The following is a 72089-nucleotide window of genomic DNA, read 5'->3' as shown; positions in this document are numbered from 1 at the left end:
ATGTAACCCAAGACGCAGCTCTGTCCGGTTCACATCCAGACTTTGGTGCCATTGGCGCACATGTTTGTATTAGAGGTTTTTTTTTTTTTATCTTTTCTACTTTTGTACTTTAGTATGTATGTATTTGTATGTTATGGACCTCTCTGATGTGTCTGAAATAAAGTTCTCATTCATTCATTCATCACTCACAAGCAAATAAAAGCAAACTTACCATAGACAATGAGATTATATAATGTAACAACATGTGTATTTATATTGTTTATTTTATAAATCCCTGAATAATTTCTTTGCAGTCCTGTGATTGTAAACCGTCCAGAGATGTTATTCCAGTGAAGTTTGTCCTTGAAATGATTCCCCACAGTCTTGCTTTTATTGTCCATCACCATAGCAATAACAGTATCATTGAAATATAGAATTCCATCCTGTATAATCGGGGTAGGCAGAATGATGGATCCTCCAACAGTTCTCATTAGGTTCTTCACCTCCACAAGATCCATTACTGTAAAACATGAGGTGATATGACTGTCAGGGCAAGATTAGTACAATTCAGAAACACCAAGTGACAATTTCAAGGTATATGACAATTAGAAAAAGGTGTGTGTGCCGCTTCTCCCAGCATATCAGTTGTACCATTACTTCCAAACATGGCACCAATATCAGTCATACTGTAGAGAAGAATAGATCTGCACACTGTCTTGATGTCAGTCATTGCATCGGTCAGTACATTTCCCTGGATAGTTAGTAATATTTTTTGCCACATATTTTAGTTATTTGAGATTTTGTTGTTGTTGTGTTTTCTGTATTTTGATGTTGCTGCATGTGAATGTCTATTCCGGTTGATAATTGTGTTCCGTATCTCAGCTACATTGAAAATGAGGGCCTGCCCCTCAACTGTAATGCGAGCTGAAATAAAGGTTATGATGATCTTATTTTTTTAACTCCTATATGTTTGCCCCATAATTTGGCCACTATAGGGCCATTGAGATAGGAGTTGTGCCATCTCCATCATCCAATGACCCACAAACGTAGTGTTTCTGACGCCCTCATTAATTTCTGGTTTATGACCAAAGCCAACCTTTCTTCAAAATTTCAGTTTTTAGAAACAACATTACCCAGAACATGATCAATATAGATTACACTCAAAGGTGATGAGGAGTCCCGGGAGCTTCTGGGGATACGGTAACGGAGGACTTTCACATAGGAAGAAGCTTCTTTTCCTAGTTTAAACAACAAGTGTTGTCCTATTACTGGAACACTAGACTAGAGCACTGTTGCTCCGTGACGGTTGTTCGTCGGCCCAGTGTGTTTGGACCTATTCATTCCCAAAAAGAAAAACATAGAAGCATATTCACATCCATAAATACAGGACCGCTGCTGAACAGGTGGTACTGACAGCTGAGCTGTGCTGCACATCTGCTCATATTCACCCACAATCTTGACCCTAATCTGCTCTTTTCTTGTTTTTCCATGTACCATTTTACAAACACAGCTACATTGACCAGTCCACCCTTCGATGTTAGGGACTGAGGGACTCTTTCTCTCTTGCCATGCTACACACACACACACACACACACACACACACACACACACACACACACACACACACACACACACACACACACACACACACACACACACACACACAAAATCTCTCTCCAGAGACAGTGGGAAATCTGGGAATGTTACTCTTTTTATTATCTTTATCTTCTCTAGCGCGTGCTATAAGTGATAAGGGCAAGCAAATACTTTAGATTTTGGTCACCCTTCATTTAAATGACAGTTCCTCCAGAACTGGCTAAAACAGGTACACTGGTACACATCAATCTGTCTGTATATATAATGTAAATAAAGCAATCTGGGAACCCAGATCAAAGTAAGGGCGACGCCCACTCGGTCTGTCTCTTCCTCAGAAGTGTAGCAACTCTAAGCTGTCTCCAGAGATTACAAATAAAGTGACTGAATCTGGTGTATATTTCTCTAAGCAAAGTGAGATGTCTGAATGGGGAGATTTAATGCAGCACTGCATGTGTGTCTCTCTTCGGAGGTGTGTGTGTGGTCTCTCTCTCTCTCTCGCACCTCTGCTCTTCAGAGGTGTGTGTGTGGTGCATGTGTGTCTCTCTTCAGAGGTGTGTGTGTGGTGCATGTGTGTCTCTCTTCAGAGGTGTGTGTGTGGTCTCTCTCTCGCACCCAGGGCCGTGCAGTCCATACAGGCAAAATAGGCAGCCGCCTGGGGCCCCACACAGCCTGGGGGCCTCATGAGATTTTTTTTTTTTTTTACTTTTTTTTTTAACCAACATGGGCTTCAGGGGCCCCCAGTTGAGCTCATGTGAGACAGAGAACAGTTGAAGTGAGAGTCACATGAAACACAATTGCTTAGGAAGGACACATTAGCTCATTAGAATCTGAAAAGAGCTTGGCTTCCAAAGGTGAGACCAGAGAACAATGGCCCTGATTACCCAAGCAGTTCCTTTGGGTCTGTTATGTGATGTTACATACATTCCTTTAACCCTAAAGTGTGTGTATATATTTATATTTAAAAAGTTTCCCACGGACAGTTTGAAGTGGGGCCCAGGATGAGATCGATATAAAAAAAATAAAAATAAAAAGGGCCTTAACATGAAATGTGATGTTTAACTTGAAATACGTTCACAGGGTTAACATTTTGAGGGGCCCGTAATATATCCATTTGGGTCCCCTCAATCTCTCAAACAAACTACCTGGGGGGCGGGCCCCCTGAGAGATCCTCAGATATAAATAAACATTCTGAGGACCCTTATGCGGTCATGTCATGTCTTTGAGAACCACATTCTTATTCTTATTGTTAAGTTATGTAGTGATCAAAACACTATAAGTAATAACACTGATTCAATTCAATTGTTTAACCGTGTATGAAACTTGAGCTGATGAAAATTGTTAACTTGAAGCATCTATCATCATGAGACTGCCACAGAACCTTGTAGCCTAGCTCATTACAATGTGAATGAAATTGGCCAAATCATGACTGCAACCGAACAAAGGGCACCGGTTATCTGAAGGAGCTACAATGTCACGTTACTATAGTGCCCTTAACATTATGTCTTTGCGGCCTTTTAAAACGAAAATATATAATATATATTGTATATATTTATTTTTTACATTTTTAGGGGCCCCAATATATCCATTCGATGCCCCTCAATCGCTCAAACAAACTTCCTGGGGGCCCCATGAGAGATTCTCAGATATAAATAAACATCCAAAGGGCCCTTGTAAAGTGATCAAGTAGGGTGTTCATTTTCGAAAAAAGTTCTGGTTTCTGCCCAACAGCAACAAAATGCATTATTTTTGTCCAACATTAGGTGGAATATGTGGTGCTTCTGTATGTTTTATAATATTATAATTTATATATTTTTGGATCCAATATGTAGTGGAGTAGAAGTAAAAGTATTGGAAATTGGAAATACTCATGTAAAGTACAAACATCTCAAAAGTGTACTTAAGTAGCCTACAGTATTTAAATAAATCTACTTAGTTACTTTACACCACTGTAAATGCCTGCAATGTAAATTGTAAATAAGCAATGAATTTATATATAGCTCTGCTCTGAATGGAATCAAACATCTCAAAAGTGTACTTAAGTAGCCTACAGTATTTAAATAAATCTACTTAGTTACTTTACACCACTGTAAATGCCTGCAATGTAAATAAGCAATGAATTTATATATAGCTCTGCTCTGAATGGAATGAATTTATATATAGCTCTGGAATGCTCCTCTCTCTTATATATAGCTCTGCTCTGAATGGAATCTCTCTCTCTCTCTCTCTCTCTCTCTCTCTCTCTCTCTCTCTCTCTCTCTCTCTCTCTCTCTCTCTCTCTCTCTCTCTCTCTCCTCTCTCTCTCTGAATGGAATGCTCCTCTCTCTTATATATAGCTCTGCTCTGAATGGAATCTCTCTCTCTCTCTCTCTCTCTCTCTCTCTCTCTCTCTCTCTCTCTCTCTCTCTCTCTCATGCACTAGACCCCTGGGAGATGGACTGCTGAGGTGGAGCACCTCATCTCCCAGTACTTGCCACACCATGCTACTCATACACTGAGTTGGCAGTGCCCAGAATCAAACCCATGACCTTGCAGTCCAAAGGCAAGAGCTCTACCAACTGAGCTACCCAGGCACACTAAACCTAACCCTTACCCTAAACCTAACCCTAACCGTTGTGGGGACCTATTATTTGGTCCCCACAATGTCTATTTCTCCAATTCTACTATACTTGTGTAATAAAAACCTGTCCACACACACACACACACACACACACACACACACACACACACACACACACACACACACACACACACACACACACACACACACACACACACACACACACACACACACACACACACACAGCCTCCGTACAGATTTGGAACAATAATAAATATTGCCAAGACAATGTTTATGCCAAACCAGGACAAATACTATGCAAGTCTAGAATAAAACTTTGTATATTAAGTCAACTTGATATTTTTCATGTTAGTAAAGTTAAGAATGAACAATAATTTACCTATGAAGAAGACCAAAAACGTCAGGCTTAGTGTCCCCATTAGTCCATCAGGTGTGGAGTATTCTGTTGTATGATGAGTGTCCTCACATTCTTACCTTAACTGTAACCAGAAGAGAACCATGTCTACACTCTGGTTGGATAGTATGAGTCTTAGACACACCCATTATGTTTATGCTCCGATAGGATAGGCTTATACTACTGTACTTTCAAGGAGACTGTTGATTGATGAATGCTGATGGTTTTAGGCATTTAGCAGAGCAATGGATTCATTACCTGGGAGGACACGGTGTATGTGAACAGTGTGGTTGATGTGTGGTAAATAAGCTCTGCAGGTCAGGTATCCAGACAGGGTGTGTCACCGTCACGTTGGTCCGGACAGCATAGCAGTGTTGAGACTCTCTGACCGTCACTGAGGATTGGTTGGTGACCTGGTTTCCCTCACTGTCCAGCCAGGTCACCTCAAGTTGTGGATACCAGCACCCCGAATCACACGTCAACGATAAGCCATCGTCTGTTGGTCCATTTAAAGAGATCACTGGCTGAGACGCAGACCCTGCAACCAGGGACATGCATAGAATGTTAGACAGGCAGAGGCTGACATTTCTAAAAGGGCCTCTTGAAAAAGCAGACCTCCCGGCTGACAACGCGTCGCGCTGAAACGCGTTGTGAGCTTGGAGGTCAGCTATTTTCGGTGCTTGATACCACACTCAACAAAGCATAAGGCGCTCTACAGACGGACAGCGGTTGCCGCCGGGGCTCCCGCTTGGATCTGCGAGGACCGTGCCGCGGTGATACACAAACACACTCGCTCTTTGAGTAAACGCTGCGCGGTATTTCACAAAGATGAGCACAATCCATCTCTCACCGCCCGCGTACGCATGCACAAACGAGCACGCTCGCGGGGATTTTCACGGGACTGCGCCCGCTTGCCTCGCCGCCTCTAAACTTCGCTGCGCGGACGAAATAGCCGCCTGCCTCTCATTGAAAATGAATTACTAGCAGGCGGTGACCGCGTACCGTCTGGAATCCCCTTAATTGTGGGCTCGCTGAAAGCGAGCACATGTATGTTATCCTCATTATTTATCTACTGTATAAGGCCTCATGCCGAACAACTTTGACACTCTGACTTTTGACCTTTAGATCTCCCGTAGGGTTGTAACAATATAGTAACTGTATCGAAATATCGTTTTTAACTTAAAAAAATCGAAGTAGATCGAAATGAAAACAGCTAAAATCGAATCGCATCGTTTTATTTTGTATCGTATCGAATCGGCAGTGCAACGAATCGATTGTATCGATACTACCTACTTGTGCATTGTATTTAGCATTTTCAAGAAGAAAACATTTAAAGGAGGGGTTTAATTACTTTTCCTTTCCATATAGCTACACTGGTCTATCGATAAATGTGTGTAATCTCTGGGTTCATGTCAAGGTGCAGGTTTGTCAATATACAATGACCGTGTATTTGGCAGATAATCACTGTGTTTACTCATTTATATCCATAATAATACATGTTTACCTTAAAAACCTGCACTATCCACACCTTTCACACAGATTTAATTTCTTTGCTAAATAGTTACTATATCGATTTTAAATAATTAAATCGAATGGTATCGTATCGCCATGAATGAACCAATATCGTCCATGTATCATATCGTCAACCATATATCGTGATATGTATTGCCATGAAAGGCCCAAGAACACGTGGCACCCTTTTCACATTGGCCTATTATTGCGCCACCAGAAGGTCAAAAAAACCTACCTGACCTGCCGGAGATCTGTTCTCGGAAGAACACTGGTTATAGTTTTTCTTTGATTTCTTTTCTTGCTTTTCCAGCTCATTTACACTCCTTTTTTCCTTTCCTATTTTTTCCTGGCTTGGCCACTTTATTGTTGCTTCAACTTGCTTGCAGCTATATTATACCATATTTTTTTGGCTTAAAGCGAGCCCACAATTGTTTCGAAGGAACAATATTTTCTAGTTATTGTTTGTAATGTTACAGTAGTTGAAATATGAGCATGTAAGGTTATATTCCGGGACATATCTGACTAGTTATGATATTTATCTGGCCTCGATCGGACCCTCTCATCCAGGACATCTGTTTTCGTGGGCAGGATTTATGTTGGTTGAAATCAGGTGATATTCTAGGCCAGATCTGACTAGTCATGGTTTGACTTGATCTGGCCCCAATCGAGACGTCACTGATTGGTCCAGGTGCTGACCGTGCTTGCTGGGCGTTTGACATATTCTTTTATTCTTCTTAAATACATGTGTTGGTAAATGTTGGGCAGAATGGGCACATACAAACAATTTGTATTGTTTGGCACAATTGAAATTGTAAATAAAAGTGTAAATATATTCTCTTCCTCCACAACAGTCTCAACTTCCCCTGTGATTTAACGTCTCTGTTTCTCGCTATTAATACATAATTTCTCACCTGTGTCATTGTACGCATAAAGGGATGCATATGTGTCCATAAGTGTTGGATGCCTCACAGACGTAGAGACCTCCTAGGGTTTTATTCAATAGTCTAAAAGTTGACAGAGCATTCAAATAAGAATAGAAAACATAACTACAGTACATGTTCATCCTCCCTTAACACAAAGCCTCATTCATTATTATGCCTGTCATTCAGTCTCAAGTTAACATGGATAAAAGTATCATAAGCATTCGAGGGTTTGATTTCTCTATTTCAGTGTTTCTCAAAGTGGATTCCAGGGACTCTGTGGCTTCCTTTAGGGGGGTCTAAATTGACCCATAGTCTCTAGGGGAGACCTTGAACTGTAGTTTGTGAAACACTGCTCTATTTGATATATACAGTAACAGCCTATTGTATATGTTGGACTGTCATCGTACATTATTTACAAAATACTACCACACGTCATCTTGACATTAAGAAATTAAGTATTTTGGTCCAATGACATTCAGTGATTGTTGATGGCATTTCTAAATACCACCAGTCATATGGCGTCAGTCTACCGGAGCTTGTGTATATTTGGTTACATTTATGTTCATGGATACAAAATAAACTAAACAAGAAATCATAGAGAGCCTGGCCAATTCAACTTTCAGGTATGTGTGTGCATTCAGGTTGAACAAATATGTGTGCAGAGACCTTTTTTATTAATACAGGGTGCCTGTACCCTGTATTAATAAAAAGGCTTTAAAAGTGTCTGATCCAGTACGCTCCTTCTTATATTCAAGTCCTGTTCCTGAGATGCACCGGACCGGCCTGAACTAGGCTAGAGGCACTGTGGACACTCCTCATGTGTGCAGAGACATTTGCATTTGAACTGGTTTGTTGAAACTACCTGCTCCAGGTGTACGTAGCTTTTGGACTGGATACAAAATAAACTAAACAAGAAATCATTACATTAGACAGTATGGCCATTTCAACTTTCAAGTATGTTTGTGCATTCAGGTTGAACAAATATGTGTGCAGAGACATTTGAACTGGTTTGTTGAAACTACCTGCTCCAGGTTTACTTAGCTTTTGGACTGGAGTCAGACACATTCAAACACATGTCCTGACGTTTCATGGATGTTCACTGACAGGTGTATCTGATATAGATGTGTGCCTTCTACAGGCGCAACAATGGCATCAGCAGTAGGCCAAGGGCAAGGCCCAGCCATTTTGAGCACCGGCCCACCCAGTGAAATGGATAAAAAGTGTCTCGCCTCAGTACCTATGTCTATGAGTAGCCAAGCATTATACAATGTTTGTACTGGCCAAATCGGCCAGTACACAAACAATCTCACCCTTCTGACCCACATATTTACCTCCAGCCTTGAATTGTTTGTCCCCATTATAGCTGACAATAGAATCCCCCCTTCACCCAGCGAACAGTTGTGTTTCCTCTGTGAGCAAAAAAAGAAAAAGAAAAGTGTGTGTGTGTGTGTGTGTGTGTGTGTGTGTGTGTGTGTGTGTGTGTGTGTGTGTGTGTGTGTGTGTGTGTGTGTGTGTGATAATGCGTTGGTGACTTCGGTTCCAACTGCTAAAAACCATGGTGTGTTCCTGGACAGCCAGCTACTGTATCATTCAAGGCACACATTTGCATCAGTCACCCGGTCATGTAGGTTCACACTCTATAACATCTGTAGAATCAGACCCTTCCTCACCCAGGACTAGTCAGCCCAGCTCCTCATCCAGACATCAGTCATATCAAAACTTGACTATTGTAACACTCTCCTCAATGGCCTCCCAGCATGTGCACTTAAGGGGACAACATGTTCAGACAGCAGTTTGACTGCACCACCTGCTGAAAAACAAGATAACACTTATAATAACTGTTAAAAATATGATCATAGACAGATTACATATCAGAGTTGTTGTATAACTTGGTATCATATTCTCACTTTCAAGTACTATCATGATGGCTTGGCTTGGAGCTACAGGCATGAATGAAGTTTTAACAAGCAAGTATGATATGCTGACTGCCCTTGCCTTATAATAACAATGGTAGATGGTATATTTGTGGTTTATTCTTTCACTAGAGGAAAAGGTGAACAAAGATCCCAAAGACCATGCACAGACACATGTGATGCAAATGACAGTGATAATGTGCTGTGCATTTTTAGTTCTCAGTACTACAGTATCTAGAACTATTTATACTGCGGAAAGAAGCAGCATCCAATAGTATGTGAATGTGTAGGGATGCGCAGAAGCAGGGATTGAACTTGGGGCTCCCACTCGCCAGACCAACACACAAACCGTCATAGGGTTAAGCCCGATTGGCAGGGCTGTTTAAAACTGCATTAAAAAAAAAGATGGTAATAATCACCACAATAGCTCATCTACCGGTAAGTACCCAAAGTCGCTTTACAGAAGGTCTACAGTAGCTTGTCATAGGCTAAATAAACAAACATGTAGTTCAATATTTGTACAGCGCCTCCGCCTTGCACTTCAAACAGACAGCAAAAGGCGGACAATATTAAATCCTATTGGTTAAATAATCACCAGATTCAAGAGATGGGGGCGACTTAAGGTGAGCGTGGTTCATTCAATCAAAATCCATCTCACTTGCGAAAGTTGCGTTTCAAACTTGTATGAGTCGTATCCTTTGACTGGCTGGCCTGTTGATATAACTTAACTGACACAAAGTATTTATAAACAGACTTGTGTGGATGAGAGACATTTAAGTGAAATCCTGAATTGTTTGTGCATTCTGCTCTGCTCACGTTGTGTGTCAGCTAGGGTGTGTGCGAGGCGCAACAGTGGTTTGCGGCCCCAACAGGAGTGGAATTGGGACTGTCCTCGCACCAAGGAGCGGAGGAGAAACCTCGCTCCAAGCTTATCGGGTGCATTTTAAAATTTGCTCTCTCACGCTCAATTCAATCAAGTGAGAGAAAGGACATGCCCTGGGGGCAGACATCCGCCAAAGAGGTGTGTGTGTGTGTGTGTGTGTGTGTGTGTGTGCGTGCGTGCGTGCGTGCGTGCGTGCGTGCGTGCGCACACGCACAAAATGTGAACAAATATGTGTGCAGAGACATTTGCTTTGGTGGCTTTGAAAATGACTTTGTTTACTCTGTACAGAGAGTTAAGCGCTTTGCATACAGGACCGTTGCGTTTCTCACACTGCTTCTCTTCGGATCCACACTGCGGATCCGAAGAGGAGTCATAAAAGGAGTCGATGAGTTTTTACCGCATGCGGCAAGACGCATGAATCGAACTGGGTTCGATCGGGGAAAAAACGCACATCCGCAGCCACCTGCCACATGGCAAATTCGGAGCCGGTGTGCATGAGGTCATAGAGAATCATTGTTTTCTTTAAAAAATGGAATCATCCGTTTTTCTGTGCAAGAAAAATGCGTCTGTGTGCAAAGGGCTTTAGGCAAGATTCTTGCGTATCGCGATATTTCCGGTTACTACGCTTTTAGCGTAACTTCTTTAGCGCAAAGAAGGCTTTGTCCTGGAGTTATTCCAGCCAGTATATAGGCTACTCAACAAGGCATCGTGGTATAAAAAAGAAGAAAAAAATAGCAGCAAAAGAATATAATCTAGTTAGTCTGTTGATCGCTAGAATCTAGTTGTATGAATGAGAAGATAACGTACGCTTCTCTATCCCCCCATTCTCTATTCTCGAAGCTTACTATGCTAAAACCGTAACGTACGCTTCTAGTAAGCTTCGAGAATAGCTTTTGGATGAGTCGCACCAGCCCCATTTTAGCTGTGAGGAGGTGGTCGTCAAAACTCGGATGAGGAGCAACAACAACAGAAATCCACCAAACCAGGTAGGAACATTTATGAAAGAAGGCAAATTAAGGGGGGATATGTTTTGGTCTGGATGTCCCCTTTAAGAATAAAAGGCAAATGAGAGCAGGTGATTATTCTTGTTTATTTTTTGCACATGTGGTGGTGTTGACCTGCCCGCCCCGCTGACGGCCACTTGAGTTTGAAATCTTGACCGACCCGCCCACACCGGTTCGCGGTGTGGGCAGAGAATACTTCTCATCCAAGAAGTGCTGAGTGTGTGATTCTGAGGTGAGTATTATCTTCCAATTGAATCACAGTCAGACACCAAAATGTAACCTTACTACATCACAAGATTGAATGTCCGCTCTGATCATATTTGTGCATTATTTACCCATTTCCTTTGATCTCACATTACGTCCTGTTGTCTGTCTCGTCAGGGCAGAGATGCTGACGACCTCCATTACGCTGCTGTGAGTGTGAACAATAACAGAAGACTAAGAAGACAAAGGGACAGAGAAGATGTTTGTGTCTACTCTGGAGTTAGACATTAGAACTAATTAGAGTGGAAATGTATTCTCACCTGCTCCCCAAAAGCCAAAAGACCTGAATTGCATGTCTTTAAATTTTTAATGGGCAATGTTCAATATAATGTAATAGATAAATCTCAATAAATTATTATCCCACACAGACACAGCATGGTCAGGAGGATTCTCAAGTAAATATTTTGTCCTGATCATAATGTTGATGCAGATTGCAACTTTTAACCTCAAGACCTCAAGTGAGGACCGGACGTCAGGCCTGCAGCTTCAATGTCACAGCATCATGCAGTGTAGAGGAGACAATCTGATAATATGTAGTCTATTTACTATGATTTGTGAGTTGATATGTCATTGTGAATTGTCATACTGAAACAAAATAACATTGAAACGCTGAAACAAATCACTGACCTTTACTGTACACATCACATGCTCAATAGCTGGTTCTACTGAGTCATAATTGTTATGTCAGACACTGTACATTATCTATCCAAACAAAAAGCTGTTACTGTATTGAGTGAAATCGTTCAGACTAAATATACTACACACCACATATTGTACACTCCCAAGCTGTATTGTCCCACACCCAAAAACAAACTTTCATTTCATTTCATCTTTATTTATTCTGTTCATGGTTTTACATGATGATTACATTATTATTTTGTTACTTTATTTTACACTAGTCCTTACCCGTTCAAAGATATGAGCTCCGAAATGATGTGCAGTGTGTGGGTTATGGGGTGTGCACTGTGCACACAGTATATGAGGGATGGAAAGTAACTTTCTGGTGCTTACATGTAGGAGCATCAATGTAAGAAATACCCGTTTCGTTTAAAGGCTACAGAGATAGTGTGTACCGATCTACATGACAACATCTGAAAGAGGGCCAGCCAACACCCCCCCCCCACGCACACACGCACACGCACACGCACGCACACGCACACAGAGCTGGTTAAACATGTTGCCCCATGCTAGATGCAGAATAGATATGCCTCATGCTAGATGCAGAATAGATAGTAGTTACACCATAAAAATGCTAATATACAGCATATGATTTGTGAAAGTGACAAACGGGCTTCACAGTTATGTCAGGTGTGTTCATATGCTAATGGTGATGCGATTTCAGATCAATTGCTCCAGCCACCCACACACACACACACACGCACACGCACACGCACACACACACACACACACACACACACACACACACACACACACACACACACACACACACACACACACACACAGAGCTGGTTAAACATGTTGCCCCATGCTAGATGCAGAATAGATATGCCTCATGCTAGATGCAGAATAGATAGTAGTTACACCATAAAAATGCTAATATACAGCATATGATTTGTGAAAGTGACAAACGGGCTTCACAGTTATGTCAGGTGTGTTCATATGCTAATGGTGATGCGATTTCAGATCAATTGCTCCAGCCACTGAGGAGAAAGCTGTGACAGACAGACAGACAGACAGACAGACAGACATTCGCAAAATTATAGTATAGATAATCCACTAAATGAAATATAATAGGAGCAGGAAGAAGATACACATTCATCCTCAGATTCCTCACACAGGATGCTTTACCAAGTACAGATGGCCGTGGCCCATCACTACTTTGCTTTGCCCTGTAAGCCTACAGTACGTCTTTCACTGCACTAAAAGTACTAATGAAGGAGCCTTGAGCTTTCACAAATAATTTAGATGTTTTATTCCCAAGAAAGTTGTTTAGTTGACAAACAAATTGACTGTTATCATAACTAAAAATAGCAGTGACACAATAAACATTTTAAATTCAACTGGCACATTTTCTAAATAAAATAAGCAGGCGGAGTGGTAGAGCACTCTATGAATGATATTCATTGTTATGAAGATGTTTATCACCATATAGCTATAACTATTAATTTAGCGAAAGTCTGTCTGCCATCTGTCTGTTTGCATGCTGGCATCACTGATACTAAACAGTGTTGCCACCTTGGCCAAATATGTATGTGTGCATTTCTTACCAATTGTCCATGAGTTCATAATAGAGTTGTTGTCATCCATGGTGTCTATGGGCTACTGTCTTCTAAAACTAAACTACGCTGCAACAATATGAAACACACTGACCACCATAGACAAGAGGTAATTTCTCTGAAAATGGAGTTAAGCCACACTGTAAAGAATGGATGAATGAACACTCCACACCAAATGTGGATGAAGAACGTGATCCAGCAAAAATGACAGTATACAGTATACAATAATAATCTTTATATATATATTCATAAACCTGTCAGTGAATGATATCACGGTTACTCATCCATAGAGTCAGCAGAAGGAACATTCTTACTCCATGTTTTGCAGTGGTGGAAAAAGTACTAAAATCTTTTACTTAAGAAAAAAGTATCAATACCGCAATGTAGAAATACTCCGGAATTCAAAATGTACAAAAGTATTGGCATCAAAATATCCTTAAAGTACCAAAAGTAAAATAACAAAATGTTTGAAACAAGCAGATCTACAAACTCACAATGCGTTGCGATGTGACACGTTGTGAGCTTGTAGATCGTCTATTTTCAAATAGCCTAGTATAAAATAGAGTGGATTAATGTATGTTTTATAAATAATAATTTACATCTTCAAAATAACTATAATAACTAAAGTTTTCAAATAATTGTAGTGGAGTAAAAGTACAATATTTGGATTCGAGATGTGGTGGAGTAGAAGTAAAAGTAGTGGGAATTGGAAATACTCAAGTAAAGTACAAATAACTCAAAGTTGTACTTAAGTACAGTACTTAGATCTACTTAGTTACTTGAGTTGTGGTTGGAGCTCAGAGCTGCATACTGCAACCTGTCAGCTGCTTCACCCTGTAGGGGAGTGGAGGGACACGTGTTATTCTCCACAAGGGGGAGTTGGAGGTAAGTCACAAGATAATATACATGAGAAGACTTTAATTTGTCTCCTCAGTCAGATATTCTGAAGACCAATGCACATACAATACTGAATATAAAAACTAAAATAAATAAATAGGTTTGTTGGGTTTATTTTTTATATTTTAGACACTCGCCCTCAAGAGGCCTTCACTCTTGCCACAGTTGTAAATAAGAATGTGTTCTTAATTGTCTGCCTGGTTAAAGGGGGGAAATACTATAGGCAGATTTAATGCAAATTAATAATAGATTCTTACCTTCTTTCTGTCTTTATTATCACAACAAGGTTTGCTGTGATGATAACAACAGCAACCAGTAACAGCAACCAACAGTATCCTATCCTACTGTCTTCATCTGTGAGTGATGAACATATGAAATCAACATTAGCTAAAATTAATTATGAGAAAGATGGGACTAAAGATAAAAGAAAAACAATAAGTTGTTTATGAAATGTGGTGGAACTGTCCTTACTTGCAAGGCTGTTGTCACTGCAGAGTGCTGTGATGTTGAGTGACAGTGTGTTGTTGCTAGCAGGGTTGGCAGCCACACAGCTGTAAGAGGAGTTCAGTCCCTCCATATCTACAGTGAGAGGAAGAGAGGGAAGGCTGCTGCTCTGGTTCACTATCTTCTCTCCTTTGTACCAGTAGAGAACTGTCTCATCATCCTTCTCTATGAAACACACCAAGCTGCAGCTCTCACTGCTCACATCAGAGACGTTCACAGCAGGCATCGGTGCAGCATCTGAGGACACAATTAGTGGACAATCAAGACATAACATTGAATTACTCTGCATTTGAAACCCCCAACACACACTTTCAAATTAACCAGAATTAGGCTAGTTGTTTGGACTATGTCTATACCATTTACATTGTTTATAGTCTTATAGCCAGACAACTATTCCACAATCTCTGAATGCTATAGATGACGGAATGATGGAAGCATTAGAAAATTGTGGGAGACAATAACATTATAACAACTGTTCATTAGCATCACTCACAAGCAAAGAAAAGGTAACTTACCATAGACAATGAGGTTATATAATGTAACAACATGTGTATTATCTATTTTATAAATCCCTGAATCATGTCTTTGCAGTCCTGTGATTATAAACCGTCCAGAGGTGTTATTCCAGTGAAGTTTGTTCTTGAAATGATTCACGCTGGTCTTGCTTTTATTGTCGAAAACCATAGCAATAACAGTATCATTTAAATATAGAACTCCATCCTGTATAACCGGGGTAGGCAGAATGATGGACCCTCCAACAGTTCTTATAAGGCTCTTCACCTCCATCAGGTCAGATGTGTTCATTACTGTAAAACATGAGGTGATAAGACTGTCAGAACAACATTAGCACAATTCACAAATATCAGAGTGACAACAATTGCACAATTATAAATCAAGTTGTAAGGCATTCTGTTTGTTTGAAACATTAGACTTGACTAGACCGTCTATCTAGTCCATACATGGGCAACTGGTGGCCCCCGACGGAGAGCACATTGACATATTGGACCGCTCCTGTTTTTTTGTATTTATATCAGCTAAAGTATTTGTTTACATTTTAATTTTGCCTCCCCCCTCTCCCTCTCTTTCTCTCTCTATCTCCAGTTTACTCTTCACAGATTGTTGTGCAAACACCCAATCCAATCCACTTCATTTATAAAGAACATTTAGAACAGCAGTATTGAACCAAGGTGCTGTACACTCAGTAACAAACATCATAAAGACACAGCAACTCTCAGTCAGAAGCTTTGAACGCCAAGGAGTGCAAGTGAGTTTTCAAACGTGATTTAAACACAGGCAGCTAGGGTTTGAGACGCTCTAACGTGGGGTGGAAGATCATTCCACAGTTTGTCTGCTACAACTTGCCCCTTAAGAGTTGGATGGAAGAAACCTCCATCCCTGTTCAAAGTCTGCGATAAATAGATATTAATGAAAGTTTACATTTTCCTAAAGGGGACATACTTTATGTGTCTACATTTAGCTTTAATAACTATTGCCAGACTTGCCAGACATTAGTTTTATTATAATTTTATTTAACACTTGGCTATGAAAGGAGACCATTGTTTCTATTGTCATACTTCTGAAGAAATGGTTTCTTTATCTTGGTTTTGTGTAGCTGTATTTCCTAGTAACCTATAACCACTTGTCCTATCACGGGTTTTAGACCCCTCAGAGTGCACGGACAGCACACCACACACTATTTCCTGTTTCGAAATAGGTACATGTTCCAGTGAAATACAGAACGGAAACTTCTGTTGATTCAAATAGCAGGTTTCATGACACAGATCTACCAAATCTACCATAACTTGAACAGAGCCGCTAAGCTGAGGATGATAACAAAAGCATTGTCTCTATGCAGTCTATTATAGTCTCTTTTAGAATTTATTTTATTTGTCTGAAGGTTTGGTAACATGAGAGTAAAAAACAACTCCCTCTGTAACATGGTTGAATCCAACAGTATGAAATACAATACATAAATATAACTGCAAGCAGCAATAAAGTGGCCAAGCCAGGAAAAAGTAGGAAAGCAAAATAGCAGCAAGGGAAACAAAGAAAAGTGGCTCCATATGTTCAGGGACCCAAACTGTACAAGTCTACCAAATGTCATGGTTTAATGCTTATATCAACCCCAGGCTGGATTTGGTCCTTCAACCTCCTGCATGAAAGGCATTTGGTCTAACCACTACACTAGACAGCCACAGGTATTGTGTCAGTCATGTCTGTTAAAAAAAAAAAAAAAAAAAAAGGTTCTATGTAGGTTGAGTGCCTTCCTGGTTTGCACTTTCAAAGGCTTCCTACAGCGCCACCCTTTGGTCAATTGTTGCAAGCTTCATGTTTTCGCCGTTTGGTTTAGTCCTTTACCATACTGCCGAGTTTCGTAAAAAGCGACTGCACGGTCAAGCCACTAGAGAAAAAGTGGCGGAAGAATAATAATGACTAGAAGTTTGCGGCCCTTCGGGCAGCTCACATCTACAGATCGAGCCCGCTTTGCAGGCACTTACAGCTACGTTGCAGCAGTGTTTCAACTGATATGGACATATATCGAGATCTGTATCAGTGTCTCAGTGTCTCAGTCCTTGCACACTTGCCCACATGTCCCTGCACACTTGCCCACATGTCCCTAGTACCCAGGTGCCCACCTTTCCAAGTGCCCACATGTCCCAAGTGCCCAGTGTTCCAGGTGCCCACCTCTCCAAGTGCCGACATGTCCCTAGTACCCAGTTGTCCAGGTGCCCACCTCTCCAAGTGTCCACATGTCCCAAGTGCCCTGTTGTCCAGGTGCCCAGATGTCCCTAGTGCCCATTTGTCCAGGTGCCCACCTCTCCAAGGGCACACATGCCCCTATTGCCCAGTTGTCACGCCTACTGCGTGGGGGCCCAGTCAGGCCCTGCACCGCCTACTGTGTGGGGGCCCAGTCCGCCTGCAACACCAGTCTCCCTGCCTACTCTGTGGGGGTCCAGTCCGGCCCTGCAATACCTACTGTGTGGGGGCCCAGTCCAGCCCTGCAATGCCTACTGTGTGGGAGCCCTGCAACGCCTACTGTGTGGTGCCCCAGTCCGGCCCTGCAACGCCTACTGTGTGGGGGGCCCAGTCTGGCCCTGCAACACCTACTGTGTGGGGGCCGAGTCCGGCCCACTGTGTGGTGCCCCAGTCCGGCCCTGCACCGCCTACTGTGTGGGGGCCCAGTCCGGCCCTGCACTGCCTACTGTGTGGGGGCCCAGTCCGGCCCTGCACCGCCTACTGTGTGGGGGCCGAGTCCGGCCCACTGTGTGGTGCCCCAGTCCGGCCCTGCACCGCCTACTGTGTGAGGGCCCAGTCCGGCCCTGTGAGGGCCCAGTCCGGCCCTGCAACGCCTACTGTGTGGTGCCCCAGTCAGGCCCTGCAACGCCTACTGTGTGGTGCCCCAGTCCGGCCCTTCACCGCCTACTGTGGGGGCCCAGTCCGTCCCTGCAACGCCTACTGTTTGGGGGGTCCAGTCCGGCCCTGCACCGCCTACTGTGTGGGGGCCATACCATATGGGGGCCCAGTCCAGCCCTGCAACACCTACTGTGTGGGGGGTCCAGTCCGGCCCTGCAATGCCTACTGTGTGGGGGGTCCAGTCCGGCCCTGCAACACCTACTGTGTGGTGGCCCAGTCCGGCCCTGCACCGCCTACTGTGTGGGGGCCGAGTCCGGCCCACTGTGTGGTGCACCAGTCCGGCCCTGCACCGCCTACTGTGTGGGGGCCCAGTCCGGCCCTACAACGCCTACTGTGTGGGGCCCAGTCCAGCCCTGCAACTCCTACTGTGTGGGGGCCCAGTCCGGCCCTGCAACGCCTACTGTGTGGGAGCCCAGTCCGGTCCTGCACCGCCTACTGTGTGGGGGCCAAGTCCGGCCCTGCAATGCCTACTGTGTGGTGGCCCTACTGTGTGGGGCCTAGTCTGGCCCTGCAACTCCTACTGTGTGGGAGCCCAGTCCGGACCTGCACCGCCTACTGTATGGTGCCCCAGTCTGGCCCTGCAGTGCCTATACTGTGTGGGGGAACCATGCACTGCCCACTGTGTGGTGCCCCAGTCCGACCCTGCACCGCCTACTGTGTGGGGGCCCAGTCCGGCCCTGCAACGCCTACTGTGTGGGGGCCCAGTCCGGCCCTGCACCGCCTACTGTGTGGGGGCCCAGTCTGGCCCTGCAACGCCTACTGTGTGGTGGCCCAGTCCGGCCCTGCACCGCCTACTGTGTGGGGGCCCAGTCCGGCCCTGCACCGCCTACTGTGTGGGGGCCCAGTCCGGCCCTGCACCGCCTACTGTGTGGGGGCCCAGTCCGGCCCTGCACCGCCTACTGTGTGGGGGCCCAGTCCGGCCCTGCAACGCCTACTGTGTGGTGGCCCAGTCCGGCCCTGCACCGCCTACTGTGTGGTGGCCCAGTCCGGCCCTGCACCGCCTACTGTGTGGTGCCCCAGTCCGGCCCTGCACTGCCTACTGTGTGGGCACATGCACTGCCTACTGTGTGGGGGCCCAGCAGGGCCGGACTGGGCCCCCATACGGTAGGGCCCCCACACAGTAGACGTTGCAGGGCCGGACTGGGGCACCACACAGTAGGTGTTGCAGGGCCGGACTGGGCCCCGGCGTTGAACGCCTACTGTGTGGGGGGTCCAGTCCGGCCCTGCAACACCTACTGTGTGGTGGCTGGGGGCCGAGTCCTGCCCACTGTCTGGTGCCCCAGTCAACGTCTCTGTAGATCGCCTATTTGAAGCATTTTAAAATGTTTTTCAAAATAGTCAAAAATAGACCCTAATGTCCAAACAAAATTGATAGTTTCGCGTAGGTTAAGGGGCATGTTGTATTTGTATTTTCAGGACTTGCTGTGGGAGGAGAGGTGCAGTAGGGCCCACTTGTAAATCAGCAGCACATTACCATTTTTAACAAGGTCCACGATATGTCCTTGATATGCTATACTTGTCTTGTCTTTTTCAATCCCTCAAGCTGGGAAACATAATTTAGCATGTTTACTAGGTTATGTTATTCTAACGAACACGTGACAGAGGTTAAATGCTTGTATCCAACAAAATAGTTGTGTGCCATTATAACACAGAGATTTGAACCCGGAGACACTTAAGCCAAACATCTTAACCCTAATTACATAAGACCTATCCTATCCAGATAGCATTTAAACAACGTGTAAGACCAGTATCAAACCTATCCAGACAGCATAAACATGTAAGACCATCCTCAAATCTATCTAGACAGTATTATGAACAAGCCTTCAGCATCTTAGACGGTCAAATCGACATCACTGTGGCATTTTAGGCATGTATGACTTTCTCAGTACTGAAAATCTGGTGATGCATTATATACTGTAGGTCTATTAGTGCTGTCACCAGAGGTGACCGAGTCCACTATACAGCAAGAGAACGTTTTTTTGTTTTTTTTTTGTTACTCAAATGTCCTTGTTTGTCCAACATTTAACAATAGAAAATATTTTAAAACTTCCCGGTACATGGCATAAAAAAGAAAGAAACAAAATAAACCCACATATTATGAAATACTATGCAAGTCTAACACACCATTATGTAATAGATTCTAGACTCTAGAATAAGACAACATTATATCATCCAGGTAATATAACAACACAGTTAAGAATAAACAGTAATTACATCAGTAATAGAGTTAAAAGATTACCTATGAAAAAGAGCAACAGCGTCAGGTTTGGTATAGCCATGGTAATGCGTCAGATTGTGTCTTATCAGGTTTATTCTCCGTAGACTTCTATTGCATGTTAGCCAGTTTCCTCCAACCACATCCCACCTCCCCATATAACCATTTGTTGTCTTTGTATTTGTTGTCACTATTGTGCACTTACAGGAAACCCAGCTACTGCGAAACTGTTAAAAGGAGAAGAGAGCACATTTGCTCAGCTGTGAACTCTACCATGTTTTGAATCACATACATATATATGAACTGAAGTCAAATGAGTTAAAGTGAATCATCGGACAAATACTAGAAATGATCTACTTTAAGTCATTATTTGTGAGTTTGCCATCTGGAGTAGGGATAACCAATGGTGTAAAGTAAAGTACATTTACTCAAGTAATGAACTTGAGTACACTTTTGAGGATTTTAGTGGAGTGTTTCCCATTTTCAATACATGCATTAACCACTTCAGCCCTATACATACTTAGGCTATTTGAAAATAGCAGATCTACAACCTTGTAGCTTTTCAAAGCATTTTTATATATTGGAAACCTGGGATGTTCTGCAAAATTAGTACTTTTTTACTACATTTGAATACTTTTGTACTTTTACTCAAGTACATTTTGAATACTGGACTTTTATCTGTAGCTAAGTTGTGCTAATTGTGGTATAGGTACTTTTACTTAAAGGGGCACTCCACCACTTTTCAACCTATGTTCATATAATTGGTCCTCACTCAAAAATACCTTTTTCTTTTTTTTTCTCAGAGGAGGGCTGTGGGCAGGTCAGAAACCCATCGTCTTGTGACATCATCGATTGCCAATCCAGCTTATAGAAACTGCAGGCTTTCTATTCCTGAAAAGTTGCAATTTTAAAGTGGAAGCCATTGTTCTCGCGATAATAAAAATCTAAATATTTTTTAATATTGATTACTTTCTTTTTTTTGGGAAAATGATGATGTCACAAGACGATGGCTTCCCACAGCTCTCCTAGGAGACTTGGACTGAGTAGGAAAAAAATGTTTATCATGAACATTAGTGAGGACCTATTATATGAAGACAGGTTGAAAAGTGGTGAACTACTCCTTTAAGTACTTCTTCCACCACTGGTGATAACCTACTGATCCACTGTGGATTTACAGGGGTGATTCAGTATCATTTGATTCACTGCTGGAAGATGCTGTGGAGTTGGTTTTGTCACAAGAAGTTACATTCTGTACTGATGTATAAGTGAACAGGAAGTGCTGTTTCTATGGGGGCATAAATGTTCCATGTCAGTATGAGTGACTCACACTGAGAAAAGGTGGTCTCCGCTCTGTCGACCACAACGCTGAACAGGAAGCTGTCGTCTCTGCAACATTCACCGTTGGGGTTGACAGTTCTCTGCAAAGACAAATGATCCACAGAATACAAAGCAGAGGCCAAGTTACATTTTACATACTTTATGAGTGTAACGTTGGGCCCTGGTCTAAAGAAAATTCTCTTCATATGAATGAGGTTTTAATAAGTAGATATGGTCCTTGCCTATAACAATAGTAGATTGTGTGTTTATGGGTTCTTCATAAGAGCAACAGTCTGTGTAGACTATAGAGGAAAGGTGAGCAAAGGTCCCGTGACCACTGACACCTGTGATGCAAAAGGCAGTGCTGCTGTGCTATACGTTTTAATAGTTCTCACAACGATCTAAGTTTAGAATGATTTATCCTGCAGAAAGAAGCATGCCTACAATATTTGCCAGACCCATGAAATGGGTGGGCCTACATAAGCAAATGTCGGTCTGTCTGTCCGGGTTTTCTATATAAAGGGTATATATGATGATGACATGATGATGACATGCCTACAAAAGGCATGATGTCATAAATGATGATGACAGACAGGGGGTCTGGCACAACCAGGTTGACCTGGTCTAGTATGTTAATATGTTCATAAGCAGAGACAGATAAAATGTAGAGATCTTATATCACTGTCTTATCTGAATGATATGTGTTGTTTACTATAGGTTGGGTAATGGTTTGCTTGAATGTATTGTAGGCTATACAGGTGTTAAAATATGCTTTGTTACATGGAAATGTATTGTTGTGTACAGCTTTGAAATGTGCAGCCACAAAAAAGTGATTTTGTATATTGAAATTTGTCATAATGGTAATGTATGCATACTGTACATAATCAATGGGGCTTTTCAGTATGGTGGACAGACGTTTTGTGCCAAATTTAGAAACCTCCCTTCGCCCTCACTCTGTATGGTAGGCTACAGCTGCCTCCATTGTTTGTTATGTTCAAATACTTTAGTTCAAAGATGACTAAAAACGTCTCAATCTATAGGCATAGGTCTACAAGGTAATCCATTACAGTTCATGCCATTTAAAGCATATTATATAATTTCCAAAATAATAGCTTTTTATTTGCTGTTAAATATCAGTCAGTGACAGTGGTTCTCAACCTTTTCAAGCCGTGACCCCCAAAATACTCATATTTTAACTGTGGTCCCCAGTTAAAACACCCCTGGGGAGCACTAAGAGTTGAGGGATTATATTTTGTATAACACAGTTCTAGTGTGACAATAGCAGATCTACATGCATGCTCATGCATGTCTATAAAGTAGGGGTTGATGAAGACTAGAGTTCAGGGCTGGTAAGGGGCCCAGGTGCTGGGGGAGGCTCAGGTGGTGGCTGTGGGGGCCCACATGCAGGGAAAGATGGAGACCGAGGAGCCCTAGCTGCAGGAGGACGAGGTGGTGAAGGTGGAGCTCTGGCTGCAGGAGGACGAGGTGGTGAAGGCAGAGCTCTGGCTGCTGCCGGAGGAAGAGCCTTGGGAGCAGGAGGCTGTGAAGGAGGTAGCACCTTGGGATCAGGAGGAGCCCTGGGCACTAGAGGAGGCAAGGCTGGAGGTGGAGCCCTGGGCACTGGAGGAGGGGGCCTGGGCGCTACTGGAGGGGGGGGGCCTGGGCGCGGGAGGCAAGGCGGGAGGTGGAGCCTGGGGCGCGGGAGGCGAGGAGACAGGAGCCCGGGGCGAGGAGGCAGGAGGTGGAGCCTGGGGTGCCACAGACGAGGAGACTTGAGGAGGAGCCCTGGGCACTGGAGGCGAGGAGACTTGAGGAGGAGCCCTGGGCGCTGGAGGCAAGGAGACTTTAGGAGGAGCCCTGGGCGCTGGAGGCGAGGAGACTTTAGGAGGAGCCTTGGCTGGTGAGGCCTTAGGAGGCCTGGACTGGAGAGAGTAGAGCACGTGCAGCATTCTACTGTTGTTCTGCAGCATTCTATTGTTGATCCGCAGGAACGAATCCAGGATCTTCTGTGATGTTTGTTCTTCCATGGCAATGTGCTACTTCTCGGCTTCGAAGGACCATATAAAGTAGGGGTTGATGAAGACTAGAGTTCAGGGCTGGTAAGGGTTTTAATACTGCCATGGGGCACCGATAAGAATGCCAATGAAGAGGAGGGTTGCCATTTTATGTTATGGTTTATTTCTATAAGTAACAAACAGAACATATAATAATTATACAATTCAATATAATTATAAGACAACAATTGACAATATTTAAATACACCAAGGTCAATATCATCCATCATTTGACTACTACTGTACATTTCCATGATACTAAAGTGACTATTTGCACTGCTCACACACAGTCTCAAGGTATACAGGTAAGCATTACGTTCAATCACAACCCAAGGTATACAGGTAAGCAGTACGTTCAGTCACAAACCAATGAGGTACAGCATACAAACAACTGAACTTACGTCAGTGACGCATAACAAATGTATGGCACTCCAGGCCAGGGCTCTGAGGGAGGTGTTGACACTGCCGACGCCAAACAAGAACTAAAGGAACCAGCATTCAGGCAGTATTTATAGTCACTGATTAGTTAGGGGGTGAGTGAGAACAGGTGTGGAATGGAGCAGGTGAGTGAGGGGTGGAGTCAATAATGACACATGCCAGGGGGAGGGACTGTCCAGTGTGAACTTTTGTACAATGTCAATCTGCTATTTTCACAATTTCTGCCTCTAGTATTTGACAATTTGGCCAATGTTTAATTTGTTATTTTAGAGGTATTAAAAAGTCCTTAAATTGTCACTTTAAAAATGTGCAGATACCCTCTATACACTTAAACTTTATGTCGGTGTTTACTGTTGAGTGGGGAAACAATGTTGCACATTAAGGGTGCGTTCGGAAATGCGCACTCAACACACTGGTGTGCCATGTTGTCGTTCGTTTATTCGGTGCACTTGGTGCGTTGTCGTTCGGAAATCCAGTGCGTGGCGCACCAGTGTGTTGAGTGCACGCACTCACCGACCCTACTCAGAACAAGGGGTTTGACGGTGTGGTGCGGCAGTGCGGTGTTTTGATTAGTTGGTTTTCATGGCCATGTTTCAAACGCTTCTCAGCTGTGAACTATGGAGGAAATTACCGCAAAATGCAGCATTTGCAGCTTAATTGGTCGTTTGGGCTTGATAGTTTCACACGCATTAACGTGTAAACTAACAGCAGGTATGCCAATGCTATGAATTACATCTCCTTTCAATATCAACGTTACGTTAGCATACTTAGCAACTGCTGCTTTTCAGAAAGTTTACCTTCAGAGTTCAGAGTGAAAAAGCGCACAGCTGCCTCTTAAAACTGGTCGTTCGTAAATAAGCCACACTGAACGCACTCTCCAACGTCACGCCCACTGCACTCACTACACTGAGCACACACCCGGTGCGGGTTTCCGAACGCACCCTAAGTTAATCATCTGGGGACCCCCCAAAATAATTAATTTGGGGACCCCCCTGGTTGAGAACCCCCAGTTTGAGAACCACTTACTGGTCTAGAGCTCCCTCTACAGTCAACAGTTGACAGGCTGTCATTCATAATTCTTATGCTGACAGTACTGTACATACTCTGTGCCCACTGCCCAGTCATAAACTCTGTGCTCTTTGTTTTTAGTGGCCTGCCTACAGCAGTGGTTCTCAAAGTGGGGTCCGGTGACCCCCTTTAGGGCAGGTGGTCCTAAACTTTTTCAGGCCGCGACCCCCAAAATAACCATATTTGAACCGGGGACCCCACCCACCCTGACGAGCACTAAGAGTTGAGGCATTACATTTTGTATAACACGGTTCTATTGTGAAAATAGCAGATCTACACGTATGCTCACAACGCCTTGCAACTTCTATTTTCACAATTTCTGCCTCTAATATTTAACAATTTGACCAATGTTTAATTTTTCATTTTAAAGGTGTGAAGGTCCTTCAATTGTCACTTTAGAAATGTGCATGTACCCCCTATACACTTAAACTTTATGTTGGTGAGTATAGTGTTTACAGTGAAAAAACAAAAAAAAAAAAAAAACAATGTTGCATATTTAGTTAATCATCTAGGGACCCGCCAAAATAATTCTTTTTTGGACCCACAGGTTTTTGGGGACCCACAGGTGGTTGAGAACCACTGCTTTAGGGGGCCCCAGGGGTCTCCAGCTAAATAATTGATAGGAATCAATGAGAACCAGTCAATAACTGAGAGTTGGAACAAATTAGACAACAAGAGGAACAAAGATTTGGACCCTTACAGGTTCATTTGGTTAATTGGTTCCATTTGTGCTCTCTCAGATTTACCATATGTTCGTATGTGGCCTGATGCATATAAACTGTGGGTACAAAGTAAAATATTCGGTGCCCAATTTGCATGCAATCCAGCCTAAAAGGTAATCAAGGTATCCGACATCTCCCTCTTCAATATACTCCTTGCGTCTACGCGGAAGTTCACTGACATTGCATTGTTTTGTCCTTTCCTTGGGCAACCCACCGGATCGGATCCCTTTAGCGGCTTGTTCCATAGTTTTGATATAAATCATTCTGCTAACATGACTTTACTACAAACACTGAAGTGCTTGATCAACGAGCGTCTCTCAGCGGCTGCCGAGGAGATGTTTGGAGCCATTGAAATAATTCTAACAGAGTACGAGCAGGACACGACTCTCCGCTCCCAACAACACATTGAAAACAAACAAAGTCCAATACTGGATATCAAACTACACACAGCAGGTTGGTGCATACAACCACTACACTGCGATTAAAACCAGTTTAAACACTGGAAAATACTACATGAGTTTGAAACTATAGCACAATCAATATAGCCAATTTCAGTTGAATTGAAGTTACAGGAATGAACAATCTTGTTATGAGAACACAGATAACCAGTAGTTTGTGCATTGGGTCTCTGTAGGGATACAGGTCACTTCGCCAAAAATCCAACTCGCCAAATCAACTTTCTAGGACACCTCGCCAATGACTCATGAGCAGGGTTGTCAACAATGGACTGTCAGTCAGGACGTTTTTTTTTAGGGTGCGGAGAACTCCCCAACCGGGGTCTGGTAGCCCCTTAAGTTTCTGAATTTACCTTTTTTTACATTTTGATGACGGTAAATACAGTCACTTGCTTGTCCGTTGGGTCTCTCTGATACGCAACGCTACCACTGTCTGGTCTCGGACGAATACAGCGTCGCTCAGATGTTGTTGAGATTCTTTAAAGATACCCAGAACTGCACTAGGAGAGCGCGGAAACGTGTGCGAAGCGCCGCAAATCGGCGATGCCGTTAAGTATCATTAATTTATCTGTGAAAAGTTAGTAGCTTTTTCCAAACTGTCTCTCACTTCCTTATTACGTCACATGTCCCGCCTCCCCATGGCGTCTTTTGGCTAGCTGGTAGTGTCAGCCTGTCTCTGATAGATCAGAGGCAGGAACGTAGCCAACCACACCGCGGGGAGGCGGGACATGGAAGCGAGATACAGTTTGGAAAAAAGCTACTAAATTTTCACAGATAAATTAATGATACTTAACGGCATCGCCGATTTGCGGCGCTTCGCACACGTTTCCGCGCTCTCCTAGTGCAGTTCTGGGTATCTTTAAAGAATCTCAACAACATCTGAGCGACGCTGTATTCGTCCGAGACCAGACAGTGGTAGCGTTGCGTATCAGAGAGAGTGAAATAAGGAGCAAGGGACCCCATAATCACCGACGTCAAAATACAAAAAGAGGTGATTTTGGGGTCCCGAGAGGGGCTAGGGGTCTGGTGGTCCTCCCCCAAAACTTCTTAACAGATATATATAATCCTGTGTTCTGTTGAATTTTGTGCATGTTTGATACTTTTATCAGGCTTGCTACTAGCATGGGTACAATTTCAGCCTTAAAATGCCAAATGTAAGTGTACAGAGTTGATGACAAAAGCAAAGTAAGACATCCTTAATAATGACTTCTCATTAGGGGGTCCTCCCCCAGATAAAAAAAATAACATAGTAGATGTAATTGCCAATCATCCTGGCGAGTTGGATTTTTGGCGAGGTGACCGGATACCCTCTGGAGTTGTATGTCTGGCTGGTAACATGCATGATGCATAGTTTCTCTGCATGACATGTGTGTTTTTTTTTAACCTCATATTGGTCGTTGTTGGGACCGTGGAACAATAGTAGAAGACAACATTGTGTTTTCATGCATTGGCAAAGTAACTGCAATACAGTCATGTCTTGAAATATTTGTATAATATAATATAATATAATATAATATAATATAATATAATACAATTAATTTATGTAACTGTAACGTTTCTGAATGAGCACGCAAAAAGAAAAAAAAAACGTTTTGGGTCATAATATTGTTTTGCCTGTGAATTTTCTTGGACCCATCTAAAGGCTTGACTGCCAGTTATAATTAAAAACAGTAGGTATAAGGCCTCCGACAGACATTGGAAGCACAAGCCTCTAGCATGCCCTTGGGGGAGGCGGGCGGGAAAGCGGCGTCCAATTCATTCCCTATTACATGTTTTGAAGAAGCAAGCTGGCCTCTAACTTGCCTTTAGCCTCTTGACACATAACATTTCAGGTGGGGATCCGCGGCCATGTGCATATCAATTTGGGGGTCCTTGTCTCCTTGACATGAAAATATTTGCGAACCACTGAGTAAGATTGTTGGTGTTATATCCTTCTCTGTTATAGCTGGAGTAATGGGAAAAGGAGTTGGAGAGGCCCTCATTGCACAAAATATTTCGCCTTCCGGTCGTGCTGCGAGGCCCTAAATATGAGCGGTTACTGTGATTTTAGGTCTCATCGTTTTTCTGGTATAAAGAGAGTCTAATGATGATTAGTGTCCGACCAGGTCGGGTTAAAAAAAAAGTGGAAAAAATACAAATAAAAAGGGGGAAAAATAAAAAGATTTTCTTTTCTATTATCATCAATATTGGCCATCGTCTTCAGTTTTAAGTGCTTAATTCATTGATGAACAAAATGTTTTGTTCATAAATAAGATACAATTAGAATACTATTGGCTACAAGCTCAAGCAAATAGCCTCTGTAAGTTTTCATTACTAACCAAAATAGTTGTGTGTTCACTGTGTTGCCAAATTTTGCGAGAGGAATAAGCAACTGCAGGTCTATGAAAACAAGGCCTAAATAAGTGATTATAGGCCCATGAGCTCTTTAAACCAATATACGTCGGCTATTTGAAAGTGGCCGAGCCGATCCGAGCTCACCACCGCAACCACCATTATTTACAAGCAACTTTACATAAAAAATAGCTCAACATGGATTATAATAATCAGACATGGCAACACGCACCGTGCGCTGTTCCTCCACCGTCTCTCTCTTATAGTGGAAGAAATATGTAACAAAAATAGGCTAATGTGTTCACTTCCGGCAGAAAGCGTGAAAATTTGCACGTAGGGGTATTTTTGTGCGCCGAATTCAAAAATTGACGGTCCCAAGCACTTTTCCCATGGGATCTGGTGGCTCTAATTCACTTACCATACGAGGGAAAAAAGACCCCCCAAAAAATCTTCTTTAAATAGCATGTGAGGGGTCTATCTAGGGGGTTTTCATGATTCTGAATCCATTGCAAGCATTTGTTTTGCACGAAAAACATTCCTTGGGCAGGAAATGGACCCTACACAACTGTGAAAATTGATGACTCATCACTAAACCATAGTTGTGTGGGGTCCATTTCTTGCCCAAGGAATGTTTTTGTGCAAAACAAATGCTTGGAATGGATTCAGAATCATGAAAACCCCCTAGATAGACCCCTCACATGCTACTTAAAGAAGATTTTTGGGGGGTCTTTTTTTCCTAACCCTAACTCTATGGTAAGTGAATTAGAGAAAAGTGAATTTGAGAAAAGTGCTTGGGACAGTCAATTTTTGAATTCAGCGCACAAAAATACCCCCAGGTGCAAATTTTCACGCTTTCTGCCGGAAGTGAACACCTTTTTCACATATTTCTCCCACTATTATCTGACACTCCGGCTGGGGGCTACGTTTGGCTATGTTGCTTGCTAACGCTGCCTGCTATCTATGGCGTATGTTTAGCCACAGCAGACAAATCAGTTGAAACCACCAGTCAGTCTGTGTAATGATGTATGGGACCAACAACAACAAGCAGACTTCTCCTGGACTTGTTCTCCATGTTACAACAAGAGTGCGCACCGCACTGCACAGCTTAGCGACGAGAGAGAGAGAGAGAGAGAGAGAGAAAGAGAGAGAGACTCGGTGGGTCCAACGGTATGAGAGAATGAAGACCTATGCTTCACATAAAGCGTCACATATTGTGAAAACAAATACCCCCTATTTTTTCCCTACATGTCTTTGATTCGCAGGACATCAGTGCCGTTTTACGGGACACGGGACAGACGGTCCATTTTCGGGACTGTCCCGCGAGATGCGGGACGGGTGGTCACCCTACTGACACAAACACAGTACGTTGTCAATTCACCATACAGTAACGGAGGAGGGGAGCACACTTTTTATGATCTATATACCAGTTTGCTTGTTTCTCTCGCATAAATCTGGCAACACTCTTCCTTCCACTGTCCACAGTGTTTTGTTTTATATACCAGTTTGCTTGTTTCTCTCGCATAAGTCTGGCAACAGCAACACTCTTCCTTCCCATGTTCCTTCCACTGTCCACCGTGTTGCTAATGGCTAACGTTAGCTCCGGTAGAACTGGTCATTTTAAACTCTATTCAAGTTATTCCTGGCCCCGCCCCCGGCTTCCTGTTCATATCCTGAAAGAGGCGGAGGCTGAAAAAGCTGGCCTGAAAAACATAATTTGGTTTCCTGTTGTCCTTGCATTAAAGTGTCAGTAGTTGGCGCTCTGGGTTCTGTATTTACCTGGGTTGCCATGTCTAGCCTCGTAAACCAGTCTCTCTTCCTGCCTTCATTCGAATTCGAACTGAAGATGGGAGGAGTCAGTTTACTAGGCTATGCCATGTCTGCTTATAATAAGCAATTAGTAGTATAGTTGCTCATTGGGCTTACTTTCTAATATGTTTTTAAACCAGTGGTTCGCAAATCTTTTCATATCAAGGACCCCAGATTAACATATTTGTCCACAGTCGCAGACCCCCATCTGAAAATATGTGGTGCCAGGGACCGCCACACAGGTAGTTTTTAAATAGCAAATATACAAGCTCACAATATGTTGCAATGTGACACATTGTGAGCTTGCTGATCTGTTATTTTCAGTTGCTTCTGTTGGGCTTATTTCTTTGGCAAAATCTGGCAACAGACAATTCCCTGTCACTTCCTTACTTGGGAGGAAGTGAAAAGATGTTTTGCCCTCTGTAAAAGAAAATGGCAGCCTCCATAGAGAGGGCCAGGAATAACGTGAATAAAGGGAACTAAAAATTGATTGATTGATTGAAGACTTTGCAGAAGAAGTTTGCATAGGAAAAGGTACAGTTTCATGATGGTACAGTTCACTGGTACAAGGTCTACTAAAAGGAGATCCATGAAAAGACTAAGCTTATTTCCACAGGAAACCATTTAAGTCTCATCTCATATAACATTGAATGACAGACGAATAGAACACAGTACTATGCAGTAGATATGTAAAGGAAAAAAAAAGAAAAAGAAAAAAGAAAACAGTAAATCTAAACAAACAGTAAGTATATACAAAGAAGGGGCAGGGGAGGGTAGGGCTGGGCTAGGTTTGTTTTTTTACCAGTTGCGAATGACTGCTGCCTGTAAGTGGTTTTTCATGGCAATTTTAAAGGATGCTAGTGATCCACACTCCTTTATGGCCTTCGGTAAGGCTTTCCACATTTTGGTGGTATAGCAGAAGAATGACTCTGGGTTGAAAGTGATCTGTAGCGCTGCCTCTGGTGTTGTAATTATGGACATCCTTAATGTTTATAAAGTATTTTGACAGGTACTTGGGTATCATAGTGGTGTAGTGTATCTTGTACACCAGGCCCATTGCAAGTTGCTGTACTCTGTCATCTACTCTGAGCCACCCCACTCTTAACTGGCGAGTAGCGGTGAGGTGAGTCTGATAGGGAAGGTTAAGCAGGACCCTAATTAGTTTATTTTGGGCTGTTTGGAGTTTAGTTTTTAGGGCTTGTGGGGCGTCACGATACCATACGTGGACTCCGTAGTCAAAGAGGGGCTGGATTATTGCACCAGCTATGGTCTTCAGTGTGTTGAAAATGACCATTGGGGCGATCCTCTGTAGGAAACGAGTTCGTTGGTTGATTTTATTTATTACTATCCTTAGATCGCCAACAAGTTTTGTCCCTATACTCCCATGGACTTTGTTTGGAATTATCGTTTGTTGTTCTTGGAACAACTTTTAACGGCAACGTGAGACATACATGAGTTACATACACACACACGCTCCTCACTCCACTGGCCTGGCCTCAGTGACCTAGTATGAAGGAATGGCGCTCTCTGCTGGACAATATTTCATTACACAAGTACATGCAGTCCACACAGCTCACAGCATTGTGCCTAGCTTTTTATTTATTTATTTTTATATCGGCGGGAGATTTCACAGATACGATATAAACCGATATGCCCAAATAAGGTCATATCGGCGGACGATATATCGGTCGGACACTAATGATGATGTATGTAGACCATCTAGGAGTAGTCAAGTAAGCTAGGGACTAGTGGGCCGGTATTCAGATGATAGACAAGCCAGTGGTGGCAATGTGATGGCTCTGTGGGCTGCTGCTACTCAGTGCTATAGAGAGAGATCCCTCTCTAGAGCTGCTGCTACTCAAAGATTGGCCATTTCAGATCATGAGACACAAGAGTTGTATTTACTTTCTGGGCCGGCCATTTTTTTTTAATTTTATGGCCGGCCTGGACAGGCCGGGAATGGACCGGCCGTTCGGGAGTTGTCCCGCTTTTCCCAATGGCCAGCACGTCCCTGGTCCAAAGGCAAGGGTTAATGCTACTTTAGGCAGCGGCGTTACGTCGCCATAGTCGTGAGATATGTGGACAGACACGCTCTTAGCTTCCCTCTGCTGACGTTCCCTTCTCTCCCCCTAGATCTCGCCCTCTTTAAAGAGGTTTCCCCTGAACAACAGGAGGAGAGGAGCTCCAGTCTGCTCCATGGGGGACCAGGGTCTCCACAGATTAAAGAGGAAAAGGAGGAGGTGCTACTTCAGAGACCAGAGGAGGCTGACGGGTCATTGATGACATCACTAGATGGGAAGACAAGGGACAACACTCTCTCAGGTAAAAACAGTCACTATGAGTACAGTTTTGAATGTCAGTGGCTTTTTTCAGTGTCAAATAAAAACGTAAGGGATATTTCACTTTCAAACATGTTTGGGGTAGTTTTAACGTCTACTCAGGCTATGAGCACCCCAGACAGTTTCTAAGTTGCTTGATTCAGTATTTAGATATTTGATATTCATTAAGGCTGGGACTTGATTAATAGCGATTAATTAATTACAGAAAATTAACGCGATTAAAAAAAATAACGCATTTTAATCGCACTTAGTTTTTGCACCACAGAACCTTCAGTTTCGGGCATACCGATCATAGCGATGCACCAACCAAGAAGAGGCAACAAATGCAAAGGGAGAAGTAGCCGACCAGAGCGCTTTGCTTGGCCCAGTGGATGCGAAATTTAGATTTCAAAAACTCACTCGTCCTAGGGTTGATACCCTCACAAAAACATGCAGTAATCCTGGTCTCTATACTGCCTCCCCCTGGCCAGCCGGGGCGCCTGATGGAGGGGAAAGGAACTGGTTGGAATAACGTGTTCCTTCCACGTGCTACGTCCATCCCAGGGAAATCCCCCCCTGTCAGGTGAAAAGAAACAACTTGGACTACCCATGCATTGAAGGAAGCATGAGTCAGTCCGTTGTCTCCCCAGGCGTGGCAGAGGGAGAGCAGAGCCCAGGATTACATAGGCAATTGGCACTGGGTGAAAATGGGTTACAAAATCGTGGGATAAAAATTATTTAAAAAAAAAAATGCTTCTCAGGTCAAATATCGATGTGCGATTAAAATGCGATTAATTGCGATTAATTAATCACAGAGCCTGTAATTAATTAGATTAAAACTGTTAATCGCATCCCAGCCCTAATATTCATGTTATCAGACACGCCCCTTTCCTATAACCCATTGTAACTTCAAGCTCCATTTTAACCAACACCCGTCCTTGGTTCTGGTGACTCATACTGCCCTCCTAATACAGGGATGGGGCCATGTTTTTCGATTACTTTTTACGTGCATTTTATTAAAAAAATATTTAACAATTTATTTTTCATTTAGATTAATCTATCATGATTAAAATGGAGTTTGAACTTAGTTACAATGGGTTTGTATAGGAAGGTGGCGTGCCTGATATAATGTATTATCAAATATCTAAATACTGAATCAAACATCTTGAATCAAAACTGTCTGGGGTGCTCACAAAAGCCTGAGTAGAAGTTAAAATGACCCCAATATGTTTGAAAGTGAAATATCCCTTTAAATAAAAATGGCTATTCATTCACAAATCTTGAGCCCGAGTTGTGTCTTAAGTCTTTGTGTGACTTACTGTAAGTGCGACTCAAATCCAACCTCAAACACAAGTCCCCATTTCAGGTACGAAATGTAGTGGTTAAATGGTTAACGATCCCTAGTTCAAGTTGGTTCGTCTCTTGTGTAAAAGGCTCCACAACGTTTTAAAAAGTTGCTTCCTTCACAAGTAGCCTCTCAGAAATGACAACTGTAAACTTAACCAATTTACTGACCAATATAGTTTTGATGCCCTCTAAAGCTTAAAGACGACATAAGCTAATGAAAATGATAATGGATGTGTTAGATAGCCAGTGTGCAAGCATTGCCAATAGTCAATAGTATTCATGTTAGGGTGAATATTAACAGTTCTACTGCCATATTTATTATTTATTTATTTGTGCTGGTGCCATCAAAAAGTAGCTTACCTTTGCGATGTTATAGATCATTTCCAAACATAATTGTTTTCAGTGGACACATATATGTGTACTGTAGCCAAACCGACGGCAGGGGGAAGCCTTATGCAAGGAATAAATGTGAAATGGGCCTCCCCTCTTTCCGTCGTTCAGAGCGTAGAAATGCATGTTCTAGATCAGGTCCACAGAATACAGCCAGGAAGTGATTTGGGACTCCATTGATGTTTACGTGTGGTGGAGATTTGAGAGCAGCATTACGGGAGATGTATTTTACTGTACACACCCGCGCGACCCCTCATCAGCTTACAGTGCTCAAACAAGGTAAAAGAACGAGCGTTCGTATTTGCTTTGCGCGGCGGTCAGAATTGGGAAGAGCGCTAACGTTCAAAGCAGTAAAAGAGTTAAGGCATTTTTTCAGCATGAAATCAAGGGGTAAGGGAAGTTGAGTAAAAAGAGATTCAAACCTTACAATACAAAACTCTATAATAAATGAGGATGGGTTCAAACATTTAACGGTTTACTCTCATGTAATCTTTTGCCCAGACTTCCTGCATCTCCCTGTGTGTAAAGAGGAGGCTTCCCTTGAACAACAGGAGAGGAACCCCAGTCTGGTCCGGGAGGAACCAGAGCCTCCGCAGATGAAAAATAAACGGAAGGAGCTGCTTCAGAAACGAGAGGCTGATGAGTCAACGTTGACATTCCTCATTCTGAAAAGTTTATATGACGAGGAAAATGGAGAGACAGAGCCTCTAGCCAGCACCTCAACTGAACACGTGAAAACACAATCGGTGGTAGACGACTATGGAGCATCACAACCAACTGGTGGTGTCCAGCTCCTCTCTTCACACTACTCTGGAGCTGACACTGACGACAGGGTTGTGTGGGAAGATCAGTCAGCTTTAAACACACCGAAATCACACGAGACACACATGGAAGGACAAATGCTGCATTTGGGCAACAAGCTCTTCCGGGACCTGAAATCGTCAAATCAAACTCCATTCATGGCGAATCACTCGGGGAAGAACCCCATCATGCTCGGTGGCAGAGTCTCTGGTCAAATGGCTGATCTAAAAAAACACATGAGGATTCATGTGGGGGAAAAGCCCTATTGTTGTACAGTTTGTGGTAAATTCTGTACTCAAAGGAGTTATTTGAAAGTACACATGAGGACGCATACAGGCGAAAAACCCTTTATTTGTGCGGTTTGTGGCAAAGGCTTTGGTCAAAATTCACATCTGAAGACACACATGAGGATTCATACAGGAGAAAAGCCCTTTGTTTGTATAGTTTGTGGTAAAAGCTTTACTCATAGGATTTCGCTGGAAATTCACTCAAGGACTCATACCGGGGAAAAACCCTTTAGTTGTGCAGTTTGTGGCAAAAGCTCTCGTCTACTGTATGATCTAAAAAAACACATGAAGACTCACGCAGGGAAAGCAAACTTTACTTGTACAGTGTGTGGCAAATGCTTTGTTCAAAAGACACATCTGCAGACACACATGGGGCTTCATGCAAGGGGAGAACGCTGACACAGAACTAATTTAGTGACAAAGGTCATATAATGACAATATCAGCATGATCAACAATATTTATACATCTGTTTCTCAATATGCAAAAACTAATTTCAAATATGACTCATGATCATTAGTTTAAATCATACTTTTTCTGGGGACCACCCTGGAAACCCCTCAAGGACCCCTGGGGTTTCCCGGACCCCACTTTGAGAACCATGGGTCTAAAACGTTAAAAGTATTCACAGACATGGACTACAGGCCTTAATGTGGGATTCTGGAATTCCATTATGAAACTAACACAAGTGGCACCCCTAATAGTGTATTAAATATAAGCCCATTTATTTTTCTACTCAATAGGCTTTTGTATTTACACCAAATGTAATTTAGTAAATCATTGTCAATTCATCAAATGAAAGGGTTAGTCTCATTAGAAATATATATATAATATAATGTCAGAACATAAGCTACTGTTATTTTCCATGTGTTGTGTTTTCTGTGTCCTCCCCTCCCTCTCTGTCTGTCTCCCCCTCCATCTCTTTGCAAGCACCTCCAGTGGTCACTGGTCAATCAAGTCATCTACTGCCAATCAACCCATTACCTGGTCCCGTCTCCACCAAATGTGCTTTCCTTTCCCATGTGCTAGTCCTGCTCAGACATAGAAAGGTAGACGCCTCCTTTGGCTCTGGGGTGTCTGTAAAAAGGTATTGGCAAATTTTAAGGAAAGCTTCCGGAATTCACCCTATGTCAAGTCCCGCCCATTGTCCTGCCCCTCTCCACACCCATTGGTTGCTGTGTCTTGGTGGGACATTCAGTGGGACATTTCATCCACTGCCATGTTAATTCAGTTGCTTCATATTGTTATTCTGTGTGCTCAATTCTAATTTCAAACTTTGTTTCAGTCAATTGGAGCTGCTCAGTGGCAGCATAGTGAATCAGCATGTTTTTAAATGTTTTTATTTCTCCAAAAATTATGTTTTTGCTAATTCAACATAAAACAGGCGGAACCAGGGCGGGACAAGGCAGATAGAGCCTGCTGGTTGGTCAGTCAGGGACCAACCAGGAGGCTAACAAAGGGTGAATTCTGAAGCCTGCCTCCATGTGCGTCACAGAAGGGGATGATGTGGGACGTTTGGTAGGCCAATCCAATGGCAGGACTCCCTCTTTCCCAGAGGCACTTGCTTTGGCAATGTCAATGTTTGTTTCCTCATGCCATTATGCCAATAAAGCTCTGTTGAATTGAATGGAAGTCGCGGAAAAGATACGCTGTGATTGGCCAGTAGTCACATTGAGTGGCAGCGTGGCTTCCTTCCAACAGTACTTTTTTTTACAGGTGTCTCCAATGAACTGCAGCAGCAAATGAGGTATCTAGCTTTTTATATCTATGGTCCTGCTCCTTTACTCCACTTCCACCAATCCATCTATTTAGGAATATAAGAGGCCTTGGTCTGCCACCGCCCAGTCTCACATCCACCTCACCTGTTGTTTGTAGCGTTGTAGCCTACTTGTGTTGGGAAAACCAGCGCTGTAGAGAAAGAGAGTTATGACAATTAGGTCGACTCCCATTGTAAGAGTGGAAAGCACACGTGACGTCACTATTTAGCTTACTGGAGTCTGGTTTTATTCTTAACAAGCCTCTGCTCCTCTTCAGCCCCATCCACCTCCATCGTAACCGAGGTGTTTTCACTCACTGTTAAGTAGACAAAATCACGTCTTTTCCCCCCTTTTACTGCATTCACGGGCCTCTCCAAGTTAATTTAAGTCGATTTTAAAGTCAATAATTTTAAAGTCAAAGTAAATTTTCTTACGAGAAACATTAACTAGAGCAGATTATGTGAAATAATAATGTTGCCTACCTTGGAGGGGAGCACTTCGCTGTTTCTATGTGTCATCTTTTCGACACCCAAACCAAACCCTTACCTTCGTGGGGTGAGTCGCTAACCTGCCCGACACTCCATTGTCGAAATGATGGGTCGTTCGAAAAAGCGAGATCTCACCCCTTGGAGAGGCCTGTGAATGTGTTAAAAAGGGGGAAAAGATGTGATTTAGTCTACTTACCAGCCAGTGAAAATGCCTCCGTTACAATGGAGGTGGACGAGGCTGAAGAGCAGCAGAGGCTTGTTAATAAAACCAGGCTCCAGCGATGCCACTACTCTCCTCTCTGTAATACTCTGAGGAAAACGTATCTAATTAGAATGAACTGTTCAATTACACCTGAAACTATCCACAGTCACAAACAGTGTCAACATTAACAATGCTTCAGTTTACCTATTGCATAATTGAATAAACCTCCGTTCTTGTTGCATAAAATGGGATCCGCTTCGTTTCGGTAATGTCAAAAACCAGCGTTAAGCAACTGAGCTAGTAGAGTCACCGGAAAGAAACTCGCCAAGATTTATATTCTTGTATTTGTTTTACTGAGAATAAGGTTAGAAATAACTTTAGGATTACGCATATCTTTCTGAGGTTAGAATTAGGAATAGGGTTAGGTTTGGTCACCGTTTTACTGAGGTTAGGAATAAGGTTTAGGTTTAACCGTTTAGGCATAGTTTACAAAGGTATAAGGATCTCAATGGAAAATAACAAATAAGCATTGCCTTACCCGAGTTTCCTATTAGTTGACATTGTAACCGTACTGTCATGAAACTGTACCTTTTCCTATCCAAAACTTCTAATAGCCTAAATACCTAAATCAATCAAAAGGCATAAACCATCAGCCCAGGCGAGTTTTGTTCAGGCAACCTTTCTGGTATTCAAACACCATTACCAAACAGCTAAAAGGGCACATTAATTCAGTCACCAAAACGGCATTTAACTTAGAAACATAGGACTTACATTGGCATAAACGCACACAACCTTGAAAGGTTTAGTTTTAGAGCACAACTTCTTAAATTAATGGGATGAACAGCGACACACACTTCTGTTCTTCTGACACACTGAGGACGACATGGATCTTCTGTTCTGAGCAACTTGTTGAATGTGAAAGCCCCTGGATGCTGGCAGATCAAAGGACCGCTGATTACCCGCAGGTGCGTGCGCGCGCACAATGTACCGTGCACACACTTAACGAGCACGCACATGTCCAGCCTCGTGCGTGCATTCCGGTGCATTCACGGCCAGCCTTTTGTACATCCACTTCCGGGTCACGTCTGTCCGATTTTCTCAGGTGAAAAACCATTCAATTAATAGTTTTCTCCCACTTTCCAGTTTCTGCCGCTGTCTATTTGGGTTTCTCACGTGTAAAACAAGTGTAGCCTATATCTCAACTGGTATTTGCGTTTTGAATTCATTTATTTACCATAAAACTGAATAGACCTTATTCCACGCCACGGTTAATACAACTTCTTCCTGACACCAGTTGAGTCAGTTGACAAGGCCCTGGGTAAGTTACTTGACACTTTGGAATATCCGTGTTGACTTGGATTTCAAATGTGATTTGTTGCGTTTTATGCATGTCCTTTCAAACGACCTTTATTTTGATACCCACCTTTATATAGGCCTTTATTTTCAAAGAGGAGAGAAGAGGAAGTACCGAAGGCAGGCCGACACGACAGGCGTTTTGGAAGTGTACCAATGTTGGATGCAATGCTGTGTGTGAGTTCATCGGGTTCATCAGACATTCATATCATATAAATAAGCAGTTGTGTAAAGTAACTAAGTAGATTTAGGCTACTTTTGAGGTACCTTGAGTATTTCCAATTACTTCTACACCACTACATCTCAGAAACAAACATTGTACTTTTACTCCAGTACATTGATTTGAAACCTTTAGTTACTAGTTACTTTGTAGATTTTGATTATTATTACAAAACATAAATTAACCACTTCAACCCCAACGGCCAATTATCTGCTACTTGTGAAATGGTACCTTCTGCATAATGAGTACTTTCTACTTTTGGTACTTTTAAGTACATTTTGATGCCAATACCTTTTAATACCTCTACTTCTACTTGTAACAGAGTATTTCTACATTGAGACAAGATTAGAGACTATAGCATCCAGTCAGTGTATTTACATTATTGACAACATGAACATTGTAAATTACACTCAATGTAGTATAAGCCTGATCATAGAAGATAAAAGATGTTTTAATGAAAACCTTTGTTACTTACACAGGTGGAAAAATGAATATGATGCAACCTGAGGATGCATTCTCTGACAGGACAGTCCTGCACTTGGAGAGGACTGGAAATGAAGATTTGGTTGTCGCGCAGATGCTTGTGTCAGCAAGACAGACATTTATCACCTCAGGTAAATGCCATGTAATGTTTCAGTACAGTTGATTGTTCATGTGAGGGATAATGATTAAGCTGGGTGGCCATTGTCCAGCACAGTGTAAACCAGAAGCAGTGCTCTTCTGAGCACAGGTCTCCGCCAGGTCAGGACTCGGAGTCCTGGTGGCTTCTTCTTTTCTGTGTATGTAGGCTACTGTTGCCCAGCACCTGTTGTTGAAATAGTTTTGGGATGTGGGTGCATATGGCTTAGGACTGAAAAAAAGTAGAGACTATAGCATCCAGTGTATTTACATTACTGACAGGCACATTGTACATTCCACTCTCAATGTAGTATAAGCCTGATCATAGAAGATAAAACATGTTTTTAATGAAAACCTTTGTTGTTTACACAGGTGGAGCAATGAATACGATAGAACCTGAGGATGCCTTCTCTGACGGGACAGTCCTGCACGTGGAGAGGACTGGAAACGAAGATTTGATTGTCCCTCAGTTGCCTGTTACCTCAGGTAAATGCCATGCAATGTCTCAGCATAGTTGATTGTTCATGTTGTACAGCACAGTGAAAATTAAGCACTAAAACCGTACAGGGCCTATACTTTATTGTATGTCAAATTGTGATAATAGTTTATCGGTGAGCTTGTAGATCAGCTATTTTCACATAATAGGGTAATGTTTGCCTCTCATGACATCCCCAGAATATGGACGCTATTTTCAATTTAGGCATTTAGCACTAATCCAGAGCGATTTACAATAAGCAAGGACATCACATGGTAATACATCAAATGCATAGAAATACTCATCTAAAAACTTAGGCAGAACAAGAGCCTATCGTCAACAATGACCTGGCATCGTCTATATAACATGTTATCTAAATTACATTTTAGCCTTGTGCCAGGCATTTGCCAATACTTTTGTACTTTTCAAGTACATTTTGAATACCAGGCTTCAACTGGTGCCATGGCATTAGTCTGAAATCTCATTGTTCCTACATCTCATTAGTCAGAATCTGGTGATGTTAACCTGGTGAAAAATACTATGCCTAAACCTAAACCTAACCCTAACCTCAGTAAAACTATGCCTAAACCTAACCCAAACCCTAACCTCAGTAAAACTATGCGTAAACCTAACCCTAACTAAATTCGGACTAATGAGATGTAGGACTAATGAGATTTCAGACTTATGGGCAGTCCCAAGCTCACGTTGCGTCGCAGATGCAACCGTTGTGAGCTTGTAGATCACTCTTGGCTGCGACGCCGGAACTGCCGCCCACCTTCTGCGCAATGCACGATGGGACATTGGAAACTTGTGGATAGCATCCAGTGTATTTACATTATTGACAGGCACATTGTACATTCCACTCTCAATGTACAGTAGTATAAGCCTGATCATAGAAAATAAAACATGTTTTTAATTAAAACCTTTGTTACTTACACAGGTGGATCAATGAATATGATACAACCTGAGGATGCATTCTCTGACAGGACAGTCCTGCACATGGAGAGGACTGGAAACGAAGATTTGATTGTCCCTCAGTTGCCTGTTACCTCAGGTAAATGCCATGCAATGTCTCAGCATAGTTGATTGTTCATGTAGTACAGCAAAATGAAAATTAAGCACTTAAACCTTATATACTTTATTGTATATCTGGGGCACATCATTAGAGACGACCTCAGTGATGATGATGATATACAAAGACAATACTGTAAACTATATGCACAAGCCAATATGCTCTCATGTAAATTTTACATGTGTACTGAGGATGTAAAGATAGCCCTTTTTAAAGCCTATTGTACACCACTGTATACTGCCCACTTGTGGTGCAGTTATAGCAAAGGTAAATATAATAAGTTGCGGGTGGCATACAATGATGCTCTCAGAATCCTGCTGCGGGTCCCGGGGTGGACAAGTGCCAGCCATTTGTTTGTGAACAGTGGGGTTGCCACTTTGAATGCGGTAATCAGGAATCTGGTGTACAGTTTCATGATGAGGTTGAAGGACTCAAAAAATGAAATTATAATGACTCTAATCATGCCTAAAAAGAGCAGCATTAGATACTCCTCTTGTCTCTGGAGACATTGGATTGAGTGTCTGTATATTTTTTAGTGCCTTTTCTGTTGTGCCCTGTTGTTGTTGTTGTTGTTTTTGTTTTAATCTCTGTTGTCTCTTGTATTGTTGATTGTTGATATATGGACCTGTAGAGTCTGAAATAAAGATTGATTGTATGTCAAATTGTAAAAATAGTTTATCGGCGAGCTTGTAGATCAGCTATTTTCACATAATGAAATGTTTGCCTCTTATGACATCCCCAGAATATGGACGCTATTTTCAATTTAGACATTTAGCAGAAACTCTTAAGCCAGAGTGACTCTCAATAAGCAAGGACAGCACATGGTAATACATCAAATGCATAGAAATAGTAATCTAAAAACATAGACAGACCAAGAACCTATCGTCAACAATGACCTGGCATCAGTCTATATCTGATCTGAGTTCCCATAAGTTCTTTTTTTCGCCACTGGGGGGCGAGAAGAACTTCTGGGCAGAAACCATTATATCTCTGGGCCAGAAGTCAGTCCAGCTCAGATTCTGAGTAGCAGGAAGTTGCACAAGTATGGGAAACCAGAGGCAAAAATGGAGGAGGTTACCTATGTCTCAAAAAAGCCCACGTATCGAGGCAAATCCTCCAAGACTAGTCTATATATTATATCAAAATCTAAATTACATTTGAGCCTTTTGCCAGGCATTTGCCAATACCTTTGTACTTTTACTCAAGTACATTTTGAATATCGGGCTTCTACTTGTAACAGAGTGTTTCTACATCGCCGTCTCTGTAAATGAGGATCCTTACTGTGTATGTAGCACCTGTTGAAATAGTTTTGGGATGTGGGTGCATATGGCCTTGTACTGAAATAATTAGAGACTATAGAATCCAGTCACATTATTGACAGGCACAGTGTAAATTCCACTTTCAATGTAGTATAAGCCTGATTGTAAAGTTGCCGAGCGGCCAAGGCTCAGAACAGTCAGGTGCCATTTCTTTTTTTTTTTCTTCTCCCAACTCCTCCAAAAGAGCAGCAGTTTTTGCACATATTTACAGTGCTTGGCCAATGCAAAAGAGAGAAAATAAAAGCGAGAATGAGAATGGAAAACAAACAATTAAGGGCCAACACTAACAAAACCCAACTGGACAAGAGCTCTCTTCAGGCTATATCACAGCAAGTCCTGTTATGTCCACAACTCACTGACTTGCCTGTTCCAGCAGCCTCCCTTAAAGGGCTACTTCACCTCTGGGACAACCAGATCTTATTTTATTGTTGTTTGGTACATGATCAACATCGTGTCCCAAACAACAAGTCATATGATGCAAAATGCATCATATGACCAGTTGTTGCATGCTGAAATACTAAAATATCTAAAAACACAGATTGAACACAACAAATAACTCAGGATTGTGTTGATCGTGTCCCAAACAACAATAAAATAAGATCTGGTTGTCCCAGAGGTGAGGTGGTCCTTTAAATAGAGAGTGGATCCTACCACAGGACACAGTACCAATTAGCAAATCTACTTCCCAATACTTCCATGTAAATATCCCCCCTTGCATAAAAGTAACCTAAACATTCCTAAAATGCCTTACAATTACCGTAAGCACTCGGGTGAACTTCAAATTAACGGTATTTTAAATAAAGTAAATATACACATGACTGATAAAGCACAGAGAAACACCCCTCTCCTCCACAGCACTTGGCACCTTCCTATTTATCAAGAGGATTGCCACCAGCAGTGCAGGAGAGAAGTAGCAAACAGTGAATATGCAGTTCAATACACCACGGTTAAAACCATTAGTCCTTGCATAATATAAAAAGCAGTCAGGTGTATATAGTGCACGGCTGTCCAGTGATACAAGAAGATAAAATGTTTTTAATGAAAACCGTTGTTTACTTACACAGGTGGGACAGTGAATATTATACAACCTGAGGATGAATTCACTGGCAGGACAATCCTGCACTTGGAGAGGACTGGAATTGAAGATGTGTTCGTCGCTCAGATGCTTGTGTCAGCAAGAGAGACATTTATTATCTCAGGTAAATACCAGCTAATGTCTAAGTACAGTTGATTTTTCATGTAAGGCAGTAAGAGATAATGATAAGCTGGTGGCTACTGTCCAGCACTGTGTAAATTAAGCACTTAGGCCTGACCTAAGTTTTCTGAAAAAACTTCAAATATTATTCAAAAATTACAAAAAACAAATATGTTGCTGCATACTTCCCATGTACTGTACTACACAACAATGTGTTCCCGGCCTGAATGGGTTACCGTATATATTTTTTGTATATTATTTTTGTCAAATTGTAAAAATAGTTTATCGGCGAGCTTGTAGATCAGCTATTTTCGCCGATTGAAATGTTTGCCTCTTTAATCTGGATAATTACTTTCAATTTACAATTTAGGCATTTAACAGAATGATGCTCTTAATCCAGAGCGATTTACAACAAGCAAGGACAGCACAGGGTAATACATCAAATGCATAGAAATAGTCATCTAAAAACGTAGGCAGATCAAGAACCTATCGTCAGTCTAACTGTAGAATAACCAAAATAATTAAATCAATAATCTGTACATCGAAGCTATATACGATGCCAGGTCAACTGCAGTGGTTCTCAAACTTGGGGTCGGGACCCCAAGTGGTGTCCCAAATTATTTTGTGGGGTGCCCAGATGATTAACTTAATGTAAAAAAAAATCTCTCTCAACGGTAAACAGACCAGCATAAGTGTATACAGGGTATCTGCACATTTATAAAGTGACAATTTAAGGATTTTCAAGACCGTTTTAATACCAAACGGTCAAATATTAAGTAAGCAAGCGGCAAACATTGTGAAAATAGCAGATCTACATGCTCGCAACTCCTCACAGTGCGATGTGTTGTGAGCATGTGGATCTTTATTTTCACATTATTTATCTGTCGAACAGAGTCACATTAAAAGTAATACCTACAATTCCAAGTGATTGTCAGGGTGGGGGTCCGGTCCCCAGTTCGTATGTTTATTTTGGGGGTCACAGCCTAAAAAGGTTTGAGAACCCCTGGTCTACTGTATATAACATGCTATCTAAATTACATTATAGCCTTAGCATAAGCCTGTATGGTCATCAAGGCTAGGGCAAGTGCTATACAGTAAGTGCTTTGGGCTAAGGTGGAGTCTGAAGAGGTGAGTCTTCAGATTCAATGGAGTGTGATCCTGATCATAGAAGATAACTTAGATTTTATGAACACTGTTGTGACTTAGTGTTCACAGGTGGAACGTTGAATGAAGCACATCCTGAGAATCTGTTCCCTGACAGAAGACCAGAGGAAAACGAACTTGACCATCCAGCTTTTTTTGACCACAACTATAAGGCGAGTGGAACTCGAAAGAGGGGAAAGTAAGTGGAGTCTGCTTTGTTTTATTTATTGTACTGTTCTATGGATATCTAGCACTGGTATAACAATATAGAGAACGTGTATGGTTTCAGTTTAGATTAAAAAAAAAAAAAAAAAACGTTATCCATTTTATTTATTTTATTTTTATGGGTCCCGTTTACCTGATTGTCTTGACTTTGAGGTCAAGTGAAACCCCTGTCATCACAAATGCTTGACAACAATTTTAATTATTGTGGTTGCATTTCATCTGACCTCTGCACTTAGTAATTGAGAGCCAGCTTTCAAAGGTACAATATTAAAAATGTTTGCAAGAGATTTAGAAAATGTACCTTTAAATAGAAAAATTCTGCTCACTCACCGTGGCTAACATGGCAGAATTCTGTGCCCAGAAAAACACATAAGAGGATAAACATTGGATATGACCTCTTGGCAGCGAAAGGAATATGACAAATCTTATTTTTTATGTTACTGATATTATTAGGTATGAACTCATGGATTAAAGCTGATTTCAGTAATTTGGTGTCGAGAATATGTCATTCTGTTGGTTTGTTGACTTTAACACTGCTGCCCGGAGTCAAGCCTGCTACACTAATACTATTTTAGGAGTAAAGATGATTTGAATTGATCAAACTAACATGTTTTCACTTTCAGAAGCATTTTCCATAAGACCCTGGTATTTCTATTTCATAAACACTAAAGCCTCAATCTAAACTGGTAGGCTGTATGTAGGACAACGACAACATAGGTTTAGAATTATAACACCAAAGCATAATTTGAGATTTCGTCTTAATAGTTTAGAAAAGAGAACATAAGTGCAGGGGGCTCCTTTCACACTGATTGGGATTTGGTCTGACATATAGGGCTGTCATGATATGACATTTTACATGATGATTAATTGTCACTCAAATAATTATGATTAACGATTTAATTGTGTTTTTGTCATTGACAATTACATTTCTGTTTGGCTTTTAGGCTTTGAAGATGCGCATGGCAGATATGACACATAACCTAAATACACAAAGAAATTACTGACATATTTGACAACTTACTACTTAAAAAAATAACATTGATAGTGGAAATATCCGATCTACAAGCTCACAATGCGTCGCGGTGCGATGCGTTGTGAGCTTGTAGATATGCTATTTCCACTATTTCTGAAAATGTATGAACATTTTTCAACATTCACAATCATGATGATAATGACAAAATAATCACGATTATGTCAAATAATTGCGATTAGACGATTATGTAATAATTGTGACAGCCCTATCTGACATAAATGTCAATCTTGAGATTTTGATTTGCTTTTCATTCCTGTAACCTGCGACCCCATAGCTTCACACACCCTGATGAGGGATGGGAGGACTGGCCCGCCCTGGGAGAGGGATGGAGACGCAGGGAGATTGTCCGTCGCTCGGGTGTGAGTGTTGGCAAAACAGACGTCTATTACCTCAGGTAAATGCCACCTGATGTCTCGCAGAATAACTGATAGTTCATGTAAAGCAGTGGTTCTCAACCTTTTCAGGCCGCGACCCCCAAAGTAACCATATTTTAACTGGGGTCCCCCCCACCATGACGAGCACTAAGAGTTGAGGCATTACATTTTGTATAACACGGTTCTATTGTGAAAATAGCAGATCTACATGCTCACAACGCCTCACGTTGCGAGGCGTTGTGAGCATGTAGATCGGCTATTTTCACAATTTCTGCCTCTAATATTTGTCTATTTGTCCATTTCTTTTTGTCATTTTAGAGGTATTAAAAAGTCCTTAAATTGTCACTTTAGAAAATGTGTATATTCCCTCTATACACTTAAACTTTATGTTGGTTTGTTTACTGTTGAGTGAGAAAACATTGCACATTAAGTTAATCATCTGGGGACCCCCCAAAATAATTTGGAGACCCCCCTGGGGGTCCCGACCCACAGGTTGAGAACCACTGATGTAAAGTATATTTTAAGTTCAAGTTCAAGTTTATTGTCACATATATTCATACAAGTACAAATACAGTGAAATGCTTGCGCTTAGAGCATTCTCAGCCTTAAAGACACAACACAAGTGTAGACCTACATACTACACAAGTCCCAACAGACATACATATACAATTACATACCCCAATCCCATACCATACAGCTTAAAAGTGCATGCAGTGCCTATTGCCTATGTTTCAAACCTTCGTTGAGCAACCTGACTGCCTGGGGGGGGGGGGGGGGGGGAGGAGTTTGAACAGAGTATGGGCGGGGTGGCTGCTGTCGTTAATGATGTTCTGAGATTTTTTTCTTACAGCGTGTGGTATAGATTGTATTTAAACAAACTATTATAGGAAAATAATGCATGGATGAGGAGAGGGGGAGTGAACATGGATGGAAGCAGTGTTTATTCACTGCTGTGTCCTACTGGTTCCGTAGGAATAAATGCAATAACTTCTTGAAAATGTGTGGTCTTTGAATATTTCAAATCCTTCTAAGGTTTATTGAAAAACCTATATTTCTATGTCAGTGGTGCTCAAACATTTTCATGTAAAGGCCCCCCAGAATGATATGTATTTGGCCACGGACCCCCATCTCAAAATATTTAGTTCCAGGGACCCCCCCAGAAGCAAAATTTGAGTTACAAATGTTCGCTTAAAAAATACATATTTCCAAAGATTTGCACACATTTTCACAACTTTTCAAAAATAGCTAAAGTATAAAATAATTAAGGGCCCTAGTAACTCAGTGCCACTCCCCCCCCCCCCCCCTTGTGACACCCCTGTCACGCCTCCCTGCACGGCTTCTCTCCCCGAACAAGAGCCAGTTGGGTTGCCAACAAAGCCAGATGCACCACAGTGGATTAGAACCCACAACCTCCGTGGTTGTGTGGGTGCCACCGGAGCGCCATCGTGTTGCGACGCATTCATGAGCTTGTACATTGAAACACTTGAACAACTGAAATCTTGTATGGGTGTCCCCCTGGCACCAAATATTTTCAGATTGGGGTGCGCGTAGGCCTGTCACGATATGACATTTACATGACGATTAATTGGCACTCAAATAATTTACTACTTAAAAAATAACATTTTATTCATCTGCCACCATTCTTAATGTTTTTTCTCCCTTAGTCCATACGGGGACCGACTCAGAAGCGGCGTGGAACTGGCGTTGTGGTTTGGGGACAGTCTGGATCTGTCAATGTTCCATTTTAACTCTGGAAGGTTCCTCAGCAACAAGGCAGCGGCCAAGAGAGTGAAGGTACTGAGATGTTTGATAGGGCTGTCACAATTATTACATAATAATCGTCTAATTGCAATTATTTGACATAATCGCGATTATTTTTCATAATCGTTTCCATTTTGAAAAATGTTCATATCTTTTATATAGTCTATCTATAGTCAAAAATAGTGGAAATAGCAGATCTACAAGCTCACAACGTGTCGCATCGTGAAGCGTTATGAGCTTGTAGATCTGCTATCAACGTTCTTTTTAAGTATAAAGTTGTTAAATATGTCAGTCATTTCTTTGTATTCAGTATTTAGGTTTAGGTTATGTGTCATATCTGCCATGTGCAACTTCAAAGCCTACAAGCCTACAAGCCTACAAACAGAAAATAACACAATTAAATCGCTAATCGCAATTATTTGAGTGACAATTAATCATGTAAAATGTCCTAATCGTGACGGCCCTAATGTTTGGACAGTTTAACCCTGATTTGTGCTTCATTGTACAACCGCGTCACTTGCAGATTCAAATAATGGATTAAATTGTCAATTTTGTGGGGGTGGCGCAGTCAGTAGTGCTGTCGCCTCACAGCTAGAAGGTCCTGGGTTCGATTCCCGCCGGGGGACACTGTGGGTGCTGGGGGCGTGTTCCCTCCTCCGCGTCATCAGTGCCCACACCCTAGGTGGGGTTGGCAAAAGGGCCTTTCTGTGTGGAGTTTGCATGTTCTCCCCGTGTCTCCTAGGGTAGATACCCTCACAAAAACATGCAGTAATCCTGGTCTCTATAAAGCCTCCCCCTGGCCAGCCGGGGCGCCTGATGTAGGGGAATGGAACTGGTTGGAATAACGTGTTCCTTCCACGCGCTACGTCCAACCGGGGAAGCTCCCCCTGTCAGGTGATAAGAAGCGGCCTGCTCACTCCTCATGCATTGAAGGAAGCATGAGCTCAGTTCGGGGCCCTCCCCAGGTTGGCAGAGGGAGAGTAGAGCCCAGGATCACAGCTTAGGCAATTGGCACCGGGTGAAAAAAATGGGTTACAAAAATCGTGGGATAAAAAAAAAAAAAAAAAAAAAAAAAATGTCAATTTTGAATGCATTTGCCTTTTGTGTTTTTGTCCCTGCTTTGTCTCGTGAGAGGAAGTGAGAGGTCCGATGTCAGGCTGTGTTTTTTCAATTGTTTTCGTTTATTTTTAATACAGTATTTGTTTTGGAAAATTAAAAATAATGTAACACAATATGAGAAATATTACAAATGGATGAAAAAGTGATTGAAAAAACACTGCATCCTCACATATCAAGGGTGTTCACAAAAGGCCTGAGTTAGACGATAAAATGACATCACGCCACTATTTCTCAATGTCTGGTTCAGGACCCACCAGGGGTTCCAATTAAGGGTCTGTAACATTGAGAGGGTACAAATGGAACCATGTTTTCTCTTTTCACTTTTTAAAAATGTTTTGAAAATGATAAAAAAGGAACCGTGTTGGACATACCTGGTTTCCACCTGCAAGAAACGATATCCATGTTTTTACAGAGAACCTTGTTGCCCCGCATTCAGCTGGGCCAGGCTGATCACAGGATGCAAGAGGTTGGAGAAGGAGGGAAGATGGACGGAGATGCAGAAAAGCATTCTGGAGAACTGGAGGCAAACCGTCTTCACATGGTAAGTGCCCTGATAATGTGCACATTAGTGTTGTCAAAAATATTGATTTATCAAAAAGTATCGATTTTGAATATAGTATCGATTTTCAATATGACTTTTCCTTAGTAGCGATAATATCGATACTCAGTTTTGACCTCTATCATTGGTTTACACCAACGTTACTTTTATGTGTATCCTTCCTACTTTGGCTTATTCCTAGTTATTTTAAAGGCCTATTTGTACTTAGAATGTGAAAACATCAAAGGCAGGCCTTTAAAATGTGCACTACCATCTACCTCAATAAGTTCTGTATTTTTCTTTAAATAAAAATAAACATTTTGCTCTAAAATCACTGTGGTTGCGTGGTATCAAAAATGGTATCGACTCTATCGAGTATCGACATTTTTCAAAATATCGTATCGAAATGAGAAATTCGGTATCGTGACAAGCCTAGTGCACATGCTGGTGTAAAACACATCCATAGAAGAACTAGGGATGGGACGATACGCGATATTATCGTTTATCGTGATAAAAAACACTCACTATATTCGTATCGTGGAGATTACATTTATCGTCATATCGTCCTCCATCATGCACTGGGATCAATTCACCTTTTATTTGCCGAGTTGCATATCCGGTACCACTTAAACTCTCTATAATTTGTAAAAGTTACTTACAATATACTGTACGTACTTGATACAGCCTTTTTTTTTACTCTGTCAAGTGTTCAAAAAATAGCCGATCTACAAGCTCAGCACGCGTCGGCGCGTTGTGAGCTTGTAGATCTGCTATTTTTTGGCACGTTTTGCCCCAGGATAATGGATTTTGATTATCGCGATATCGTAAAATCGCGATTTCTTTTGTCACAATAATCGTGATATGACATTTTCATATCGCCCCATCCCTAAGAAGAACACTAGAAGAATTAGAATAGAAGAATGTATCTCGTCAGAGTTTGAGAGAGGGTTACTCCTAATAACAGAACAGTGGATTCAGAGAATAATCCAACCTGTCTCTAGAGGTGCGATATTGTTAGTTTATTGTCGTTCAATACAATCATAGACATTTCTATCTCACGGAAGAGTGTTTTTGTCCCTGCTTTGTCTCGTTAGAGGAAGAGAGTGGTTCGATGTCGGTCCTCCTACAAGAAGTTCCATGAGCTGTGAGTCAACTATCCTTGTGTACCCTCCCATCACACCCTCCTTCCAGTTCCTATACAAACCCATTGTAACGTCAAACTCAATTTTAACCATGATGGATTCATTGAAAATACCTGTGCTTGCTTCTGGTGACTCTTACCTCCCAGCGGATACGTGAGGAGGCTGTGTTTTTTCAATAATTGTTTTTGTTTATTTTAATACAGTATCTGTTTTGGACAATTAAAAAGGATTTAATACAATAAGAAAAATATTACAAATAGATGAAAAAAGTAATTCAAAAAACACTTCATCCTCACATATCATGGGTGTTCACAAAAGGGCCTGAGTAGATGATAAAATGACATCAATCAATCAATCAAACTTTATTACAGCCGAAGCCAATGGTAGAAATACAAACAATTAAAATGCAATAAAATCATAAAAGATATATCTAAAAAAACAGATAAAAAATCTATAAAAAACACTTGTAGCAATGTTTCCACATATGAGAGTGATATCTTACAGAGCTGTACTTAGGATTGATCAACCTGTTAATCACCTCATTATGAGACCCATCAAGTCGGAAAACATGATCTTATCACACAAAGATTTGGCGGCCCCCCTTTAGTAACTCTGAGGACCCCCTAGGGGTCCCGGACCCCCTGTTGAAGACCTCTGGTTTAATACAACCAAACATGTTGTTCATGAAGTACTAAAACATGAAGTAATGTGTTAATGTGCATGAGCAACTGTTTATTTCATGTACACTTAACATAAAAGGCTACTGGCTGATTTGTGTAGTTGTGTGGCTGCTACATGTGGAAGGATCTCTCTCACATGTTTTGTCTTTTCTCTGCAGCGTCTGCTTCAAGTGTGGTCAGTCGTTTGCAGGGAGATGGCATGACAAAGTACTGAAGAAGCCTTACTGTCACAGTTGTCGGGGTATGTCATTAAGTGGACAACGATTCCAAATAGCTCACTGCATTCTCAAATACAGTACAAACACATACAGAATTAGTTTTTTTTTTGTTGTTTGTTCTTCAAAAAATGTATCCAAGATAAGGGCAGGAATTTCATGGAGGCCATGGTCGCCGTTGCCCCTCAGTTTGGCCTTGTGCCCCTCAGTTTGGCCTTGTGCCCCTCAGTTTGGCCTTGTGCCCCTCAAAGAAATGGCATGACCTGAGGCCCAGTCATTATGTAGACAGTAGTCACCGGTGTCTCTTTCTTGTCATGTAGACACCAGTGTCTTTTGTTGAGATTCTGAAATCTTAACTCCCTCGAGTCCCCATCTATAAACCAATCCAGTGACTTTGATTGGTGCAGGGCTGAGCATGGATCAGATTGTAAATACCATCATCATATGACATCACATTATCTATTTCACTGCAGATTAGGTTATCATCCCTATAACCCTTAAATTCAACAAATTGTTTCAAAGGACTAAAATCTTGTTTTATTTGAGGGCAGGAAGGCCTTGCCCCTAAAATGATGAAAGTCCAGGCATGTCCAAATATTTACTTAGTTAATGTGTTTGAATACATATTACCTCATTTAGACTTGTGCTATCATGTTGCAGTATGTGACATTTGTGCTATCATGTTGCAGTATGTGACATCGCCTCATTGATGTTAACCTATTTTCATCATATCTTCAGTGTTTAAAGCATCTGTGATTAAAGCATCTGCGGTAGAAAACATAACACATTTAGTACAAGACCATATTAAACATGTCAATATTCAATATTAGTAGTTACATGACCAAGACAACTTGCTCTTTGCATTTGAGTGCAAAGAGCAGTGTATTTAAGCTGAAAAAGAATATTTTGAGTTCTAATCTCCTTTTTCATTGTATATACTATATTGAATAAACAGATCACATGAGTACATAATTAGTGAATACATTTGACAAACATTTTTCTTGGACTTTACAGTATGAGTATGAAATGGAAATAAGGGAAGAAATGCATGAAGACACGGGGACTGCCCATAAGTCCTACATCTCATTAGTTCTACAGCTCATTAGTCCAAATTTGGTTAGCGTTAGGTTTTAGGGTTGGGTTTAGGCATAGTTTTACTGAGGTTTGGGTTAGGTGTAGGCATAGTTTTACTGAGGTTAGGTTTAGGTTTAGGCATAGTATTTTCACCAGGTTAACATTCACCAGATTCAGACTAATGGGATGTAGGAACAATGAAATGTCGGACCAATGCCATGGCTCCTTAGTCTGACATCTTGCTTTCTTTTTTATTGATCCCAACAGTCTTGAAACCGAGGGAACCCTCGCTGATTCGTTTCACAAAGGTAATGGTTCTCATTGGGTTTTATGCATGATGTTCAAATGAAGAACAAATGTTAGGCACGTGATCCCCAAATGGTCACTGTCAGAATCGTCCTCTGGTCTTAATGGGTTAAGGTGTTACATTGAAATTATACTTTGAAATGATACGTTCATTATTTAAAATAACAGGGAATAATTCCTCTCCTCTCTGCTATAGTGGATTCCTTGTGGCCAGTGTGTGGCTTGTCATAACACAGTGAATTGTGGGCAGTGTGTCAACTGCATGCATGGACCTGACTGGCCCCTTTTCCATCGCATTTGCAAGAAACGTAAATGCATTTCTCCCATTCGCAAGGTAGGAAGAAATACCAGTTGTTTGTTGGTTACTTGCATCCCCAAACCATAAGGTGCATGTTCTCAATGTTATAATAAAGTTTTAGCGCCACCTGTGCACTTTTTCTAGTTGGTGCTGTTTTTTCTGCTCATTCAATGAATTTAGATTTGTGATGCAACTTTTAGAGATTGTCCATTTTCACTATTTTAAAATGTTTTTAAATGATAAAAAAAGGAACCATGTCGGACATAACTGGTTTCCACCTGCCAGCAACGATATCCATGTTTTTGCAGAGAACCTTGTTGCCCCGCATTCAGCTGGGCCAGGCTGATCACAGGATGCAAGAGGTTGGAGAAGGAGGGAACCCAGACGGAGATGCAGGAAAGCATTCTGGAGAACTGGAGGCAAACCGTCTTCACATGGTAAGTGTCCTGATAATGTGCACATGCAGGTGTAAAACACATCCATAGAAGAATACTAGAAGAATTTGTACTTTTGAACTTTTATAGATCGTCTATTTTAACAACCCATTGCCAGCCAAATTTAAATATGAATGTGCGCTTATAACGCCAGGAAATAGCTATATTTAATCATTATAATCACATCAATTTACCAAGCCACGTTGAAATACCATACCACAAAATGACTAGCCTGATACTTCAGTCAGCACATCACCACCCCCTGCTGGTGGGTGGTTTGTAGTGTGGACTGAAGCTGCACATATTTTATTTTATTTCGAGCCGCCTGAAGAGCGGGCGCATTGAATGGGCCAATCAGGGTTGTATGCTTGGGGCACGTGGTTTGGCTGCTCCGGTCCCAGCCCCCTCCAAACAGAGCTCTTGAGCTCACGTGAGACTCGCTCGTGGACTCTGATTGGTGTCCTCTGCCCACGTGAGAGTCTAGTGGACTCTGATTGGTCCGTGAAAACTGTCATGGCGGAATCAGACTCGACTCGTATTATTTTAATAAACGATGCAATAGTGCCGTTTCATCACGTTTTAATACCATTTTGCACTAACGTAAACATGCAGACATATAATATGTTATGAGAAATAACGTATTTTTGCAATGTCACGCCACGTCGCCGTCGCGTGTGTGTGTGTGTGTGTATGTGTGTGTGTGTGTGTGACGTCAATAGGCTTTAGCCCGCCCACGCCGAAGTAGAATCTCCGTCCGTAATTTCAGACTCTCTTCCGAAGTGAAACGTAGTGTGAGATGTCTGGCGCTCGCAGTCAGGCAACAAAAGGACCACTAGAGCGAGCCATAGACCATAGACTGTGGAAGCCCCCATGTTAACCCATGTTAAAACCAAGGTTCACAACATACAAGGATGGGACGATGACGTCGATCCCCATTGACATGAATGGGAGACCCGCGGGCCGCCATCTGAGCTCAATACTGTTCAATTCGTGCTTGATCGTCTAAAACCACCATCAGTATGGGCACCAGAACGTATACAGATGCCACACAGAAAGTTTCCGAATCAAAATCCGACCTAGTGAAGCTGCGTGAGGGTCGGATGGTTTGCATTGAGCCTATAGCAGAGGCCTACGTAAACAGGAAGCTATGGCTTAAAGGTGACGTCATAATCATATCCTTTTTTTTCACGGTTTACGTCTGTATACTAGCCGAAGGTAAGCTAACCGTTCCGCTCCGTCTATTAACCCAAATTAAAAGCTTAAACAATGCTTTTATATAAAAGTCGATAAAAGTCGCTTGGCAGGGAACTCCATAATGAGATTGTCGATCTAAAAGTCGTCCGGCCCTGACTGAGTTAAAATAATTTTTAAAAAAAGAACCGTGGTGGACATACCTGGTTTCCAACCGACAGCAACAACATCCATGTTTTACAGAGAACTAGGGATGAGACCATAAGCGATATTATCGTTTATCGCGATAAAAAACACTAACGATAATCGTATCATGGAGATTTAATTTATCGTGAAATTGTCCTACGTCATGCACTGGGATCAATTCACCTTTATTTGCCGATATACATGCATACTTGACGCAGTCTTTTTTTCACTCTCTACCAAATCTCTTTGCCAAAAAATAGCAGATCTACAAGCTCACAACGTGAACTACTGCATCGGCCCTGATGCAGTATTTTGGCAAGGAGACACTACGCAGCTGGCTTCTTATCTCCTTTGTTTACCTACCCTGCTTCTCCTAGGACACTCCATTCAGACATAATCATAACAATGTGTAGTAGTAAGAATCCCTACAACTAATTGACAGCGATTATTTTTCGATTACTTTTAGGCAACTCCGCGATAGAATCACATTTACACTGCATCTAAAGACTCCACCTTTTGCACAAAAATCGCACATTTTTACCCCAATGTTCCTATCAGCTTCTCCTGAAGCTATTGTATTCGCACGATGTACACTTTGTAGAAAAGTAATGTGTGGGTTTGCTATGCAAATCTTTCCCCAGAGTGTCTCCTACGCAATTTTCGTCATCAAAGTATCAGGTTACAGTTTGCTTCAGCAGTGACGGGCGCGCAGCGAGAGCCTAGCTAGCCGAGAGCCTGTATCTTACAAGAAGTTGGCGGCCCTTCGGGCCACTCGCATCTAGAGTTCGGCCCACTCACCTCTTCACAGCAACATACTGTGTGTGTGTGTGTGTGTGTGTGTGTGTGTGTGTGTGTGTGTGTGTGTGTGTGTGTGTGTGTGTGTGTGTGTGTGTGTGTGTGTGTGTGTGTGTGTGTGTGTGTGTGTGTGTGTGTGTGTGTGTGTGTGTGTGTGTGTGTGTGTGTGTGTGTGTGTGTGTGTTGCTAAAATGAAAACATTGAAATAATGAAAATAAAACATTGGCAGGCCTATTATAGTAATAATAATAACACAATTAGGCCAAAACTTTTTTTTTTTCAAAAAACTTTTTTTTACAAAAAACTTTTTTTTTTAAACTTTTTTTTTTCTCAAATTTTTTTTTCTCAAAAAAATATTTTTTCTCAAAAAAATTACAAATCCATTTGATTGCTGGTATACCGTGAGGGCCCCCGGAGGGGGCCCGAGCTCTAGATTTGAGGGCCCCCGAAGGGGGCCCGAAATTCTAGTTATAATAATGCAAGGGCCAATCATACAGTATAACAGTAACACTCGGATTGGGTGAAGAATGAATAATTATTCAATAATTGTAAATCAATAATTAAAAGAAATATACTTTGAATTCCTGTTACAATCTCTCACTTGCGGCTACAAAGCTATTTCATATGTGACTGGCTTTTCTTTTACTATTTGCAAAGCCTGATCTGTCAGTGTTAACATCTTCCACTTGATTTTCAGATCCAAGTACCATCAAAGATAAAGCAGAAGAAGAAAGGTGGTGCCCAGAATGAGGAGCAGACAGAAAAGGGACCAGAGGTAACAGCTATAGTAATAATTTAGACTCCTGTCCCGTTTGGGAATTATACTGTATGTGTCATTTCTCCAGGATATAATGGTGATGTAACACTTAGTAAGCTACAGCCATATCAATAAGAGGGGGAGGGTCATATCTGAATGAATGCATGACGAAAGCAAAAGATCTAGCTTAACAGGCATACACACATTGGTTTATTTTCGTAAAACACTTTCACCATGTTACGTGTTATGAGCTTGTGGATCAGCTATTTTCTTTACTTTTTGCGAGAAGCGGTCATACAATGTATTATAAAACGGGGCTATTCATTTTTTTAACGCAAAAGTGTCTGTCGACAGCGATGATATGATTCTTGTATAGCACCATTGTTTGGAGATAAATTCTTTGATCATGTCATTTTTCAGTTTCAGCAGAAGAAGAGTCGCAAGTGTGGCTCTTGCCAGGCGTGCCTGTTGAAGACAGACTGTGGAACTTGTGATTTCTGTAAAGACAAGCTCAAGTTTGGAGGCAGAAATACGCAGAAGCAGAAGTGTCGCCTGCGTCAATGCCACAGCCTGGCAAAAGTAGGTGATGTAAATTCTGTTGTACATTTATGGATGACATAACCTTGTAATGTGACATTTACTTTTTTTATGATGTAGATCTGCCATTTTCACTATTAGTTGATCTTTTTAAATAATAATAATAGGGATAATATGTTAATAACAACTCGACAGAAGAAATGGTATTAGGATTGTTTTTTCAAAGCAGTGGGCATAATTTGTTAGCACTGGTTTTCTCTGCCATTCAAGTCCATTCAATTGATTGATTGATTGAAGACTTTATTAGAAGTTTGCATAGGAAAAGGTACAGTTTCATGACAGTACATTTCACTGGTACAAGGTCTACTAAAAGGAGATCCATGAAAAGACTAAGCTTATTTCCACAGGAAACCATTTAAGTATCTCATATAACATTGAATGACAGACGAATAGAACACAGTTCTATGCAGTAGATATGTAAATACAAATAAAATGAAAGAAGAAGAAAACAGTAAGTCTAAACAAACAGTAAGTATATACAAAGAAGGGGCAGGGGAGGGTAGGGCTGGGCTAGGTTTGTTTTTTTACCAGTTGCGAACGGCTGCTGCCTGTAAGTGGTTTTTCAGGGCAATTTTAAAGGATGCTAGGGATCCACACTCCTTTATGGCCTTCGGTAAGGCTTTCCACATTTTGGTGGTATAGCAGAAGAACGAGTTTGACCCTTTGTTGGTTTTTACTCTGGGTTGAAAGTGATCTGTGGCGCTGCCTCTGGTGTTGTAATTATGGACATCCTTAACGTTTATAAAGTATTTTGACAGGTACTTGGGTATCATAGTGGTGTAGTGTATCTTGTACACCAGGCCCATTGCAAGTTGCTGTACTCTGTCATCAACTCTGAGCCACCCCACTCTTAACTGGTGTGTAGCGGTGAGGTGAGTCTGATAGGGAAGGTTAAGCAGGACCCTAATTAGTTTATTTTGGGCTGTTTGGAGTTTAGTTTTTAGGGCTTGTGGGGCGTCACGATACCATATGTGGACTCCGTAGTCAAAGAGGGGCTGGATTATTGCACAAGCTATGGTCTTCAGTGTGTTGAAATTGACCATCGGTGCGATCCTCTGTAGGAAACGAGTTCGTTGGTTGATTTTATTATTTTATTATTATCATCTGGCTATTATCATCATCTGGCTACCCCCGACTGAGAAATGAGATGGACTCACATAGATATTTATGTTTCGACAGAGAAATTTCTTGCCCCGCATTCCGCTATGCCAGGCTGATCACGGGATGCAAGAGGTTGGAGTTGAAGATGGAAGAAACACAGACAGAGATGCAGAAACTCATCCTGTAGAAGAACCAGAGAAATTTCCCAGTGTAAGGAATACAGCGCCTGCCCCAAAACACGCTCTCCTCGCGTCAAACCCGGCGAACTCGGACCGGTCGCAACCAAGTATTCCTAAACCGTAATCTCAAAACCTGGGGCGCCTGCTGGCCTACCGGTCCAGGCTCATACCACATAGACTGAGTGTAGCCTGACAGCGTGTTGCTGGTTCGAGTTCCGATTCCCAACTACCTCTGCTGCGTGTCACTCCCCATCTCTCTCCCTGTTTCCTGTCAGTATACTGTCCTATCAAGAGGCATAAAAGTAGGGTGACCATATTTTCACGCAAACCACTGTTGCCTAAAACCGGGACCCTCAAAGCAATGCGCACGTTACATGAACAACAGTCTCAGTGTTGAATTCAATGAATTTGTTCATGTTTTCTGATTGTTTAGGTGACCATGTTTACATGAAAAGAACATGATAAATGTTTATGCAACCACTGAAAACCGCTACTATTTTAATTCTGGCGAAAACCGGGACAATTTTGTAATGAATGTTGAAAAACGGGACATATTATTGTTATAGTGATATTTGTCGGGACACGCTGCTTGAAAACGGTACAGTCCCGGCCAAAACGTCACCCTACATAAAAGCCCCCCAAAAAACACATCTTAAAAAAAGAAACTTTGCCTAAACCTAATATTATTCCTAAACGTAACCTCAGTAAAACTATGCGTAACCCCAACCTTATTGCTAACCTTAACCTCAGTAAAACAAGTACAGAATCGCTGGGGAAAACGGTCTGTAAACAAAATGGGGATGAGTGTGTTTTGGGGCGAGCCTTCCGGTTACCATTGTAAGTGCCCTGCTATACTGTATGTGGACAGTTTTCAAATCAATTCTCTAGAGGAATCAAGCTAATGTGATTTTCTTTTTTGTGTAAATGTTCTCACTTTTGAATATGGCCAGGCTAATCACGGGATGCAAGAGGTTGGCAACAGAACTGGAGAACAAGAGGAAAATAGTTCTCCCATTGTAAGTACATGATTCGTTTGGATTCATTAATTTTCACTTTTCATTCATCAGCTCTCTAAATACCTGTAAACTAGGGTTGCTGTGGTGTCCGGTGTTAGACGGTGTGCAGGCATACACTGATTATGTGCCCATTGATAATACCATTTACTGCTTTATTGCTGCTATTTGAAGAGGTTGCACTATAAGAAATGTATGGTATTCTGTATACAATGACAATCTTATCTTATTACATTTGTTTTGACAACTTATTTATTGCCTATGGTCCAGATCTGTACACCCAAAGCAGACACTCACAGCGCAGAACAGAGTTTGCGGAGAAATCACGCTAGAACATTTACTTTGACAACAGCTTATTTAAGCAATACGATCTTGTGTTTTTGTTAGTCCGGCCGTCTGTCTGGACGTGTACGCTTTTTTACAGTCTATGGGTTTGCCGCTCTGTAATCACGCTCTGACATCACTGTGATGTCAGGGGAACCACACTAACAGAATCCCTTTCATGCCCATATATGGAGATCCCTGATGTCATCAATTTATCAACAAGCCCATACTAACCAGACTTCATATGGGAATGCCCATATTTGGGAGGAAGACAGCCCATAGCTGTGCGACTCGTTTTACAGAAAGGGATCTCCATATATTGGCATAAAAGGGATTGTATGTCATGAAACTCTGATCAGTTTGGCTGAGTGTCTCAAAGTGTGCAGATCTCCTCTTGGCCTTTTCCTCCTCACGTGTGCTTTGAAGAGACTTTGCTTGTAGGTTTACATTATGCTCGCCTGCACGCAATATTTATCGTCAATTAATGTCCGCCCCCACCATGTCTCATATGCATATCGTCACTGTTGAGCAGAAACCTCGTATCTCCGAGTTTCAAATTTGTACTTTTGTTCACCAAGTAAAGCCCTGCTTCATCATACAAGGCTGTCGCACAACAGTAGTGAAAACAGCCGATCTACAAGCACACAACGCCTCGCGCCGCGAGGCAGCGTGTGCTTGTAGATCTGCTGTTTCCACTAGTTTAGTTCATTTTTAAAATGATAAATACAAAACGAACGGTCTTGGACATACAAGGTTTCCACCCGACAACGACGATATGTATGTCGACATGTTTCTTTTTTGCAATTTTTTCAAAACTTTAGGTAAGTCTAAATTATAGTCAAATTAGCTGGCACTCACTGCGGTCGCTACTCGACCTTAGGGAGTGTTACTTGTCCATCCATCCATCTTCAACCGCTTATCCGGAATCGGGTCGCAGGGGTAACAGTTCCAGCTGAGACTTCCAGATTTCCTCATCCCGAGCAACTTCCTCCACTCCCTCAGGGAGTATACCGAGGCGTTCCCAAGCCAGTGTGGAGATATAATCCTTCCATCTGGTCTTTGGTCTGCCACGGGGTCTCCTCCCTGTGGGACGTGCGTCGAGGACCTTCCTAGGAAGGCGCTCGGGGGGCATCTGTACTAGATGCCCGAACCACCTAAGCTGACTCCTTTCCAAGTGTTACTTGTATGAGTGCTTTATTTTCTCCTGCAGCAATCTTGCTGTTTGTGTCTGGCTGCATACCTTAGCATAGACCACTCTGATTGGATAATACTATCTCAGTCCTATCTTGCACAATGCCTTACCAATTATGCCTAAAACGTTTGAGGTATTTTTTACTATTTTGAAAAAAAGATTTTTAAATAGTTCTAAAAGCTCACAACGGGTCGATGTAGATCGGCTATTTTCACTATTTTAAAATGTTTTTCAAAATAGTAAAAAAACAGTAATAAAATTAAATAGTAGTAGTAAAGAATGCCAAAAAGGTTTAGGCTTAAAGGTCCATTCCCACTGGGTCAGATAAACAAATAAAACAATATCTCTCCATTCATACAGATAAAAGACATGTCACAGATTTCTTTTATCTGTATCTTACCATCCACTTGAATGGAGAAAGATAATTTTGTATCTGTTTATCTGGCCTAGTGGGAATGGGCCTTTGGGGTATGGCAGCAAGATAGTCCTCTTGTTTGCCAGGCATGCCGAGGAGGACACCTGCTGGTTGAAATCGGTACTGCCCACACACTGTAGTTCTGCATGCACATCTTGTCACCCATCATTGTGGGCTCGCCTATAAGGCGAGCACACTCTAGATATTGTCATTATTGTGGGCTCGCCAGTACCTGGCGAGCACACTTTAGATATTGTCATTATTTATTTATTTATTTGTTTATCTAGTAAGTAGACGGGATTTTCGGTTCCTTTCTACTCCTACATACTTAGTGAGAAAATGAAAATAAAAACATCAATGTGTTCAGTTTACAGTGGCGAAGTGTGCTATCATTTTCTATAGCAATCGGCCAAATGGTGGCGCTGTAGGAAGCCTTCGAAAGTGCGATCTTTGAACAGGTATAGCTCATGCTGTGTTTTAGGTACAGCCATGAAACCTGTATACACGTATGCGTCTCCTCATGCCGAACAACTTTTACCCTCTAACTTTTGACCTCTGACCTTTAGGTCTCCCACAATTCGGAATTATATGAAAAACAGTAAAAATCTATCTCCTCCTGGGATTTTCGCGTCAAGTGCACGAAACTTTTTTTCACATGAACTTTGAACCTATATCTACACAGGCTATGTGGTGAGAAGTTTGTACGTTAAATAATGATTTTTTAATAATTCAATATATGTTGCGGTTTTATGCAAATTATTCTTCGGCCTCTAAATCATACATGCAAAGTTACACGTTCATGGCATTTGGCAAAGATGTGGAGGGTTAGTCAAAGTATCACTGAAACCAATTTTATTCCAATTGGCCAAAGGGGGGCGCTATACGAAGCGTCTGAAAATTCAAACTTCAAACAGGCATAAGTCATGACTCGTTTCGTTTGAAGACATGCAACTTGTTACACGCGTGCTTTGACTCAAGCGGAAGACATCTGTGTTGTTGTTAAGTAAGCTCCGCCCTTCGATTTTCCGCCATTTTGAGCAGTTTGTAAAACGCGTAAACCCGCTTTTATTCTGGAATTTTCGCGTCACGTGCACAAAACTTTTTTTACGTGAACTTTGGACCGATATCTAAAGATCTGTCAGATCGGATTTCTTTAACATTGAAACATGCTTTTTTAAATAATTCAAACAATATTGCAGTTTTATGCAAATTATTCTTCTGCCTCTAAAACATACATACAAAGTCACATTTTCATGACAAAATAGTGTAGAGGGTTAGTTCAAATATCACTGAAACCAATCTTACCCCAAATGGCCAAAGGGGGGCGCTATATAATTTTGAGCAGTTTGTAAAACGCTTAAACCCGTTTTTATTCTAGGATTTTTTTTGCAATTTGCATGAAACATTCTACACGCAATCTAAGGACCTTTATCTAACATGCCTATGAAGTGCACACAAAAAAAATATAAAATAATAATAATAAATCTAGCTGCAAGCAGCGATAAAGTGGCCAAAGCCAAAAACACCTCAAATCATGAACACAGCCTGCAATGTGCGTGAAATCTTGTGTCGTTAATTCTGTCCAAGGTTCTTCAGTTGTGCAGGGAAAAGATTAGTCAGGAAGTAGCTAGTTGTAGGCAGTCAACAAACTTTATTTTCTTCACAGAAATATGCAGAATATGAGCATAGCGTCGCCTTTTGCTTCGGGGATTGGAACCAACCTGCTTGGCTCAGGAACAGGTTTGAACCCCGAACTCAGTTTCTGCAGCCACTTAAGTATTCAACACATCAAAGCCTTGTTGAATAAAGGCGGGCCGTCCCACCTGGCCTGTTGACTAGTCAATACGGTGCAGCACCAGAGGGGAGGGGCTGTAGCCGGCACAGAATTAATACAGTTTATAAAGTATTGCCTCAAACTCAAACTTACAACATGATAAATCATTTTACAATCAATATTTCACTCATAACTCAAAATATCATACTCATACAGTCAACTCCTGTTAAAAATGGTTAACCAGAAGTTACTTTTACCCAAAGATCAATAATTAAAACGTCTCTTTCTGAGCAGGGAGGAAAACAGAGGATTCCCTGAGAAGTCTTCACGTCCTATACTGGTTAATCATGAATATATGTTTCTGCTTGCCACATTTGGCAAATCCTGGCCATATAAAAACATATATTCATAACCAGACCCTCCAATTCATGTGTCTTGAGTCTTACACAAGTTTAGAGCCCAAACCATTTTCCTTTATCCCATATTAGAATGTATGTCTACTTGTTGTCACATCCCTCATCAAAAGGCCTTTTAATGAGAGATTCTGACAATCCCGACACACACTCCAATTATGAATATTTGTCCTTGGGACGTTTTAGGGACAGTTTGAGGAATAGAGTGACACATGACAACTGCCTGGCCAAAAGGGGTTTTCCTTAACAATACATTTGGCTTGTCTATATCCTGCTGAGTAGGGTGGGCTTGGGGGGTTTTCTCCTGGCTACATTTAAACATGCTAATTTACAATGCCCCAGACCATGGTGGCTGTGACCACAGCGCAGAGATAATCCCATGCAGTTATAATTCCTTATCAAATGTGTGTACATCTCCCATTTTCACATTCCCCACCAGGAGGCGTCCCACCCGGTGTACAGAATGTCAAAATACAGAAAGTGCACTTTAATCTTAACTTAATAATCAACAGTCTATCTGACAAGATAGTTGAATCAGGTGGAGGCATGAGACCTTCCCAGACGATCAAATCAACATACTCTATTGTCTTCAACCGAGCCTCACAGAAGATTCCCTGTGGAGCTTGACACCTTAAAACTTCACTGCATAATTAAGCCAAGCCTATGTAAATATCAGCATTTGTTGCCAGTGTAACATCTGTGAACTGTGGAATGCATTCACTCAAGTCCCTGTGATTTCCAGATTAGCCCCGTGATTCACTCAAGTCTCTGTGACTTTAGAGTTTAGCCCTTTGTACTCTGCTTTTATGACTTGTACCTTATGAATATGACCCAAAATATACGACACTTGCAAGCACATTCCCAATAGGTCAAGGAACAGATACCACCCTTCTCACATTGGCCTGTTATAGCGCCACCAGCGGGTCAACTTTTGCATAACACATTTTTGGAACAAAATGGACCAATCTTTGACGTCAGTAACGTCAAAGTGAGCACTGCCTGCGATCTTGACATTTTGTACTTTTATAGCCATTGTTTTCTGGCTTGAAGCGAGCCCACAATTGTTTCGAAGGAACAATATTTTTCTAGTTTATTTATCAGGCAGGCAATCAACAGTAGACGGGATTTCGGTTCCTTTCTACTCCTACATACTTAGTGAGAAAATGAAAATAAAAACATCAATGTGTTCAGTTTACAGTGGCGAAGTGTGCTATTATTTTTTATAGCAATCGGCCAAATGGTGGCGCTGTAGGAAGCCTTCGAAAGTGCGATCTTTGAACAGGTATAGCTCATGCTGTGTTATACATACAGCCATGAAACCTGTATACACTTATGCGTCTCCTCATGCCGAACAACTTTTACCCTCTAACTTTTGACCTCTGACCTTTAGGTCTCCCACAATTCGGAATTATATGAAAAACAGTAAAAATCTATCTCCTCCTGGGATTTTCGCGTCAAGTGCACAAAACCTTTTTCACATGAACTTTGGACCAATACCTATACAGTCTATGTGGTGAGAAGTTTGTACGTTAAACCATTATTTTTTAATAATTCAATTCATATTGCGGTTTTATGCAAATTATTATTCTGCCTCTAAATCAAACATGCAAAGTGTTACGTTCATGGCATTTGGCAAACATGTAGAGGTTTAGTCCAAATATCACTGAAACCAATCTTATTCCAATTGGCCAAAGGGGGGCGCTATACGAAGCGTTTGAAAATTCAAACTTCAAACGGGCATAAGTCTTGACTCGTTTCGTTTGAAGACATGCAACTTGTTACACGCGTGCTTTGACTCAAGCGGAAGACATCTGTGTCGTTGTTAAGTAAGCTCCGCCCTTAGATTTTCCGCCAATTTGAGCAGTTTGTAAAACGCGTAAACCCGCTTTTATTCTGAAATCTTCGCGTCACGTGCACAAAACTTTTTTTACGTGAACTTTGGACCGATATCTAAAGATCTGTCAGATCGGATTTCTTTAAAATTGAAACATGCTTTTTTAAATAATTCAATGAATATTGCATTTTTATGCAAATTATTCTTCTGCCTCTAAATCATACATACAAAGTAGCATGTTCATGGCATTTGGCAAAGATGTAGAGTGTTATTCCAAATATCACTAAAACCAATCATACCCCAATTGGCCAAAGGGGGGCGCTATATCATTTTGAGCAGTTTGTGAAACGCTTAAAACCGTTTTTATTCTAGGATTTCTTTTTAGCAATTTGCATGAAACATTCTACACGCAATCTAAGGACCTTTATCTAACATGCCTATGAAGTGCATACAATAAAATAATAAAATAATAATAATAAATATAGCTGCAAGCAGCGATAAAGTGGCCAAAGCCAAAAACACCTCAAATCATGAACACAGCCTGGGATGTTCGTGAAATCTTGCAAGCACATTCCCAATAGGTCAAGAAACAGATACCACCCTTCTATCATTGGCCTGTTATAGCGCCACCAGCGGGTCAACTTTTGCATAACATTTTTGGAAAAAATGGACCAATCTTTGACGTCAGTAACGTCAAAGAGAGCACTGCCTGCGATCTTGACATTTTGTACTTTTATAGCCATTGTTTTCCGGCTAGAAGCGAGCCCACAATTGTTTCGAAGGAACAATATTTTCTAGTTGAGTATGAGTTCATTCGTTGGTGCGAAAATGTAACCCTCCACACCGTGGCAACCCTGGGTAAGATAATGTGAATTTGTTAATGTGTGTTGCTTTTCTCGTTTTTGAATAGGGCCAGGCTACTGACGGGATGCAAGATGTTGGAACACAGACAGGCATGAACTCTGTAAAACTAGAGGAAAAGAGTTTCCCCATTGTAAGTGCCCTGCTTTATGGTACATTAATCAGCTTGGGAGTTTTTGCATCAGTTTTCTGGTTAAACAATAATATGAATGTCTAATTTTCTATGTTAATTTCTCTATCTTTTCAATAGGGCCAGGCTGATCATGGCATGCAAGAGGGACCCATTGTAAGTGCTGGCAAACAACGCTAATAAATAAACAATACTAATGCTTCTCAAAGTCTCCCATGTCTGTTCTGAGGATGAGAAAGCCATTCTTTTCTGTGGTTGATGCTCCTAAGTCTTGGAATGGAACCTCTAGCTTAATTTGAATTGTATTTTTGCACAGTTCAAAGCCAAGATCACTAAACCATTGTCTGTCTGCTTGGCGTGATTTAATTAGTTTTGTTTTATACTTTGTTTTATCTTTTCTTGTGTTTATGCTTTTATTGTGATACCAGTTATATTTATTTACTTGTGATGTATGTGAATTTTAGATTTGTTCCTTATTTATTGTGATGCTTAAATTTTGTACTTTTGAATCATCACAGATTACTGGAACCTTCAGCATGGCTGATGACGGAGGAAAGTCCAACATAGACGGAGTTGCACAATGTCTGTCTGTAAAACCAGAGGAGAAGAGTTGTGCCATTGTAAGTGCCCTGTTATATCGTTGCTGTTGTGTTTTTGGTAAATGAATGCCCGGCCTACTTGATCATACTACACTGTCACACAAAAGTAGCAAATCTGCAAGCTGCTACCTTTGATGTTTTTGAACAAAACGAACGGTTTTGGACTTACAAGGTTTCCACCCGACAACGACGATATTGTCTGTCGGGTGGAAACCTTGTACCGTTCGTTTCGTAGTTATCATTTTGAAAACAATTTAAACTAGTGAAAATGGCCGGTCTACAAGCACACAATCGCGAGGCGTTGTGTGCTTGTAGATCGGCTACTTTCACTAGTTTTGTGCGACAGTCTTGTATGATGAAGCAGGGCTTTACTTTATGAAGAAACGTAAAAAATGGAAACTTGGAGATACGAGGTTTCTGCTTGACAGTGAGTGACGATGTGGTACACTTTTCAGTTGGAGAGTTTTCAGTTCTCTGGATAAGCAAAGCTAATTTTTTTTTTCTTCTTCTTTTAATTTTCTCCCTTTTGAATAGGACCAGGCTGATCACGGGATGCAAGAGGGTCCCATTGTAAGTGTCCTCCTATATGATTCATCATTATACAGTTGGACAGTTTTCACACCGGAAATTGCAATCGTGGTTGCTGTGATGCGAGTCACACTTGCAAATGAATTCCGTCATACCATTTGAATTTATCCCCATTCAAGTAAATGGGGAAAATAAATTCTTTAATAAATGAATGGCCATATATGGGCGCACGACCGGACTATTGCACCAGTAAGATTCCCTAATCGGGAGATAAGCGACGGCCAGGTTGCATACACAAACTTTAGAAGGCAATCGTAGCCAATCAGGAGGGAATATGGGAAATGGGACAGATCCATGTTGATGACATGACTTTAGAAATGAAATGAAGTTTAGAAGTGTACTGCTTTGCGTGATTTTAGGCCAAAATCTGTAGGAGCAGTGTCCAAAAATGTGTTTTGCAAAAATCGGCCTGATGGTGGCGTTAGAAGAGGGCCATGTGAGAAATGAGGGGTGGTAGTTGCCATCCAAGGAGTGTGTGGGCAAAGTTTGGCATGGATTGGGGCAACGGTGCTGGAGGTGACGGACAGACCGACTGACTGACAGACAGCCTGTGGAGCTTTTCATAGTAACTTGCGACCTAACGGTCGCAATTACTGGCCCAAGTGCGTGCCACCAAAACTGTCGAAGGAGTAGCACAGCAAAATAAAGCTTATTTGGGAAGATGGATGGATGGAAGAAGAAAGTCTGACAAGTACTATATATAGTCTGGTTGCCAACCACACTAATAACGTGCATTTCTCTGTGCTACTTTTTTCCCCTTTTTGAATCGTCGCAGATCGCTGGGATCTGCAGCCTGGCCGAGAGCTCTGCCGGGAACGGGCCGGACGGGGGCGAGCAGCAGCTGCTGGTGCTTCTGCGGGCGCTGCGCGCTGCCACTCTACCCCAGCTCTGGTCCGCCATCCTGGTGGAGAAGAAGGGGCCTCAACTGCAGCTCATCCAGTGTGCCCAAGAGTCCAGCATGGCGGACACCATGGTGCTGATCGACCCGGACTTCCGCTATCGGGTCACCGTCCTCAAGCAGCCGCTGTCCCTCACCCACCCTCTGTACGCCCATCACCCATCACGCCTGAACTCTGTGGCCGCGGTGGTGAGCCTCCTGCTGGGCTTGGAGAAGTACAGCGTGTGCCAGGTTCTGGGCTTCTCAGAGCGACCGTCCCCCCACAGCGGGCTGATTATTTTGGAACGGGTGACAACAGCATGCGACTTGCTGGTTAAGGGGAAGGCGGAGAGCTGTGTTTACTGCAAAGCCTTGTGGGGCTAATCAAATTGTGGCACAGGTTTGCAAGGCAAGCAAAGGTATAACATAGAATAGAGTCTGCACACTGGAGATGCTGAAAAAGCTCTGCAGTAGTTTATTGCCTTGTCAACCTTTCGATCAATCCCGTTTTATTGTTCATGTTTGCGTTATTTGTGTATTTGTTTGAGTATGGATTGTTTTGGCACTTTATGTAGTTATTTCATGGTTTACGTTAATGTGAATTAATTTGAATTTTTTTGTTAGCTGTTTTATTGTTCATGTTTCTTTATTTTGTATTTGTATGAGTTCGGATTGTTTTGGCACTTTATGTATTGTTATTTCATGGTTTACGTTAATGTGAATTAATTTGAATTTTTGGTAGTTTTATTGTTCATGTTTGCTTTTTGTATTTGCATGAGTTTGGATTGTTTTGGCACTTTATGTATTGTTAATTCATGGTTTACGTTAATGTGAATTAATTTGATTTGTTTGGTAGCATTGTTGAATAGGGTTTGAGGTTTCAGGGGGGCTGGTTTAAAGGTGGGTTAAAATCGCCATGGGGGCATCGGCAAGAATGCCAGTTGAACATTTGGATTCCATGTGTTATGGTTTATTTTTCATCAACGCATAACAGGCTTGGTTGTCCCAAGACACAGGGAGATGTTGTCGCTGCTGCTGCCAAGGAGAACTGAATGTCTGAGGCATGAGGCAGTTTATATAGGTAGGACTGATTGGAGTGAGTGAGAACAGGTGTGGATTGAAGTGGTAACAGGTGAGGGGTGGAGCTGTCGATGATGATGGGCCAGGGGGAGGGACTGTCCAGTGTGAACTTTTCTACAGCCGCCCCAAATACGACAGTATTTACACTAAAAAAGTCACACTGGCTGTAGGGCCGCCCCATGAACAACAGATGGGTACTGGGGGGGCTCAGGTGGCGGCAGACAAGGGGGCCAAGGTGCTGGGGGAGGCTCAGGTGACCTGGCTGTTGGAGGCGGAGACTGTGGAGCTGGAGGCAGGGCTGAAGGCAGGGCTGAAGGCGGAGCCGGAGGCGCAGGAGTCGGGGTCAGAGGCGAAGCCTGGGCTGAAGGTGGAGTAGGAGACTAGAAGGGTGCCGGGCTGCAGGAGGCGGAGTAGGAGACTAGAAGGGTGCCGGACTGCAGGAGGCGGAGTAGGAGACTAGAAGGGTGCCGGACTGCAGGAGGCGGAGACTAGGAGGGAGCCGGGCTGCAGGAGGCGGAGACTAGGAGGGAGCCGGGCTGCAGGAGGCGGAGACTAGGAAGGTGCCGGACTGCAGGAGGCGGAGACTAGGAGGGAGCCGGGCTGCAGGAGGCGGAGACTAGGAGGGTGCCGGGCTGCAGGAGGCGGAGTAGGAGACTAGAAGGGTGCCGGGCTGCAGGAGGCGGAGTAGGAGACTAGAAGGGTGCCGGGCTGCAGGAGGCGGAGACTAGGAGGGTGCCGGGCTGCAGGAGGCGGAGTAGGAGACTAGAAGGGTGCCGGGCTGCAGGAGGCGGAGTAGGAGACTAGAAGGGTGCCGGGCTGCAGGAGGCGGAGTAGGAGACTAGAAGGGTGCCGGGCTGCAGGAGGCGGAGACTAGGAGGGTGCCGGGCTGCAGGAGGCGGAGTAGGAGACTAGGAGGGTGCCGGGCTGCAGGAGGCGGAGTAGGAGACTAGAAGGGTGCCGGGCTGCAGGAGGCGGAGTAGGAGACTAGAAGGGTGCCGGGCTGCAGGAGGCGGAGTAGGAGACTAGAAGGGTGCCGGGCTGCAGGAGGCGGAGACTAGGAGGGTGCCGGGCTGCAGGAGGCGGAGTAGGAGACTAGAAGGGTGCCGGGCTGCAGGAGGCGGAGTAGGAGACTAGAAGGGTGCCGGGCTGCAGGAGGCGGAGTAGGAGACTAGAAGGGTGCCGGGCTGCAGGAGGCGGAGTAGGAGACTAGAAGGGTGCCGGGCTGCAGGAGGCGGAGACTAGGAGGGTGCCGGGCTGCAGGAGGCGGAGACTAGGAGGGTGCCGGGCTGCAGGAGGCGGAGACTAGGAGGGTGCCGGGCTGCAGGAGGCGTAGACTAGGAGGGTGCCAGGCTGCAGGAGGCGGAGACTAGGAGGCTGACGATGAGGCGGACTGGCTGCAGGAGGAAGCGAGGTCCTTTGTTTCATTATCAGCAGAAGTACTTGATTGCTCTCCTGCAGCCAGTCTGACCACTCCTGGTCCGTTTTTGGTTTGGCCAT

General features: G+C 42.3%; 1 protein-coding gene across 1 annotated transcript; it reads left to right on the top strand.

Moving 5' to 3' along the window:
• Positions 1-54506: 54506 nt before the first annotated feature.
• LOC308281589 (uncharacterized protein) lies at positions 54507-69896 on the top strand (the record flags this gene model as incomplete). The annotated part of the gene is made up of 10 exons (XM_080721815.1): positions 54507-54689; positions 57556-57633; positions 58036-58194; positions 59425-59523; positions 60443-60508; positions 67368-67451; positions 67569-67604; positions 67967-68068; positions 68582-68617; positions 69411-69896. 10 exons carry the CDS (start codon positions 54507-54509, stop codon positions 69894-69896), a joined length of 1329 nt encoding a protein of 442 aa, XP_080577941.1.
• Between the last annotated feature and the right edge of the window lie 2193 nt (positions 69897-72089).

This window comes from Nannobrachium achirus (genome assembly GCF_963921795.1).
Source record: "Nannobrachium achirus genome assembly, chromosome: 3".
In the NCBI taxonomy this organism is placed as follows: domain Eukaryota; kingdom Metazoa; phylum Chordata; class Actinopteri; order Myctophiformes; family Myctophidae; genus Nannobrachium; species Nannobrachium achirus.
This window is presented reverse-complemented; position numbering and strand designations above follow the sequence as displayed.